At 43.5% G+C, this 71,364-nt stretch overlaps 3 protein-coding genes and 1 long non-coding RNA gene across 5 annotated transcripts; 1 reads left to right on the top strand and 3 right to left on the bottom strand.

The window, feature by feature from the left end:
• Positions 1–4,926: 4,926 nt before the first annotated feature.
• Positions 4,927–5,871, bottom strand: LOC123933465 (olfactory receptor 2AE1-like). Its single transcript, XM_045992655.1, has one exon. The coding sequence runs from the start codon at positions 5,869–5,871 to the stop codon at positions 4,927–4,929; it is 945 nt and encodes a 314-aa protein (XP_045848611.1).
• Positions 5,872–25,395: 19,524 nt separating this feature from the next.
• LOC123933459 (E3 ubiquitin-protein ligase TRIM4-like) lies at positions 25,396–41,809 on the bottom strand. Its single transcript, XM_045992646.1, has 6 exons — positions 41,169–41,809; positions 36,176–36,271; positions 35,339–35,569; positions 31,154–31,176; positions 30,820–30,917; positions 25,396–26,802 (listed from the first exon to the last, which is right to left on the bottom strand). The coding sequence occupies exons 1-6, from the start codon at positions 41,559–41,561 to the stop codon at positions 26,219–26,221; spliced, it is 1,425 nt and encodes a 474-aa protein (XP_045848602.1). The 5' UTR covers positions 41,562–41,809; the 3' UTR covers positions 25,396–26,218.
• Positions 41,810–41,862: 53 nt separating this feature from the next.
• On the top strand, positions 41,863–45,067 carry LOC123933472. Its single transcript, XR_006816606.1, has 2 exons — positions 41,863–41,970; positions 42,434–45,067. It is a non-coding gene; the product is annotated as an uncharacterized LOC123933472 (long non-coding RNA).
• Positions 45,068–45,682: 615 nt separating this feature from the next.
• Positions 45,683–52,608, bottom strand: LOC123933461 (gap junction gamma-3 protein-like). Of its 2 annotated transcripts, none has more exons than XM_045992649.1 (2): positions 52,523–52,608; positions 45,683–47,560 (listed from the first exon to the last, which is right to left on the bottom strand). In XM_045992649.1, exon 2 carries the CDS (start codon positions 47,557–47,559, stop codon positions 46,594–46,596), a length of 966 nt encoding a protein of 321 aa, XP_045848605.1. In that variant the 5' UTR covers position 47,560; positions 52,523–52,608; the 3' UTR covers positions 45,683–46,593. The 2 variants fall into 2 exon arrangements, with proteins under 2 accessions (XP_045848605.1, XP_045848606.1); XM_045992650.1 differs by lacking the exon at positions 52,523–52,608 and having other exon boundaries at positions 45,683–46,475; positions 46,782–49,927.
• Between the last annotated feature and the right edge of the window lie 18,756 nt (positions 52,609–71,364).

Below are 71,364 nucleotides of genomic sequence, written 5' to 3'. Positions count from 1 at the left end.
CGGCCAAAGAGAAATTATTGTGGAATTTTAAGCAAAAAAGTAATATGAAAGAAACATTAATGGGTGTGATTGAATGGGTGAGAGATGAGAAATATTCAAGACAGAAAACAGGGTGGCTCGTTAGGGAGTTATTTTGTTAACATAGAAGTTATTCAAATCTTAACAAGTTAGTGGGAGTGATGATCAATAGGAGGTAGGTTTGCAATTACTTAGATAACAGAAATAATGTAAATTTGAAACTTCTTAAGTGAAAGTTTTTGTCTTGTCATCTCGATCTGCAGAACTTAGGATATTATCTGTGTCACTGCAGGTTATTGATAAATGCTTGCTTTTAAGTGACTGAATCTAGGATATGTCCTCCTCTACCTGTATTTAAGAGATACGGTTGGGTATAATTTTTGTTTGTAGGAAAAAAAAACTTGTGTCCTTGCATATGGAGGATGAACAAAAGAGCTGATCCTCGCTGCTTGGCCCTTGATATGCTGAGAAAAAAAATAGACATCATTAGCCTGAAATTTTACTCTCTGTAACATTCCTTTGTTTGGTATCTATCGTGATTTGGCCAAAGATGAGTATTTGGGGAGCTCATGAGATCAACTGAATTCAAGATAATGGTCCTTTGTTTTTATTGCCAGATATGAAGCAATGTATGAAGTATCCAAAATACACAAATAGTCGTCGAGATCATTGCCTCTCAAAGGTTGTGACTTTCTTGGGCGATGAGGATCTTTGGGGACAGTGCTTGCCTGTGTAGCCCTTAATCTGTCCTTACAGCTGTGTTCTTAAGATTTTTGTGAAATATAGGGAAACTGCCATGTCAAAGCTAATAACCAGGCTCTCAGCTACATCCTGTTCATCTCCCCCACCCTGTGCTTTCTTTGTTCCTAACTCTTCGTTGGTCATCCCAACACTCCCAGCTGCATCCTCCAACAAATGACATTTGGAGTCTTATTCACTGTGGCCGTTTCCACCATTTTGGCCAGACACCATCACTGAAGCTCTGGCTTCCAAGATCACAACACCAGGGAGAAAGCTGAAACAGTGATTATCAGGGGCACCTAATTCTGTTATCCCCATCTGCTCACTGATTCAAGTGACTTTCTGTGTAGTCCGGTTGGGAACCTCTCCAGCGTTAGTGGACATAGATGCACTTTCGGAGCCTATCTTCCTTAACACGGTGCAGCGAGAGCACCTTTTCATTTACCTGTTGGCCATTTGCATGTCTTCTTTGGAAGCTGTTTGGTTCCTCTGCCGATTTTTAATTGAGTTTTTTTGGGGGTTTTTTTGTTTTTTTTGTTTGTTTTTTTTTAATTTATTTATTTTTATTTGCTTATTTACAGCATAACAGTGTTCATTGTTTTGGCATCACACCCAGTGCTCCATGCAGTACGTGCCCTCCCTATTACCCACCACCTGGTTCCTCAACCTCCCACCCCACCCCACCCCCTCCCACCGCCCCTTCATAACCCTCTGGTTGTTTTTCAGAGTCCATAGTCTCTCATGGTTCATCTCCCCTTCCAGTTTCCCTCAACTCCCTCTCCTCTCCATCTCCCCATGTCCTCCATGTTATTTGTTATGCTCCACAAATAAGTGAGACCATATGATACTTGACTCTCTCTGCTTGACTTATTTCGCTCAGCATAATTTCTTCCAGTCCTGTCCATGTTGCTACAAAAGTTGGGTATTCGTCCTTTCTGATGGAGGCATAATACTCCATTGTGTATATGGACCACATCTTCCTTGTCCATTCATCCGTTGAAGGGCATCTTGGTTCTTTCCACAGTTTGGCGACCGTAGCCATTGCTGCAATAAACATTGGGGTACAAATGGCCCTTCTTTTCACTACATCTGTATCTTTGGGGTAAATACCCAGCAGTGCAATTGCAGGGTCATAGGGAAGCTCTATTTTTAATTTCTTGAGGAATCTCCACACTGTTCTCCAAAGTGGCTGCACTAACTTGCATTCCCACCAACAGTGTAAGAGGGTTCCCCTTTCTCCACATCCTCTCCAGCACACGTTGTTTCCTGTCTTGCTAATTTTGGCCATTCTGACTGGTGTTAGGTGGTATCTCAATGTTGTTTTAATTTGAATCTCCCTGATGGCTAGTGATGATGAACATTTTTTCATGTGTCTGATAGCCATTTGTATGTCTTCGTTGGAGAAGTGTCTGTTCATATCTTCTGCCCATTTTTTGATATGATTATCTGTTTTGTGTGTGTTGAGTTTGAGAAGTTCTTTGTAGATCCTGGATATCAACCTTTTGTCTGTACTGTCATTTACAAATATCTTCTCCCATTCCGTGGGTTGCCTCTTTGTTTTGTTGACTGTTTCCTTTGCTGTGCAGAAGCTTTGGATCTTGATGAAGTCCCAAAAGTTCATTTTTGCTTTTGTTTCCTTGGCCTTTGGAGACTTATCTTGAAAGAAGTTGCTGTGGCTGATATCGAAGAGGTTACTGCCTATGTTCTCCTCTAGGATTCTGATAGATTCCTGTCTCACGTTGAGGTCTTTTATCCATTTCGAGTTTATCTTTGTGAACGGTGTAAGAGAATGGTCGAGTTTCATTCTTCTATATATCGCTGTCCAGTTTTCCCAGCACCATTTATTGAAGAGACTGTCTTTTTTCCATTGAATATTTTTTCCTGTTTTGTCGAAGATTATTTGACCATAGAGTTGAGGGTCCATATCTGGGCTCTCCACTCTGTTCCACTGGTCTATGTGTCTGTTTTTATGCCAGTACCACGCTGTCTTGGTGATCACAGCTTTGTAGTAAAGCTTGAAATCGGGTAACGTGATGCCGCCAGTTTTGTTTTTTTTTTTGGCTATTGAGTTGGAGGAGTTCCTTATACATTTTGGATACTAACCCCTTATCAGATATATGATTTCCAAATATTTTCTCCCATTCTGTAGGTTGCCTTTTCATTTTGTTAATAATTTTCTTTGTCAAAAGTTTTATGGTTTGATATAGTCTCACTTGTTGTTTGTCTTTGTTTTTATTGTCTTGGCTTTGGTATCAAATCCAAAAACTCTTTGCGAAGACTGACATCAAGGAAACCACCCACTACATTTTCTTCTAGTAACTTTATGGTTTCAGGTCTTACTTACAAGTCTTTAATCCGGTTTGAGTTGATTTTTTTCCTAATCATATCCCTAAAGATTAGTGATGGTGAGCATCTTTTCATGTGCTTGTTGGTCACTTGTATAACTTGTTTGGAGAAATTTCTATTCAAGTCCTTTGCTTATTTTTAAAATATGCTTATTTTACTGTTGTTGTGTTGTTGTCATTCTTTATATGCCCTGATATTAACCCATATCAGATGTATGGCTTATAAATAAATACCTTCTCTCATTCCATAGGTTGTCTTTTCAGCATACAAATCTTTCACTTTCTTATTTCATTCCTAGGCATTCTTAGGCACACAACTGGTGACTCATTTTATAGAATCCCCCCCCCAAAAAAGCTATTTCTCAAAAAGAAAATATTTTCTTGTGAAAAAGAGTGTAACTTTCAGACTTAAACTCTTATTCTTCTGAAGATGGTCCTAGGGATTTATGACTTTTTTTAACTAATAGGGAAGCAAGATAGAGAAATTTGTCCTCACTTTGGAATCCCTCAGAACATTAGACCCCAGAGAAGTTCACTGAGATGTCAGACCTCTCTGTATTTGTGTGGAATTAACTTCTGGCTCTCTGAGGCCAAGAATGTCAGCCAAAGCCATCTACTGTATTACTCATTTTTATAATTTCTTCCCCTTTCTGAGTTAAATATCATTAATGTCATGTGGGATAGTCTAGGTTCCTTTTGTTTATTGATCTGTGCCAGAAATCGCTGCTGAATACCTATTTCTTATCAGGCTCTTTTCTTGGGTCTGGCGAGACAAAAGTAAGCAAAGTCAAGTCCTTGACCTTGGGAGCTCACATTCTAGTAAGACCATCAATATGGGGCGCCTGGGTGGCTCAGTCATTAAGCATCTGCCTTTGGCTCAAGTCATGATGCCAGGGTCCTGGAATCAAAGGTCCTGGGATGGAGCCTCTCGTTGGGCTCCTTGCTCAGCAGGAAGCCTGCTTTTCCCTCTACCTCTGCTTTTCCCCCTGCTTCTGCTCTCTCTCTGTCTCAGATAAATAAAATCTTTAAAAAATAAATTAATATGCAACATTATGCAAAGTAGTATTATGAAATAGCAGGGGACAGAAGATGCAGAGTGCTGTTTTATTTTTTTTCCTTTTTCCCAATTTTTTATTTAAATTCTAGTTAACATATAGTGCAATATTGGTTTCAGGAGTAAAATTCAGAGGTACATCACTTATATACAGCACCCAGTGCTCATCACAAGTGCACCCCTTAATCCCCTTCACCCATCTAGCCCATCCCCCACCCACCTCCATCAACCCTGTGTTTGTTCTCTTCGTTAAGAGTGGGTTATGATTTGTTTCCTTCTCTTTATTTCCCCCCTCCCATATGTCCATCTGTTTTGTTTCTTAAATTCCACATATGAGTGAAATCATATGGTATTTGTCTTTCTCTATCTCACTTATTTCCCTTAGGAAAGCATGTTTTGGCAAGGTTACATTTTTAAAGAAATCAAAAGGAAATGAGAGAGTGTCTAGCAATTTTAAACGTTGATCCTGGATTTCTCAGCCTCCAGAACTGTGAGAAAATAAAATGTTTTGTTGTTGAAGCCACCTATCCTATGGTATTTTTGTGATAGCAGGCCAAATGGACAAAGACAATAGTCTACAGTACTTAGATGCCTGAGAGCAAGTTAGAATACTGGAATTATGTGTTCACCACTTTATTTTTGCAGTAGTCATCAGGGATCTGAACTCTTGAAGTTCAGGTCTTCTGAACTCTTGAAGAGCGTAGAGGTTTATGCAGATCAACCTAGGGAGCTTACCCCATTCCACTCTTATATTCAGGGCAATGTCAATTACTGTATCTGAGTGAGAATATCTCTCCCCAGCACTCTTCTCAGAGCCTTAGCCACATCCTTATTCCGGAGAGTATAAATCAAAGGATTCAGCGTGGGAGTAATAATGCTATAGAACACAGAACCAATTTTGTCTTGCAGTGGAGTGTGCTGGGACCTGGGCCTCATGTATGAGAAGATGCAGGCACCAAACCAGAAGGAAACCACAACGAAGTGAGAACTACAAGTGGCAAAGGCATTTCTCTTACTCCCAGCTGAACGCATCCGAATGACACTGCAAAGGATAAAGGCATAGGATGTAGAAACCAGGAAAATGGGGAAGAGGAGAAGTATGATGCTGCTGATGTACACTAACATCTCATAAACAGTGATGTCTTCACACACCAGCTTCACAACAGCTGGAAACTCACAGTAGAAGTGGTGGATTCTTCGAGACCCACAGAAAGGGAAGTGCATCAAGATCGTTGTGTGAATTAGAGAGTTTAGAGATGCTCCCGACCACGACATGACAGCCATCATCAGTCCCACCCTCCTGTTCATGAGAACAGTATAACGAAGTGGATGACAAATGGCAACATAGCGGTCATAGGACATGAGAGCCAAGAGAATACACTCAGCACCACCCAGAGACAAATAGAGGAAGTGCTGGGTAGCGCAGCCCACAAAGGAGATGGTCTTCTTGCCAGAGAGGTAGTTGGTAGCCATCTTCGGGATGGTGGTGGAGACATGCATCAGGTCCATGAGAGAGAGCTGGCTGAGCAGGAAGTACATGGGCGTATGAAGCTGGGCATCAGCACAGATGAGGAGAATAGTGAGCGTGTTGCCACTCACTGCAATAAGGAAGACCACTATGGTTAAGGAGAAAAGGAAAAGGTGGGCAAGAGAGTCATCAAAGAGGCCTTCAAGGATGAAGTCTGCCAGAGAGGTCTGATTCCTCTGCCACATCTCTCCTCTCTCAGTCTCTGGGGAAAGAGGAAGCAGAGATGAAGCGTGATAGCAGAAATACACACCTGGCAATAAGCACCTTTTGATCTACCAAAGCATTTGTGAAGAGAATTTTTTTCTATTTCTGATTCTTCAACAGCTCTAATTATTGAAATAACTTAAAAAAATAACTTCAAATAGTTATTTTAGTTCAATATAAAAACTAAATAGTTTTTTAATAAAAAAATAGTTATTTTAGTTCAAATAGTTCTACACAAACTCTGAAATTCCAGAATATCTAGATTCTATTAAGTATCAAACTTCAAAACAAGAGTCTTCTCATTAAGGAAGAAATGCGTGTGTATATATACATATACATATATACATATATATGTATATGTATATATACACAAAATTCTATAGTTATTAGATATATACTATTTTATAATATATATTTATATAGTTTTTATACGTATAAATGTATATACATATACACTTAATGGATTGTTCAGAAATTTGGCCTTACACAATTGTGAAAGCTGGTTAAGCAGTCTATATAAGGCTCTCATCTTTGCGTCTGACAGTGGAACTTTGAGTCCATAGGACAAGTGGTAAGGAAGGGAAAACGGATATAAAGTGTTTTAGATCAAGGGCAGGCTGGAACCCACAAGCATGAGCTATCATAACTCCACAAAGGCAGACTGAAACCCATGTTCTTGTTGCCTCTGGAATTGGTGGTGTGGTTATTTTGCAGAAGCTGGGGCTCTTCCTAGTGAAGCTAACCATGCACGCCTGGCCCAAAAGTCAGAGAAGCTGAAGGAGGATCCAGGGGGAGGTAGAACAACCACATGTCCAGTTACTGCTTCACACTGATGAGGTTAAGTCAGCAGATCAGCAACAACATACGTCAACTACAAAATGGCTGCTTCCGTTCCGCCCTCTAAATCTCCCTCGGAATCTCTCCTATGGCCTGCTTTCTCCAGAAATGCACAAAAATGGGAATTCTGAGGAATGTAGTTCCCCCTAACCACACTGACACATTACAAGACCACCAGAGCCCATCCCCTGTGGGTTTGACATTCATCCATATCTCCTTAAGCCGATGAACACAACAAAGTCATCCTTCTGCCTAACATAACTATCCTGCATACAACCAAAAATGTGCAAGACATTCACATACTATTCATATACAATATAATATTCATATAAGTATTTGTATAAAGTAGATATTGATATAAAACCATGCCCATTACACAAAAGTCATCCTATCTAAGTCCCAACCCGTTCTGTGGACATCAGTTAGCACTCTTTTGGTCACTCCTGTTCCTGCCAATGGACTCACAAGAACAGCAGGGATGGAGGCTACACATGGGCTCAGCAACGTGGACCTCCACTCACCAAGACCAGTCTAGCTACCGCCACCACTGGGTTCCCAGTCGGCCAACAACAGAACAACACAGAGTCCCTGATATGGCAGCATTCCCCAGGGCAATCAGCCAACTCCTTGGTGGCAGACTGATTATGTTAGACTGCTTCCATTGTGGGAGGGACAGTACTTTGTTCTGACTGGAATAGGCACTTCAGACATGGTTTTGCCTTCCTTGCCTACAGAGCTACTGTCACAGTTACCATCTGTGGACTGAGAGAACGCTTTGTTCAGCATAATGGTATTCCAAGAAGTATTGCTTCTGACTAAGGAACTCATTTCACCGCAAATGAAGTGTGGGATTGGGCCCTTGCTCACGGAATCTAATAGTCTTACCACATGCTCTATCATCCTGAAACAACTGACTTGATTAAACAGTAGAGCAATAGAACAGCCTTTTGAAGACTCAGTTACAGCAACAGCTAGTTGGCAACACTTCCCATTGCCGGTATCTTCCAGGATGTGCTATGTGCTTTAAATCTGCACCCAGCTTATGGTGCTGTTTCTCCCATCACGAGGGTTCGCAGGACCAGGAATCAAGCAGTGGGAATGGGAGTGAGTCTTCTCACTATAATGCCTATCACTGTGATCCACCAGCAAAATTTTTGCTTCCTGTCCCTGCACTTTAAGCCTTTGCTGGTTTAGAGGTCTTATTTCCAAAGGGAGAGATTCTTCCACCAGGTAACACAACAGTGATTCCCCTTCCTGAGTGTCGAGATTGGCACCCGTCACTTTGGGCTCCTCATATCACTGAACCAACAAGCAAAGGAGGTTATTCTACAGGTTGGGTGTGATTGCTCCTGACTAGTAAGGAGAAACTGAGTTGTTCCTACACCATGGGGATATGGAGGAGCATGTCAGGAATGTAGGATATTTTCTAGGGTGCCTCTCTGGGTTCAAATGTCCTGTGATAAAAGTCAGTGGAAAACTGTAACAACCCAATGCTGCTAATGGCCCAGATCCTTCAGGAAGGTAGGTTTGGGTCACTCCACATACAAGGAAGCATGACCAACAGTGGACAAAGGGAATATAGAGTGGGAAGTAAAAGATAGTTATAAACACCTACCATGACCAGGAGAGCAGCTGCAGAAACAAATCGTATCATAGTTATAGGCATTTCTTCCTTATTTTGATATGAACATTTTGCATACATATATTACCCCTATGTTTTGTTTTTCTTCCCCTTGGTCATCCCTTTCCCTAACATCAGATATATTTATAGTTAACTTCATATCTCAGTATTTTCTTATATTTAATAATTTTTTAAATTTTTATTAACATATAATGTATTATTAGCCCCAGGGGTACAGGTCTGTGAATTGTCAGGCTTACACACTTCACAGCACTCACCATAGCACATACCCTTCCCAATGTCCATAACCCCACCACCCTCTCTCTACTCCCCTACCCCACCCCAGCAACCCTCAGTTTCAGTATTTAAATTATAGGCTAGAAGAGGGAGTATAAATGAGATAGTAGAGTGAATTTCATATAAAGATGAAAAGGAGATTTTGTATCCTCTTATGGGGAAATACTTGGTGTGTTTTATATCCTCTTCTTAGGAAAATGTTAATATGTCTTGGGTTGTCCATGGGATATGTGTATCATGTTAGGTGGAAGAGGAACTAGGTATTGTCTTTATCTGGAGATCAAGTATGGTTTAAAGAGTTGCGTATACAAGTGCCAAGTAGACACATAACAAAGCCACCATATGTATGCACCTGAACACAAATAAGAGATATGTCCTAGGTAGACCCGAGACCTTCAAATCAGGCTGATAAAACTAGGATTAGAACATTAAATCCACCAGATATTCCAGTTAGCCCTTTATCGAATTCTTACATGAATTCGATAAATTCTATTCTGTTCTATTGCTCTACTGATCATAATGATAGCTTGGTCTCCATGATGAAGCCCAACTCAAATGAACAGTTGTCCAAATTGACCCCCAAAATATCCACACCATCTCTCTTTGTGTTTTTCCTCCTGAACATTTCCCTAGATTTTCAAGCATTCCAGATTATCTACTTAAATTTTAAAGCAGACTAACTCAGAACTCAATGTATTCTTCAGAGTAAAATTTGACCAGTAAGAAAGAGGTCCAATTTATTATTCTTTCTCTCCACATTAATGCAGCCTAGGATTCTCTTTTTGGCCACCACCTCATATTGTTATTTCAGATTTAGCCCCTTGGGGACTAAGAGCCCAACTTTCTCCATGCTTCCTCCAATCACTCCAACCCAGTCAAAAGATCACATATTTCACTTTTACTTCAGTATCCATACTCTCCCCTATCTCCTTCCTCCCCCATTTCCATCTTTCTCTGTAAGGCTCCAGAGTGTAAGCTTTTCCATCACCTGATTCATGCTCTCTACGACGAATTTCCTGATCATTTCCCATTCTGTTTTGTTGCCCTTGCATGACTTTTTCTTCTGCCTTCTCTGGCAACTTTCTTCATGGACTGACTGAATATCACCCAGTGACTAAAGAGATGAGGAATGACAATGCCATGGGATGCCCTAGCGTCTAATAAAAGTTTCCTGGACACCTCAAGCCCCAGCATTACCTTACCTGGAATTCCCTCTGCAGAGACTTGTAGACACAACAAGCATAGAAGTGGAATGGAGAGGGCTGAGTAGGTCCACACGGACTCACACACTCGCTACTGATCACTCAAACAGGTCTTTCCTGAGATGCTCATCAGATTTCCTTGTCTACTTCTGAAAAATCGCCATTTACTGGTGGAATGACATGGAAGACATTTTTCTACACGGTCACCATTGTTTCACTAATTACCCTCGTGACTGAGTATCACCAGGAACAAGAGTAACTGTAATTCTGTAACACTCTTGCAATCCGTGCTCAGATTTTGAACTCCAGTAGTACACATCAGGACAGACTGAGTAACTAAACTTCTTTAACCTCTACCACGTGGGGCTTTGAATCATGCATACGCTTCCTCTGCCTCTAAACATATATCTGAACCACTGGTCATCCCAAAATGACAATGCAAGCTTGGACAATAAGAATTGGCATTAATGTGACCTGATTAAGAAGCTACATAGAATACTAGTTTAATCATCAGGGAGTCCAGAGTCAAAGGAAAATCTGTTTTGGGTTTTTTCCTATTTTTAATCACTCAAGGCACTCTCTTCTTAGCTTTATACCTTGTTTCCTGATTAATAAAATAAGAATGTTTCTAGCACAGGCATTTTTAGAATAATCCCCTTCTTAACTGCATGAATGATTCCTCAGCAAGAATCATAGGGGTTAGAATAAGGATAAAGTGAACCTGACATGAACCAGTCTTGAGGACAGAGGAGCACCATCTGTGAGAAATAGAACATCCCCCTAACCCAGAGGACCTATGATGTAGGCTGAGGCAAACTGAGGACACTAAACATATGGCATCAGGGATCCCAACCCAGAGGACACATCATGAATCTCTTGTGGAAACCATTACTCAGGATGCCAATTAGACTTACCCTATGCATCGAGATAAGCATTCCCAAAGGGCTTTGCTTGAAGCTTACTTGTAGGGGCCAGGGGAATGACCTTTGCTTTGCTTGAAGTTTACTTGTAGGGGTCAGGGGAATAAGCTATTTTGAGGACTGTAAGTCTGAAGATAACATGGGAATATCTTCTCCAAGGACCAATTAACCATGGAGTCAAATAATCCTTAGAGTTCTGGCCTTGTTTTTTATCTTAGAACCCAGGTACCTCTAGCCCCTTTCCATCCAACCCTTTTGAGGGCTCAGTCAGAAAAATCTAGTCCCTATTTTCTCATAACACATCTTAGAGGGTTTTCCCCCAAGTGCCATATCCTAGAAAAGAAGTCAAGGAATGGAGGCAGGCAGTTACCATGAGTCTTTCCCACCCTGAGTGTGGGCCAAACCCCAATTTCACAGACTACATTAATATGTGAAGAGATTTCAGATACAGAAGTTAAAAGAAAATGACACATCTGTACATCTTCTTTTTATTTATTACCATCTCATTCTCACACCCGGCTCTTCTTCTTCATTAAGGGATATTCTGAACTATTCTTTGTTTCTCTATCTCAACTCAGACATTTTTTTTGTCTGAGCTTAGCTTGTTGTTTATTCTTTGAGTAGATTCGGTGTATAATTACTTTCTTCAAAACCTACCGTTGGGGGGCGCCTGGGTGGCTCAGTGGGTTGGGCCGCTGCCTTCGGCTCGGGTCATGATCTCGGGGTCCTGGGATCGAGTCCCATGTCGGGTTCTCTGCTCGGTGGGGAGCCTGCTTCCCTCTCTCTCTCTCTCTGCCTGCCTCTCTGTCTACTTGTGATCTCTGTCAAATAAATAAAATTTTTAAAAAAATCTTTAAAAAAAAAAAACAAAAAACCTACCGTTGGAGCACCCGGCTGGCTCAATCAGTAGAACATGCAACTCTTGATCTCAGGGTTCTAAGTTTGAGTCCCCCATTGAGTGGAGAGATTACTTAAAAATAAAAGTTTTTTAAAAAAAAAAACCTACTGTCTAATATTTTACCTGGTGCTCTCACTCACCAGAATGTAATCTCTCAGTAATTAAGGCAGCCATGCTATTTATCTAATTCATCAATTTATTTGAAAAACATTTGATAAGCATCTGCTGTGTCCCAAACACTGTATTGGGTAGATTAACATGCAAGCCTAGTCTGTTCCCCCATGGGACATACAGATAAAGCAAATAAATAAACAAATATTTCATGTTGACTAAGAGTTTGCGCTAATTGATAGCATTGTGACAATACTCAACTGACATAAAACAAAACTTATACTATAGTAAAGAAAGGGCACGGTATCATAGCAATGAATGAGCTAGAATTGATCTCAGAATCAGTTAGATTCAGTAACATGAATAATGTGTCTACTTTTCCCATCCTTCATCTTGGCTTGAGTCTCTGTGTTGATACTCATTCAGGCATTTTTATTTAGCGGGTATACATACAGCCAGAAGCTCTGATGCCATACTTCTGGCTTCCCGCCCAATGTTCTACCACCTCCAATTCAGAAAACTCCAGGGAAAAATCTGTTGAACGTTTCAGCTGGGTGGCCACCCCTTGGAGTAATCACTGTGTGCCAGAGCCTGAAGTAAAATAATGCACTTGCCTGGGACAGGTGCCCATCTCTTGCAGGGGCTAGAGAAGTAGGGTGGTAATGGAACCCAGAATCACATGGATCTGGAGCAAAGGGATATCACAAAGAAACTATAGTTGTGAAGGTGTGACTTCAACAGAAGTAGGGAAAGAGTCCATAAGAGATAAAACAGTGCATGCTCCCTACTAAAGTGTGATAGAGAAGAATTCACTATGCTCGAGTAAACCAGGGAGGCCATTATATTAGACTGGGTCATATGGGAAAGCCTCTTTAAAGAAGTGGCATCGGGTCACCTAGGTGGCTCAGTCGATTAAGTGTCTAACTTGTGATTTGGACTACAGGTCATGAGATCCAGCCCCATGTGGGGGCTCACACTCACTGGAAGTCCGCTTGAGATTCCTTCTCTCCCTCCACCCTTCCCTTCACACATTGGCACTCACTCTCTCTCTTTCTCAAATACATAAATCTTTTAAAGAAAGAAAGAAAGAAAGAAAGAAAGAAAGAAAGAAAGAAAGAAGTGGCCCCTAAGCTAAGATCTCTGAATCAAGGTCAGGGTTAACCAGGTAATCAAAAGCAAAAAGGGGTCCAGATACAAGCCAAGACTTGTAAAATCCATGAGCTGAGACAATTCGTGGCGTACTTGAGGAGCCGAAAGGAAGCCAAAGTGGCAGGAGCTACAGTGAGGAGACAGAGGTAGGAAATGACATCAGGGAAGTATGCATGAGTCCAAAAAGAGAAAAAGCAAGACCTTGAAGATTTTATTCAGAGTTTTTAAAAAGCTTCTAAACAAAGGAGTAGCAAGATAAAACTTACATGTTTTAAAGTTCACACTAGATGATGCGTAAGGGATAAGTACAGAAGCAGGGAAGCCATGTATGAGGCTGTTGTTCTATTTCAAGGAGAAACAATAGTGCCTTGGACTAAGATTGTAGCAGGGAATAATTTCATGGTATTTTAGGAGGGTGCATTAACATAACCTGATGATTTATTTAATGTGGGAGATGAGCATAAGGGACTCTCACAATAGAAGATTTTAAAAACTGCCTTTTAAAACAGAGTTTTAGGGGTGCCTGGGTGGCTCAGTGTGTTAAGCCTCTGCCTTCGGCTCAGGTCATGATCTCAGGGTCCTGGGGTCGAGTCCCACATCGGGCTCTCTGTTCAGCGGGGAGCCTGCTTCCCCCTCTCTCTCTGCCTACTTGTGATCTCTCTCTCTCTGTCAAATAAATAACAAAAAAAAATCTTAAAGTTTTAAGGGTATCATGTAAAATTATTAATGAGAGAAACTACTAGGACAAAAATATACAACTTCCTTAAATTTCAGAACTAAAACAAAAAAATGTAGATATATATGTAAAGATTTTAAAAAAACTAAGAGCAGAAAACATATGAATACAATGTTACAGAATTCAGGACAAAGATAGCTGGGCTATTAATAAATGTAAACCAACTTCCCCAGTTATTCACACAAAAGGATTTTCAAATTAGGTCATAAAGCAAAATTGAACTCTATGCAACTTTTTTTAACATAACTCTAAAACAAGTAGTTCACAAAGCTAAAAATAAAAGGAGGGGCTGAGCTAAATGAAAAGTTTAAAAACTAAGGATTCTGATCTTACCATCTGAAAAATTAGAATTCAACTCCAAAGCTATGAAAGACAAAGAAACACTGTAATATTAGAGTATTCTCTGAAGTGTATATAACATCAAAATTTTAATCTGTAAGAGGCTGTAAAAATGGGTGCAATTTGTAATTAAAATACAGTAGTTAGGGGCGCCTGGGTGGCTCAGTGGGTTTAAGTCTCTGCCTTCAGTTCAGGTCATGATCCCGGGGTCCTGGGATCAAGCCCTGTGTCGGGCTCTCTGCTCCGCGGGGAGACTGCTTCCCTTCCTCTCTCTCTCTCTGCCTGCCTGTCTGTCCACTTGTGATCTCTCTCTGTCAAATAAATAAATAAAATCTTTTAAAAAAAATAAAAAAAGAAGGCAGCGCTCATCAGTCTCCTGAGAGAAGCTGTGTGGTGCGGTGATTAAGCTGAGGATTATAGGGCCAGAGACCCTAAGTTCAAATCCCAGTTCTATTACTTACTGGCTATTTCTCAGGCAAGTTTCTTGAGCAGCTGTCCTTATTTCCTCTTGAAAAATGATGGTGAAAATAATCTATACTTCACAGAGCTTTATGAGAATTCAGTAAGTTAAACATCTAAAACGCATCGAATAGTGTCACGGTGCCCGTTGCATGATGAGTGCTCTGTAACTGTAAAAGCTCTTATTATCCATGAGAATATTGAGTGTAAGCTCTATGAGGACAGCGATTTGTCTGTTTCCTTCACTGATGTATTCTCAGCACCTAAAACGGGGTTTGAGTTTTATGACCACAAATAATTTCATAGAACCACATTACCAAGAGTGGTTAGGAAAAAAGCCAGAAATTTAACATATCTGTTTGAATTTCTCTGCTCCTACAGCTGCATTACTTTGTGATCATGTATATTACACATTCAAGTTACACACTTTAATTAGAATATGACAGGTATTAAGGGCCTCAAGAAATCCAATTATGTAAAACCTGTTGTCTAGTGAAAACAGAACAAGAGGAAAAGAGATGGTTCAAGCATAAGAAAAATCCTTTTCTAACTGACTAAAATATACTTGTAGGGACTTCTGCTTCTGAAGATGAATTGACATGCGTGAGATTTTCCCTTCTGCCTGAAATAACTAAAAAAAAAACTGCACAAAATGTATGAAACCACGATTTAAAACAATGGACATCAGATTTTTTAAAAAGGACTATGAGGGCGCCTGGGTGGCTCAGGGTGGCTCAGCAGTTCAGCGTCTGCCTTTGGCTTAAGTCATGATCCCAGTATCCTGGGATCAAGTCCCACATCAGGTTCGTTGCTCAATGGAGAGTCTGCTTCTCCCTCTGTCCTTCCTTCCCCTGCTCGTGTTCACTCTCTCAAAAATAAATAAAATCTTTTTTTAAAAATGAAAAAGGACAGTGATCCCTGCCTTGAGAGTTTCAGGCTTCAGTGCTGGAAGAAACCAGGTGGAACCAAGTCAACCCCCTGAGTTGAGAAGATAAGAGTCGATGATCTGAAAATTCCAAGCTTATTGGAATTTTAGAGCAGAGTATGCTAAAGGGAGAATAACTGCACAGAGAGCGAAAACCAGGGATATGCAAGAGCTTTCCCTTAAATATTTAACAGAATATTGATCAGCATTTGTGTTTGATGCAACTTCCTAAAGTTTGGAACAGTACTTGGACCTGGGCCAGGCCAGGAGTAGTACCTGTTTCCACCACCAAACCAGAAAACCAGTTTCAAAGTATTGGTGTAATATGCTGAAGTCTCTTGAGGAATAATTAGGCATAGACTACACCCTGCTATGGTTCTGCCAAGCAAATCCTAAAAAGCAGGACCCAAAAGGATTCAATTCCCAATACCCTAACTGCATTCCAGAATAAAGCTCAAGAGTATTTGTAGGAATACAAAAATATCCAGGACACAACAAGGTAAATTTCACAATGTCTAGCACCCAATGAAAAATTAGCAAGCGTGCCAAGAAACAGGAAAATATTACCCATAATAAATGGAAAAATCTGTGACTTGAAACCAACCCAGAACTGATATTCAATATACCAATCTGAAGTATCTTATTGACTGTGTTGTTTAGATCGGACAGAACTTGCACTTACTACAACTGTATTCTGTTCAAAATGCTAAAGGAAAGATTAGGCATGTTAGAAGAGACAAGAAAGATAAAACACACACACACACACACACACACACACACGTTTCTAGTAATGAAAGCTACAATGTCTATAATGAAAAATAATTCAGAGTAATTAGCAACAAATTGGACATTGCAAAAAGAAAATACTGGTGTATGAAGACATAGCAATAAAAACTATTCAAAATGAAATGAGACAGAGAAAAGTCTAAACTAAAAAAATCAATGAGCAGCGCATCTGTGAGCTTAACAACCTTAAACAGCCTAGTATACATATAACTGGAGTCCTGAAAGAGCAGAGAGAGAGAAGGGATTTAAAAAAAGTATTTGAAGAAATAATAAAAACACTATGAGCTAAATAGACCCGACTGACCCTTGTAGAACACCCCACTCAACAAATAATAATACACCTCTTCCAAGTGCACACAGAGCATTCATCAAGACAGATGATATTCTGGGCCATAATAAAAGCATCAGTAAATTTTTAAAGAATTTAAGTCACACAAAGTATTTTTTCAGATCACAATTAGAAATCAAACATTTCCAGAAAAACCTCAAATATTAACTATATAGCACAACTCTCATGCATATCAAAGGAGAAATCAGAAGAGAAATAAGTAGATATTTTGTTGTGTTCAAACCACTTTATTGAGGTATGACTGACATACAAAGAGGTGTGTGTATTTAATGAATAAAGCTTGATGAGTTTGGAAATAAATGCACATACATGAAACCATCACTATATTTGATGCCATAAACATACCCATCACCTCCAAAATTTCCTCCTGCCTTCCTTATTATTTTTTGTGATAAGAACACAGCATAAGATCTCACTCTTAGCAAATTATTAAGTATACGATACAGTATTTTTAACTATAGGACATATGCTATACAGCATAACTCTAGGACTTCTTCTTCTTTTTTTTTCTTTTTGAAGATTTTATTTATTTATTTGACAGACAGAGATCACAAGTAGGCAGAGAGGCAGACAGAGACAGAGAGGGAAGCAGGCTCCCTGCTGAACAGAGAGCCCGATGCGGGGCTCGATCCCAGGACCCTGGGATCATGACCTGAGCAGAGGCTTTAACCCACTGAGCCACCCAGGCGCCCCTTATTCTTCTTTTATAACTGAAACTTTATGCCCTTTAGCTAAAACTTCCCCATTTCTCCCCCTACCCTGTTCATTGCAACCACCACTCTAATCTGTGCTTCTATGAGTTTGACTAGCTTAGATTCTTTAAATGTGTGTGATATCACGTGGCATTTGTCCTTTTGTGTCTGACTTCTTTTACCTAGCTAAGTCCTCCAGATTCATCCATGTTGTCAAAAATGGCAGGACCGTGGGGCGCCTGAGTGGCTCAGTCAGTTAGGTGTCCAGCTCTTGATTTTGACTGAGGTCATGACCTCAGGGTCATGGGATCAAGTCCCATGTCAGGTTCTGCACTGGGCATGGAGCCTGCTTAGGATTCTCTCTCTCCCTCTCTTAAAAAAACTTTTTTTAAAGGCGAATAATATTCCGTTGTATATACATATCACAGGTTCTTTATCCTCATCATGCTATCCATGATCTGATGGACATTAGCTTTGCTTCCATGATTTGGCTGTTGTGATTAATGCTGCAATGGGAATGCAGATAGCTAAGATACCGATTTCAAGTCTTTGGGGTATATAGTTAGAAGTGGGGTGTCTAGCTCATATGGTAGTTCTATTTTTAATTTTTTTAGGAACCTCCATACTGTTTTCTATAATCTTTTGCTTTCTTGATAATAACCATCCAAGTAAATGTGAGGTAATATCTCATTGCAGTTTCGATTTGCATTTTCCTGATGATTAGTCATTGGAGCACTTTTCCCATGTACCATGTTGGCCATTTGTATGTCTTCTTTAGGAAAATGTCTAGACCCAGACCCTTTGCCCTTTTTTAATAGGGTTATTTGATTTTTGGTATTGAGTGGTAGAAATTCCTTATGTATTTTTGTTACTAACCATTTATCAGATCATGGTTTGCAAGTATTTTTTCCCATTCCATAGGTTGCCTTTTCATTTTTTGATTATTTGCTTTGCTGTGCAACATTTTAGTTCTACGTAATCCCATTTGTTGTTTTGGGGGGGGTTGTTTTGTTTTTGTTTTTGTTGCCTGTGCTTTTGGTGTCATAATTAAGAAATCATTGCCAAGGCCAATATCAAGATTTTTCCTCTATGTTTTCTTCTAGGTGTTTTACAGCTTCAGATCTTACATTTAATTCTTTAAACCATTTTAAGTTTTTTTTGTGTAAGAGTCTAATTTCCCAAAAACCACTTGTTGAAGAGCCTATAATTTCCTTATTCTGTATTCTTACCACCCTTGTTGAAGAACAATTGACCAAAACATCAAATTTAAAGACTCTTATTTTTTTAATGGACGTATAGCTGTAAGGAGACCCAAAAGATAAAATAAAACAAAAATTTTAAATATTTTATCAGCTCAAAGGAAAGCACAAGAAGAGTAATAGAGAAAAACCAAAAAGGGAAAATTTAAAACAAGAAAGTTGATAGATTTAAACTCAACTATATTAATAACTTCATCCAGTGGGTATTAAGGAGGGCATGTATTGCATGGAGCGCTGGGTGTGGTGCATAAACAATGAATCTTGGAACACTGAAAAAAATACAATTACAAAAAAAAATAAAAATAAAAACAGAAAAAGAAAAAAAAGGATAAATGGACTAAACAGTTCAACTTAAAGCCAGAGATTTTGAAGAAGCAAGATCTGGAAGTTTATATCATGCTAAATGAAAAACTGAAAATGGGATGATCTGTCAACAGGCATTCGTATGTCTACACTATAGCACTGATACTGGTAAAACTGAGGAAAGGCAGATAAACTGTACCTTTAAGTTTTTCAAAGAACCCTGATCCCTTTGACTCTGGAAATCTTTTCTATTTCAGAATTATCTATCTTTTGCATTTTCTTTCAGTCCTTTAAAGAGGCCAAGTCATGAAGAACTGAAGGGTAAACTGTTAACATCCAGACTCCAGAAGACTAGTGATTTTCTCTGTCTTTCCTGAGAGTATCTCTTGGCCCCAGGAATGTAGTCTGTAGCTAATAAGTCATTTTTCCAAAATCCCTTATGAGTCTTCAGTTACCTGGTTTTCTTCATTGTGTCTGCTTTCCTTTTTTTTTTTTTTTAAGATTTTATTTATTTATTTGACAGAGATAGAGAAATCACAAGCAGGCAGAGAGGCAGGCAGAGAGATAGGGGGAAGCATGGCCCCTGCTGAGCAGAGACCCTGATGCGGGGCTTGGTCCCAGAACCCTGAGATCATGACCTGAGCCAAAGCCAGAGGTTTAACCCACTGAGCCACCCAGACGCCACTCCATTTTTTTTTTTTTTTTTTTTTTGGTGAGTTCATACCCCCTTACACTTTCAACATACCAGAAGATGTTTAAAGCAAGTAAGTGTTTAAAGCATTAAAAGTAACAATGTAGCAGGTATGTATTGCCTATGTAAAAGTGAAATGTATGATAAGAATGGCACAAGAACTGGAAAACAAGGTCTACTATTTTTTTTTATTTGTTTATTTACAGCATAACAGTGTTCATTGTTTTGGCACCACACCCAGTGCTCCATGCAGTACGTGCCCTCCCTATTACCCACCACCTGGTTCCTCAACCTCCCACCCCACCCCCCCCCACCCCTTCAAAACCCTCTGGTTGTTTTTCAGAGTCCATAGTCTCTCATGGTTCACCTCCCCTTCCAGTTTCCCTCAACTCCCTCTCCTCTCCATCTCCCCATGTCCTCCATGTTATTTGTTATGCTCCACAAATAAGTGAGACCATATGATACTTGACTCTCTCTGCTTGACTTATTTCGCTCAGCATAATCTCTTCCAGTCCCGTCCATGTTGCTACAAAAGTTGGGTATTCATCCTTTCTGATGGAGGCATAATACTCCACCGTGTATATGGACCACATCTTCCTTATCCATTCATCCATTGAAGGACATCTTGGTTCTTTCCACAGTTTGGTGACCGTAGCCATTGCTGCTATAAACATTGGGGTACAGATGGCCCTTCTTTTCACTACATCTGTATCTTTGGGGTAAATACCCAGCAATGCAATTGCAGGGTCATAGGGAAACTCTAGTCTTAATTTCTTCAGGAATCTCCACACCGTTCTCCAAAGTGGCTGCACTAACTTGCATTCCCACCAACAGTGTAAGAAGGTTCCCGACAAGGTCTACTATTATAAAGTCTTTCACCACACATTAAGTGACCTGTGCCTTGAGGGTAGACTCAGATTTTTCAAAAATGTACACTGTAAACCCTATGACAATGACCAAAAACCTTTTTAAAAAAAGTATAAATAATAATTAGAGGAAATAAAATGAATTTTCTTTTTTTCTTTTTTATTAACATATAATGTATTATTAGCCCCAGGGGTACAGGTCTGTGAACCATCAGGCTTACACACTTCACAGCACTCACCATAGCACATACCCTCCCCAATGTCCATAAACCCACCACCCTCTCCCTACACCCCTACCCCTGGCAACCCTCACTTTGTTTCCTGAGATTAAGAGTCTCTTATGGTTTGTCCCCCTCCTGATCCCATCTGGTTTCATTTTTTCCTTCTCAACCCCCCAAACCCACCATGTTGCCCCTCATATTCCTCATATCAGGGAGATCATATGATAATTGTCTTTCTCTGGTTGACTTATTTCTCTAAGCATAATACCCTCTAGTTCCATCCACATTGTTGCAAATGGCAAGATTTCATTTCTTTTTTTAAAAATATATTTTATTTATTTGACAGAGAGAAATCAAAACTAGGCAGAGAGGCAGGCAGAGAGAGAGGAGGAAGCAGGCTCCCTTATTCCTTCGGCCCAGACACCTTTGTTAAGCCTGGTGTCAATGGGCACATCTTGAATTCCCATCTCCTTCATGGCAAATTCCCAGATTTCTTTGAGTGTCCAAGGGGCACGCTTCTTGATGCTTGTGAGTGTTGATGGTGTATTCTCTGCCTCAGTGATGACAGAACAGACCTTCTTCTCACCACCCTTCTTTGAGGAAGCCATTCTGCCAGGCCCAGGTTGGAAAGAAACAATAACTTCTTTTTCTTTTTTCTGATCATAGCAAGTGCCCTCTTTAATACCCATCACCCATCTGGTCCATCCCCCACCCACCTTCTCCATCAACCCTGAGATTTTTATTTATCATTAAGAGTCACTTACAGTTTGTTTCCCTCTCTCCTTTTTTTCTCTTCCTTTCCCTTCCCATAGGTTCATCTATTTTCTTTCTTAAATTCCGCATATGAGTGAGATCATATGGTATTTGTCTTTCTCTGACTTATTTCACTTAGTATAATACTCTCTAGGGCCATCCACGTTGTTGAAAATAGCAAGATTTCATTCTTTTTGGTGACTGAATAATATTCATAATACACACACATCTTCTTAATGCATTCGTCAGTTGATAAACATTTGGGCTCTCTCCATAGTTTGCCTATTGTTGATAAGGCTGCTATAAACATCAGGGTGCACATACCCCAGAAACGATAACTACAGTTTAACAGTTAAGAACAGAAAGACTGAATGATTTAAAGGGGGGACAAAGCAAGTGGTTCTGCAGAAAAACAGAACCAATAGGATGGACGGATCAGTGGCCATTGGCTTATGTGATCATGGAGGCCAAGAAGTTCCAGTTTGCTGTCTGAAAGCTGGAGAAACAGGGAAGGTGGTGGTGTAATTCAGTCTGAGTCCAAAGACCTGAAACTAGGAAGAATTTACAGTGTTAAGTTCCAGCTGGAGTCCAAAGGCTCAAAAATGTCCCAGTCCAAGTCTGAAGGCCCAAGAACCAGGATTACCAATGCCCCTGGGCAAAAGATGGATGTCCCAGCTCAAGCAGAGGACAGACTTGCCCTTCTGCTGCCTTTTTGTTCTGTTCAGGTTCTCAATTGATTGGATGATATCTACCCACTTCCGTGAAAACAATCTTTTTTACTCAGTCTATCGGTTCAAATGTTAATCTCTCCTGGAAACATCTTCACAGACGTACCCAGAAATGTTTCACCAGTTGTCTAGGCACCCCTTAGTGAAGTGGACATAACCATTCCAGAGGTCTACAAGAAGCCTATTCTGATAGACTTGCAGCTTCAGCTTCTACATGTAAAGAATTTGGAGGTCATTCACTCACATCCTTACAAGAAAAAGATGAGAAAAGTGAAAATCAATGGCTTTTCTTGGACCCACCGGAGAACTGAGGTTGCATGGCAAACTGGATAGACAGGCAAATCCAGAGAGTCAAAGCTGAGATCTCCTTACCTGAAGCCAGATCCTCCAGAGCCATAAACTTGAAGGCATATTTAAATAGTAATTTTGATGAGTTGCTGGAGGTTGTGTGGGCTAGTTTAAGGGTGAGAAATTTCTGGCAGCTACAGCATTGGAGGGATGGAGAGCATATATTCGTGGGTTTACCTCCAGGAACCCCACCAAATTCTCAGAATGAAAAGTTGAGAAAAGTCCCCTCTTGGCTCCGGCAGGAGGAGGAATAGAAATCATTGAAAACGTGCCCAGGAGGGTCTACATCACAAGAGGCTAGTCTCCAGAGGAAAAGATTTTAGCAGAACCTACCCATGGCCACACAGTGTATCCACCAATTTTAGACAGTGCAAGTGTAGTTTGAAATCTGAGATGGCCAAGATCATCTGGAGGAAGTGTAGGACAGTCATTGCCAAGTTGTCTTCTGGGAAGTCTCAGTTGCTGCTCCCTGAGCTAGTTTCCATGGTGAATAAGCTTGAGAAATCCTGTGTAAGTCATAACGTATTAACATGGTAAAGACTCAGAGAAATCCCTAGGTAACGTTGAAAACTACTACGAGTTCATTCTCAATCCTGTTTGTACATCAGAAGCATCATAAGAGTTTATTCCACTTTTAGTAAATATGATACCTGTCTCCCATCCCATCCCTGAGAGGGGCCAATGTCAAGACACCTAAGAGGAGAAAAAAAAAATTGATTAAATCGGTAGAGAAAGAGAGTATTTTTCTCAGTAAAAGATGCAAGTTCTTTAATAATAATAATTTATTATAAATTATTTATTATAAATTATTTATTAAATAATAATTTAAAAATAATGAAGGAAGCCAGAATGTGTCAGCCCAAAATAGGTCTCTCTGGTATAAAAATCATTTTGAGCCGAAGGCAATTAAGAGCAACAAACCCAGGAAAAGCTCCTCCTTTCCTGCCAAACGGCAGGATATCAGTTCCTTTACTGGAGACCACGCCAACCAGGAATCTGCAGACATTTAGTCCATTCGTTTTCTCACCTGCATTTACCTTGCCACACTCTGCCACCCTTTGCAGGCTAAGACTGTTTTTCCGTTGTCCTGTCGTTTCTCCGCAAGTGTACTGTTCTTTGTTAAAAAAATATTACGTAAGCCAGAATTCTAAGCCTCCACTTTGAGCAACTCTTCATTTTGGGTTTTTCTCCTGCCTGGTGTGTGCGGTATGTGTTACTAAGCTGTTTTTCCCTTATTAATCTGACTTTTTGTTAGAGCCCCAGCTGAAAACCTAAGACAGGTAGAAGTAAAGTTTACCTCCCCACCGTAATATGAAGGTGGGCTCATGAAGCCTTGAAAGAGGAGGAAATGGTTTGGAATCACTGCCGCCAAAGATGTAAAAGGAAGTCGAGGGATGAAAAGATTAGGAAGTTGCTTCACCAAGCAGCTGAAAAGCCCGCCTGAAGTCAGAGGGCAAGACTTTGTAATAGAACCAGTCAACCTGGCTCAACACCCGCACAGGAGAAAGGTAGTGATGGGTTTCCCAAGGACTGGAAATGATACTGTAAGAAGTCCTGGAGGGTGAGGGTACTGGTTTCCTAAGGCTCTGTAACCAACCAGGTGGCTTGACATGACACAAGTTTATTGTCTCACGGTTCTAGAGGCTAGAAGTCTAAAAATCAAGGTCTTGGCGGGGCGGTGCTCCTTTGGAAGCTTCTAGGGAAGGGTTCTTCCTTGCTTTCTCCAACTTCTAGCAGCCTCAGCCCCATCTCTCCCACAGCCATCCTCCCTCTGCGTCTCCACACGGCATCTCTGCGCACACCCGCAGATCGCCCTCTGTAATGATCAGGGTGCCAGTCATATTGGATGTGGGCCCACCCTAATGACCTTATCTTGATTTCCAAGTAAGATCGTAACCACAGGTAGGACTCCAACGTATCTTTTGGGAGGACACCATTCAACTCCTAACAGCAAGTACCTTGGAAAGTGAAGGAGGATTCAGCAGAGATCACTGAATGAGGGGGTTGCTGAGGCTGAAGAGGAAGACAAGTCAGGATGGGCAAGGACATAAGAGAGGAGGAAGCATCAGAGAAGGTGCTGAAGTTTTGTGAGAAGCCCAGTTCAATCACTACAAGAAAATTTACTGAAAATCTGGGAGGAAACCCATTACAGTGTTAGAAGTGGTGAGATTATCAATAATTTTCAGCTTCTTCACACTTTTGTATGTTCCAAATTTTCTGTTATAAGTACCTCTTACAACCAGAGAGAAACAATCTTTATTTTTATTTTTTAAAAGACTTTATTTAGAGAGAGACACACACACACCCAGAGGGAATACAAGCAGGGGGAGTGGGAGAAGGAGAAGCAGGCTTCCCGCCAAGCAAGGAGCCCGATGCAGGACTCAATCCCAGGATCCTGAGATCATGACCTGAGCCAAAGGCAGATGCTTAACAACCGAGCCACCCAGGCACCCGTCATTATTTTTTAAACTAACTGCTCGGCACCTGTTACAATCTGCTGAGGGCTTATAATCTAAAGAAGGTAAAATGGGGGGAAGTGTGTATACAGATAAAGATGTGTAACAAAGGCGAAGCTGACCTATAATCAGCATTTAATAAATGCCTACAAATAAACATGGACAAGAGCACAGGGTTTTAGCTCAGATCTGGATTTAATCCCGACACTCCCATCCGCCAGCTAAACATTACTGAGTTACTCCAAAGTTCTGTTTTCCTACTTGTGGAAAGAGGATTTTAATTTCCTTGTCCCACCAAGCTTCTGCAGAAGTCGCAGGAAAGCGTTACCGAAGAGGCCAGCGGCACAGTCTGAGTCCTTAGCAAGTGTCTCCCACTATTTTAGGTGTGACATTAATTCCTTACATAAACAATGTAAGAATGTGACAGACGGGTGACAAAATGAACACGCGAGGGCACAGACACGGTCAGAGTAAGGGAAGATTTCCTCAACTTTCTGATCCAGAAAAGTAAGCAGTATCCGTACTTCAGGGACAGAAGAATTATATGATTAAACAGAAACAGAGTCTACAAAGTTGTCCAGTTTCAGGGAAAGTGAGACAATCCTATACCAAAAGACAACCTCAGTTCCCTTATATGATAAGGGAGCAATCATCTCCCATAATAAGACGTTTCAGATTAAGGAAATTCCAACAGCCCAATGATGCCAACAAAGACCATGTTTCTTCCTGTCACTGTGCTCTCCTCAGTTCCTAGACGGCTGCTAACATCAGAAGATGGGCTGTGTCTCCTCAAACCCCCCCCCTTTTTTTTAATATTTTTTATTTATTTATTTGACAGAGATCACAAGTAGACAGAGAGGCAGGCAGAGAGAGAGAGGAGGAAGCAGGCTCCCCGCTGAGCAGACAGCCGGATGCCAGGCTCGATCCCAGGACCCTGGGATCATGACCTGAGCCGAAGGCAGAGGCTTTAACCCACTGAGCCACCCAGGCGCCCCCTCAAACACCTTTTTTAAAGCTACAGAATCTTTCCCCAGAATCACCTGGAATGTCTCGTTCCAGCTCACTGGCCAGCACTGCCTCACAGGGGGCTGCCTCTCTTGAAGCCCAGGGAGGGTGCTCAGCCAACAGTTCCGTCAGGAAGAACCAGAAGAGAAGGTGGGAAATGGAGCAAGTGGCTGTTGGAAAGGCAGCCAACGGCGTCTGCCATCCCGGGGTGTGCAGAGCTCACGCAAGGAGTGGAACGGAACATGAAACTGAAATCCCAGCGGACAGGACGGATGTGCCCCTGGGCCGGTATACAGGAAACGAGAGAAGGGGGCCAAGGGACGCCTGTCCCCGGGCTGGGGTAGAGGGAGAGACTCCTGGGCAGGGGAAGAACAGGCTCATTTCCCACCCGTCACTGCCGGGATGACTAAAGACGCTAATGGACTCAACCAAAAAAATGGCCGGAGGCGGGAGACTGGACAGGAGAAGGTGTGCAGATGTGCGCCGTCTACGGCACTGTAGAAAGAGATGTCCCCGGCCCCGGAGTCTAGGAAAACGCCCACCCGGTGAAGAGCGGGCTCCAGCTTGGTAGGGCTTTCAGGAGAGCCTGTCAGGGGCCGATAGCCAGAGGAACCCCAGAAGACAGCCCAGATGCCCCTATGGGGGCACATTTCTGAAGCATCAGCGAGCCCCATGACGTCCTCCCGGCACACCCCCACAGCAATCTCCAGGTTATCTCGGCTCTCAACTTCCCAGTAATGTTTCCCTCTAGTGAAAACGTTTTTTCCCAAAACACAGGGTAAGTGCTGAAATCTGCCCACGAATGGTGCGTTCCTCTGAGAATTCCTCCATCCGCTAACGTAGCTCCAGGCTGAGGAAAACAAGGGCCAAGAACTGGCTGATGCTCCATTTTTCACGAATCGCCCGTCCTGGGAGAAGACGAGCTTGGGATGAGCCGTGTCTTCAGCGACACTTACAGACACTGCAGAGAAAATGAGAGTTGGCCATTTAGAACGTGACAACTTCCCACCAGCCCTCCTCCAGAAGCACCCCTCTTTCCCAGCTTCATTTGTGTGCATCTCCAGACAAGAACTGTTAGCGATGAGACCCCCAGCGCCTCTCAACTCATCCTTGGCCGGGCCTGGCAGGCCCCAGTGCGGCCTTAGCACGGTGAAATCTTCATTTCCCTTCTGTTCCAAATGACTAAGACCTAAAAACAGGGAGCTCGTGAGCTCGTGGTCCCGAGTCTTCACAATCAACATCAGACTGGGAGAAACATGATCAGATTCCGACTTGCTGAATCAGGACCAGACCAAGATGGCGGACTGGCTGGTGCTTTGCACTGGGCCACAGAGGTGACACTGTTAACAAGTTTTCTCTTCACTCATTTCAGTTGTTCACTGGGCATCTCCACGGGCCCCTGACAGTTCAAAGTCCCCTTCCATCCTCTTGGGACTCCTATCCCTTCCCATGCAGACATCTTCTTGCCCTCTCTGTTCTCTGAGCGGCAAGGGCGCTACCTCTACCCGAACACTCACACCCTTGAAATCTTGAGGTTATCTGACTCCTCCTTCTCTCTGACCCTGGATAGGTTATTCGTCACAAGTCCTATCAATTCCACCTCTGAAACAGCACTCAAGTTCTCTGCCCTTCTCCATCTCACTGCCACCGTCTTCACTCAGACACCACCACCACCTCCCCCCGGCTTTAACGGTCTCTCTGACTTCCTTCCCAGCCTCCTGCCTCCCAATCCTCTTCCTCCCAGACTCTCCATGTCTCTCTAGTTTACCAAGCCATATTTTTTTTTATTATGTTCAGTTAGCCAACATAGAGTACATCATTAGTTTCTGATGGAGTGTCCAACAATTCACTATTTGCGTATAACACCCAGAATTTTTAAAAAAATTTTTAACAAACATATAATGTATTATTAGTCCCAGGGATACAGATCTGTGAATCACCAGGTTTACACATTTCACAGCACTCACCATAGCACACACCCTCCCCAATGTCCATAACCCCACCACCCTCTCCCGACCCCCCTTCCCTCAGCAACCTTGTTTGTTTGTGAGATTAAGAGTCTCTTATGGTTTGTCTCCCTCCCAGTCCCATCTTGTTTCATTTATTCTTTTCCTACCCCCCAAACCCCCCATGTTGCATCTCCACTTCCTCATATCAGGGAGATCATATTATAGTTGTCTTTCTCCGACTGACTTATTTCGCTAAGCATGATACCCTCTAGTTCCATCCACGGCGTTGCCGATGGCAAGATTTCATTTCTTTTGATGGCTGCATAGTATTCCATTGTATATATATAGACCACCTTCTTGATCCATTCATCTGTTGATGGACATCTAGGTTCTTTCCATAGTTTGGCTATTGTGGACATTGCTGCTATAAACATTCGGGTGCATGTGCCCCTTCGGATCACTACGTTTGTATCTTTAGGGTAAATACCCAGTAGTAACACCCAGAATTTTTAAAATCAGGAATGGATATTAGGTTTTAACAAATGCTTTTTCTGCATCTACTGAAGTGATCATATAGGTTTCCATTTTTAGTTTGCTAATATAAATTACACTGGTTTCTCAAATGTTAAACCAACCTGCTTTTCTAGAGTAAAACCCATTCAGGTATGATGCTTTATTTATAAATATGTTGTTAGGTTCAATTTGCTAAAATTACCTTCAGAATTCTTCTGTGTCCACAAAGGACACTGATCTATAGCCCTTTTCTCTTGTAATGTCTGTCTGATTTGGGTATCATGATAATGCTGACCGTGTAGACTGAACTGGGCATTGTTCCCTCTTTAGTGTTTTGTTAAGAGTTCATGTAGAATGGATATTTCTTTCTTATACATTTGGTAAATTCAGAAAAATGGGACATCATCTTTTTTTTTTTTTCCATTTAACATGTCCTTTTCCTCTTCTTGCATCAAAAATGTTCTCTTTACCCTGGTTTTGGTGTAGTTCCCCTCATACTTCTTGTGCTTAGGGCTTATCAACCTTATTTAATCTGTGGACTTATGGTCTTCACCAAATTTGGAAAATTTGGGGACTTTTTTTAAGATTTTATTTATTTGAGAGAGAGAGAAAAAAAAAGGAGTGGGACCAGGAGGAGCAGAGAGATAAGCAGACTCCCCGCTGAGGGGGGAGCCTGACATGGGGCTTGATTCCAGGACCCTGAGATCATGACCTGAGCTGAAGGCAACCATATAACTGAATGAGCCGCCCTGGGGCCCTGGGGCCATTATTCCTTCAGATATTTCCCTGTCTCATCCCCATCCTACTCATCTCAAGGATCCCACTTAGCACCCATAAGACTGCATGAGATTGTCCCCCAGCTCACCAAGGCTCTTTTCGCGTTTTAAGGTGTTCGTTTTGTAGCTTCCACCGCTGCACCTTCAAATTCAATCATCTTTTTTTCTATTAACCCCAACCAGGGGGTTCCTCTCCATCACTGTAGTTTTACCTCCAGAGGTTTGATCTGGGACTTTTTTTAGATCTTCCACATCTCCAAATACCTCTTATAGGATAGCTGATTAAAGTCCTCCTGTGCTTACTCTAACAGCTGGGTCAATCCTCGGTCAGTTTCAATCGATTATTCTCATCATGTGTCATACTTTCCGACCTTTTTGCATGCCTGGTAATCTTTGACTGGATGTCAGACATTGTGGCTGGATGTCAGACATCAAGTACTCATTTTTTAAAATCTTCTTGAGCTTTGTCCTGGGATGCAGTTACCTGGAAATAATTTGATCCTTTCGGGACTGGTGTTCATGATTTATAAGGTGGGTCCACTAATGAGGCAATTATTTTCCCAGGAATTAGGAGTTTTCTAGTCAGGCTGCTAGGAACAGGCACTGTTTGGGCCCTGTGGGAGCACCAGGAACTGTTCCTTCTAATCATTTTGGAAACGTCCTTCCTCAGCCTAAGGTGGCTTTTCACAAGCATCTGCTGGTTAGTATTTTGCTAAATACTCAGGGGCCACCTCTGTAGATCACTGCCCCGTGGATAGCTCTCTCCTCGCCAGTACTCTGGCCAGTGCTCTCCAAGCTCTCCCTGCTTTGTCCTCCCTGGACTCAAGCCACGCCTCCACCTGGCTCCACCTCCATGACCCTCCCCACCCCCTGCGATGGCCCAGAAGCTCATCAGGGAGGAGGCTGGAACCATCCTAGAGCTCACCTCATCTGTTTCGCCTTTCCTTGTCCTGTACTGCCTGCCTGACATCCAGAGTTGGGAAAACAGTTACTTCAGGTGCTGTGTCTGTCTTGTTTTCAGGCCGAAGCGGAAATACAGTCCCCATTACTTTATCTTAGTAGACAGCTACCACCACAGGGTTCCTCATCAGTGAGTGCAAAAGAGAACTGCCCATGTCGTGTTTACAACACCGACAAGCCTCGGCATGTCCCCGGAGATCCAGTCACCTTATCTTCAGACTTTCCTACACTCACCATCACCACCTCAGGTCCTGCCTTTCCCCACAATGTACCTTACAGTTTAGTCACTTTGGATACCCTTCCTCTGTTCTCTCCACAGCTTAGCTCTTGCTGCTCCCCTGCTTACATAAGTATACCTCCATTTTCCACTTGGCAAACTCCTATTCATCCCTCAAATCCCAGAACAATGTCACATTTGTGTGAAAACTTCCCTACTTCATCCCCAACAGAGCTCTTTCTCTGACCTCCCATGGTATCTTGCTCGTACCATGAAAAAGAGCAGATCCCACTACATTACAGCAAATGATAGGAGTCTCTCTCCAGTTTACTTACATTCTTAGAAATACATCTTTTTCTTTCTGTGTCACTAGCAGCTAATAACGCATGGTTTACATTAAGTGAATGTTTCCTGAATGAAGCATATACCCAGGTATTCTAGTTATCATCATTTTTCCTGACCCTCCTGCTGGCTGCATGTTCTATTTCTTCTTTCTTTTCTAGACTCTTCTCAGTGCTTATTCTCTTATATTAAAGATTTCTGGGAGATGCAAACTTGCTTACCTTGGAATCGCTTCAGCATTTCCTTCATCATTGGAATCTGGCACACATTCTTCACCGTGAAAACTTCAGGGGAATAGTCCACATCCTGGTTCTCACTCCTAAGGAAAGCAGAGAAGGCTGCTCTTCTTAGGGGACAACTCAGGCAGCCAAGGCCCCCAACTCCCACTGAGGGTTCCAAGCCCAAAGCTTAGACCACCATGTGCCCATTCCCCTTTGCGAAAGCGAGCGGTGGAATTCCTCCTCCACCGACTCTCAGCTGTGCCCGGACTGCTCTCTGGAGCCCAGCTCTGTTTCCCCTCCACTCAGGGCCCCGTGAAAAAGCAGCAGCTCATACCTGGTCAACACATCTTTTGGATTCTGTGAAGAGAAGAAAAACATAAGCAAGTTACGTCCCCTCCTCCCAAGATCTGGTACTCAACTTTGTGAGCAGGTGTTTTACATCGGTCATGCTTGCTAATGTCACGGGTGATCTCATGCTGCCAAACCCAATGGACTGAACACATAGTGTCTTTTTCTCGCAGGACCCCTCTGCGCTGTTTGACAATGGTAACCAATCCCTTTCTTAAAACCTGACTCTTCCTCCTTTGGGACCTCTACACGAACTCTCTCCTGGCTTTCTGCCTACTTCTCCACCCATTCTCTTTCACCCACAGACAGTAACAAGTGTTGGTGAGACTGTGGTGATGATACAAAATGGTCAGCCTCTTTGGAAAATAGTTTGGCAGTTTCTAACAAATTAAATATATGATACAGGGGCACCTGTGTGGCTCACTGGGTTAAGCCTCTGCCTTCGGCTTGGGTCATGATCCCAGGGTCCTGGGATGGAGCCCCACATCGGGCTCTCTGCTCAGCAGGGAGCCTGCTTCCTTCCTCTCTCTCTCTCTCTCTCTGCCTGCCTCTCTGCCTACTTGTGATCTCTGTCTGTCAAATTAAAAAAAATATACACACACACACACACACACACACACACACACACACACGATACAGCCTGGCAATTCCGCTCCTACTGTCCACCCAAGAGAAACAAAAGTGTATGTCCAGACGAAGAGGGGCAGGCGACTGTTCACATCAGCATCATTCATTATAGCCAAAGCTGGAAAAACCCAAATGTGCATCAGTTCATGAGCCAATCAACAAAACGTGACATATTTTATAGTGAAATACTATTCGGGAATAAAAAGGGGAATATAAATACAATTCGAACGAATGCTATAACATGAATGAGCCTCAGAAACAGTATAAATGAAAGATTCCATACACAAAAGATCACAGACTGTATGACTCTGTCTATAGAAATACTTAGAAAAGGAAACTGGAGTCAGAAAGCAGACTGTCTAAAGCTGGAAGCAGCAACAGAGATCAGCTATAAACAAGCACCACATGGTCTTACTGGGGAGATGGAAATGCTCTAGAACTGGACTTTGGTAAGGTTTCCACAACTTCAAAATCACTTACTTAGCTACAAAAAAGTACACCTCAAATGGGTGAATTATAAGATATGTACATTATACCTTAAGGAAGCCTTAGAAAAAAGAAGTATCAAAATGGTTAATCGCCACATGAAAAAGTACTCAACCTCATTGGTCAGTAGGGGAACGCAGCTACCGCTGGAGCGGAGGGCGGGGTGCTGACTGAGGGCCTGGGCTAACACGCTGTTGCATCTGGGACGGCTGACATGGAAGACCCGACAATCCACAGTAGGGCCGAGCAGACAGGGCCGCGGGCTCTCTCTCTCTCACTGCTGGGAACCATGGCAACTGGTGCAAGCACTTTGGGAAATGGTTTGGAAGCACCTACTAAAGCTGAACCAACAACCGCCCTGTGACCAGGAACTGCTTTCCCAGACACACAATGGACAGAAAGGTGGACCACGCTCCTAATTGCTTTTCTGTGACAGTAAAAGCCACCCCCGAGCTGCGACAACCAAAAATGTCTCCAACACTGCCCCTGGTGGGGCAAGGTCACTCCAGGCTGGGAAGTGCTCCGCAGTGATGGACAAACAGCCGTCTACAAGGACATGGGTTAGTCACACAACATGATGTCGGGAAAAAGCAGCACGCACTGAAGACTCTTATTCAAAAACAGGCAAGACAAGACTGCGGGAAGAGTCTGGAGGAAGAACAGCCTCGCAGGAAAGGGAAGGGGCGCTGACATGGCCACAAGGGGGGTGTCTGGCACCCCGGCCCGAGGCTACTCGTGTCCTATCACTTCACTTGGCTGGCGTTTTCACGGATGGGTCCCTTGGTGATAATCTGTCAAGTTTATGATTTATTGTATTGCACTGTATTAAAAATGATGCCGTCTGAATCCGTAGACACAGTAATACTTACAGGGGAAAGTAGAGCTTAAAAACATTTACCAGCAAAAGAAAGGGTCAGCGTAGATGAGCTAAGCATGCCAGCTCCGGAGGCTGAGAAAGAACCAGAGCTACAGAGCAAACCCAAGAACTAATTAAGAAAACAACAATTATAGGGGCGCCTGGGTGGCTCAGTGTGTTAAGCCTCTGTGTTCAGCTCAGGTCATGATCCCAGGGTCCTGGGATCGAGCCCTGCATCAGGCTCTCTGCTCAGCAGGGAGCCTGCATCCTCCTCTCTCTCTGCCTGCCTCTCTGCCTGCTTGTGATCTCTGTCTGTCAAATAAATAAATAAAATTTAAAAAAACAAAAACAAAAACAAAACCTCCCAAAAATCAAGTGCCCAGCACCTGACGGATTCCCTGGGGAATTCTACCAAACTTTCTAAAGAAATAACACCTATTCTCCTGACGCTGTTTCTTTTTTTTTTTTTTTTTTTTTTTTTTTTTTATTTATTTGACAGAGAGAAATCACAACTAGGCAGAGAGGCAGGCAGAGAGAGAGGAGGAAGCAGGCTCCCTGTGGAGCAGAGCCCGATGCGGGGCTCGATCCCAGGACCCTGGGATCATGACCTGAACCGAAGGCAGAGGCTTTAACCCACTGAGCCACCCAGGCACCCCCTGACGCTGTTTCAAAAAATTGAAGCAGAAGGAAAACTTCCAGACTCTTTTTATGAAGCCAGCATTACCCTGATCTCCAAACCAGGCAAAGACCCCAACCAAAAAGGAGAATTTCAGACCAATATCCCTGATGAATATGGATGCAAAGATTCTCAACAAGATCCTAGCAAATAGATCCAACAGCACATTAAAAAGATTATCCACCATGACCAGGTGGGATTCATCCCTGGGTTGCAAGGATGGTTCAACATTCGCAAAGCAATCAGTGTCATAGAACAAATCAATAAGGGAAGAGAGAAGAACCATATGGTCCTCTCAATTGATGCAGAAAAAGCCTTTGCCTTCAGCTCAGGTCATGATACCAGAGTCCTGGGATCGAGCCCCTTGGGCGCGCACGCGCACTCTCTCTCTGGCAAATAAATAAATAAAATCTTTTTTTTTTTTTTAAATGTAATCACAGATTAAAGGACCTCTTCAATAGTTCTTTCTTCTTTGGTCACATATGGAAGAAAGAGAGGTTCTGAGGGCTCTAAGACCAAAGGCGAATCATCCCAGCAGAAAAAAAAGAGACCGTCAGGAATGTTAGATCCTACCTGAAAACTGAAAGAGCTAGAAGGACACTTACCTGATGAGACTACAAAGGTAAAGGACTACTGCTAATAAAGGCTTAGAAGTCCCAAATCTAAGGACTAATGAATTACTTTTTTTTTTTAACTTTTTTTTCTTTAGTAGGCTCCATGCCTAATGTGGGGCTTGAACTCTCAACCCTAGGATCAAGAGTCACACGCTCTGCTCTGCTGACTGACCCAGCCAGACACTCCTAAGTGCTAAGGAATTAGAATTGTGACCTTTTAAAAGTTGCTGCGTATTAGAAAGTATTTAAATGAATGTTATCAATCAAAATCTGGGGCTAAGAGCAAAGTTCTTATCAAGTTCTGATAGTAATGATTAAAAATTAGTAAGAGGGCGCCTGGGTGGCTCAGTCAGTTAAATGTCTGCCTTCAGCTCAGGTCATGATCCGGGGATCCTGAGATCAGCCCCTTGCCCGGCTCCCTGCTCAGCGGGGAGCCAGCTTCTTCTCTCTCTCTGCCTGCCTCTCTGCCTACTTGTGCTCTCTTATAAATAAATAAAATCTTCAAAAAATAATAATAAATTAGTAAAAAAAAATAAATTTATCTTAAAAACTGCCCAGACAGTTACCTACTTTGTGATTTTTAGGTGTGCTTTGTTTTACTGCTTCAACAAAGAATCACAAATGGACAAATACGATGAATGGAAAAGTCTTAGATGCGCTTCAGATCCCCGGCAAACCGTGGGACCCAGTGAACCCGGGTGTCTCATAATACCTGAGTTCAGCACACCTGACTTCCACAGTCATAACCAATGAAAGGTGGATCTTTGGTTCTTTGATGATAGTAGTAACATAATCCCCAACGGAGAGAAAACCTTTCTTCTCCGACACCCACTCCCGAGGAAAGGCCCGTAGCTCTGAAGACCAGCGGAGCCCCGGGAGCGCTGCTCGGAACCCCCCCCCCCCCCACCTCACCTGGAGCAGCTCGAGGCTCGAGCTCTCGCTCTTCTCCCTGACCTCCACGATGAGCTGCTTCAGGGCCGTGATTTTCTGATGGAGCTTTAACGTGTTCTCATTCTGCTTCTTCTTCGTCTCTTTTTCTTCTTCACTCAGTCTCTGAAGAAACAGCTGCTCTTCTTCCGCCAGAAAGAGATGCAGCTTCGCGAACTCGGCGCTCAGTCTCACCCGCTGATTCTTCATCTTCTCCTAGAGCCACAGGAGATGCGCTCAGCCCTGGCCCGGGGGTGCTCCCATCCTGATCTCCACCCCCAGAGAGCTCCTGGCCGGCCCCCAGCCCCCAGATTTCGGCTCATCTAGTTCTGTGACGTGGAGCTCTGCACTAGCCTGTAGGGTGTGAGTTCGTGTTTGCCGACACGGGAGTCTCTGCCACCGACGGCAACGCCTTGTTCGTATGCCTTTTGAACTAGAATACACTTTCTCTTTTCGTATTTAGTTCGGCCTCCAGGACACCGACCGTTCAGTGTTGTGAAACCTTTGGATGTGCGGCAGAGCGCATCGTGCCTCCCAACTAAATGAGTCTCTCTCAAAGCAAAGCCCGTTGGCTTTCCATGATGCCGTGGGCCCAAACCAGCAGCGACCTAGGGATATAGTTAGGAAAAAGTGGGAAGAAGAGGGGCACTACCTTAGAGACATGGGGATAAAGCATGTGAAAGTCCCACCCCCCGAAACCACAGGTCAGTAGAGAGCCTGTCACCTGTTCTATCACCTCATCGGCAAGGAGCCTGACAACTCCTCCCAACACCACCAAGGGGCCTCCGGGCCGAGAAGTGCCCCCATGGCTTCTGCTGTTACCTTCCACTCGGTAGCACTCTTCACTTCGATGTCCTGAAAATACGTGGCTTTCTTCATCTTGTCCTTCAGACTGCACTGGGCGTTAAGCAGCTTTTCCTGCCGGCAGAAACACGTATCAGAAAAATCCTCTCCCCCAGCATCCTGCCTGTTCAAAAGCGAAAAGCCACCTAATCCGAACAGGGAACAAGACTGAGAAAATGTTCGGGACAGCTACAGACCTAGGCATAAAAGGTATTCCGGGCTGAAATCTTCACAACACTGTAAGAGTCACTAGACAGAGCCTGCCTATTAGGTTGGCAAAAAATGAAAACTATTAAATAAAGGATTAATAAATACCTAATATTGGCAAGGGAAGCCTCTGATACCGAGTGGTGACAGATGTTTATAAAAAGGTGCCATTGTCACTTCAGTTGGCCAACATCTAGTACACCGTTAGTAATTTAAAAAATCAATTAATCAATTCTCATGCAAGAAAAAGACCAAAAAACAAAAGAAAGGTGCCATCTTTGTGAAGGGCAGCTGAAAGGACTGAGAATCATTTAAAATGCATAAGCCCACCCCCAATAATCTGTGCGATGAAGCACTGGCAAAAATACTATGTATTAATATGTATAGTACTGTTCTCTGCAGCATGATTCATTATCCAACAACGGGGAATTATTAAATAAATTACGGTGTTTTGCTACTCTAATGCCAATCTCAGGTAGCTCTTGATATACTGACATAGTTAAGTTAAAAAAACTACGCTGTTAGACAATAGTATTGTATAATTTTGTTTTGAAAAGAAAAAATACTATTTTTTTATTTAATATTTATATTAAATTAAAATTAAATTAAATATTAAATTAATATAAATTAAATATAAATTAAAATTAAATATTAATATTCTTTATTTAATATTATTAAATATAAATAAATATTTATTATTTATGTGTGTTTTATTTACTTTAGAGAGAGAGAGTGGTAACGCCTGACCAGGGAGAGGAGCAAAGGGAGAGAACAGCAGGCAGACGCCCCACTAAGCGCGGAGCCCTCCACCAGGCCCAATCCCATCATCCCCAAGACCAGGACTTGAAATGAAATCAAGAGCTGGATGTTCAACCAACTGAGCCACCCGGGTACCCCTAGGTGTATGTCTCTATTTAAATAGCAGGAAATTCTGGAAGCATATATAACTCAGTATTATTAACACTGGTTATTTCTGTGGAATAGAAATGTCTTGGAAATTGGGGCGAGGGGACTAAAAATTTCATAAATTTCTGTTTTGCTTGATTTTCTACATGAGGCATGTACCACTTTGTAATTTAAAAACCTGAATTAAGGGGGACCTGGGGCTCAGTGGGTTAAGCCGCTACCTTTGGCTCAAGGCATGATCCCGGGTTTCAGGGATCAAGTCCCATATCAGGCTCCTTGCTCACTGGGGAGCCTGCTTCTCCCTCTGCCTGCTGCTCCCCCTGCTTGTGCTGTCTCTGTCAAATAAATAAATAAAATCTTTATAAATACATACATATATACCTGAAGGACCTGTTAAAAAAAGTAAAAGGAGTCAATCAGCATTAACAATGTGGTCTGTGGAGGGGTCAGCACCTGGTAGCAGACCTGAGGTCAAACATGACCTCAGACAGCAGCAGGCAGGTTAGAGGTACACACACAATAGGAAAACCGGTAGGTGGGGGGCCCGGGTGGCTCAGTGGGTTTGGCATCTGCCTTCAGTGCAGGTCATGATCCCGGAATCCTGAAATAGGGATCAAGCCCTGCACTGGGCTCCCTGCTCAGCAGGGAGTCTGCTTCTCCCTCTGCTGCCCATCCACCTCCATCAGGCTCTCACTCTCTCAAATAAATAAATAAAATCTTTTAAAAATGGGGGGGGGGGCATCTGGGTGGCTCAGTGGGTTAAGACTTTGCCTTCAGCTCCGGTCATGGTCTCAGGGTCCTGGGATCGAGCCCCATATCGGGCTCTCTGCTCAGCAGGGAGCCTGCTTCCCCCTCTCCCTCTGCCTACTTGTGATCTCTCTCTCTCTCTCTCTCTCTGCGCCAAATAAATAAATAAAATCTTAAAAAAAAAAAGAAGGAAAACCAACGAGAACTGGTAACCAAATGTCTATAGGAGGAAGGAGTCCAGATTTAGCCTGTGGTTTCTGGCTTGACAACTAGAAGGACTGTAAGCTATTAACCAAATTAGGAAATACAGGGAAATGAGCAGTATGTAAACAGAAGGTGGGAAATCATATTTGACTTGAAAATTTGAGTTTGAGCTGTGTGGGGGGATATCCCAATGGCTATAGTTAGTTAGCAGCTAAGGGTCAAGAAAGAGATCTACAGGGCACCGGGGTGGCTTAGCCGGTTAAGCATCTGCCTGGGGCTCAGGTCATGATCCCAAGGTCCTGGGATTAAGCCCACGTCAGGCTCCCTGCTCAGAGGAGGAGTCTGCTTCTCCCTCTCCCTCCGCCTCTCCCCCCACCCTCATATGCTCTCTCTCTCAAATAAATAAAATATTTCTTAAAAAGTGGGGGTGCCTGGGTGGCTCAGTGGGTTAAGCCTCTGCCTTCAGCTCAGGTCATGATCTCAGGGTCATGGAATAGAACCCCGCATGGGGCTCTCTGCTCAGCAGGGAGCCTGCTTCCTCCTGTCTCTCTGCCTACTTGTGATCTCTCTCTCTTTGTCAAATAAATAAAATCTTAAAAAAAAAAAAAGGGGGGGGGTGTCTGGGTGACTCAGTGGGTTAAAGCCGCTGCCTTCGGCTCAGGTCATGATCCCAGCGTCCTGGGATTGAGCCGCACATCGGGCTCTCTGCTCAGCGGGGAGCCTGCTTCCTCCTCTCCCTCTCTCTGCCTGCCTCTCCACCTCCTTGTGATCTGTCTGTCAAAAAATTAAATCTTAAAAAAAAAAACATTAAATTCCTCAAAAGGAAGTAAGAATTGATGGACACAGAGAAAAGATGGATAGGTAGGCAATACACAGAGTAAAATGCTAACGGCAGAATCTAGATGAGGGCTGACTGGTGTTATAAAATTCTTCCAGTTTTCATGTTTGCTTGGAAACTGTGTATTAATATGTTGGGGGGGGATGAAATTAGGTTGCACATCACAAAATCACCTGTGCGGATTTCTTTCTAATACAGTGTCGTCTAACATGTAATCTATTTATTACCCTTAATTGTTAAATAGGTATATAATCCTGCTACTTCGGAAGCTATTTCCAATAATTTTATTCCTTTATCAATGATATAACTGTTACTTTGTGACCACTGTCAAATCTGATGTATATCAGATTTGTAATCAGAGAGCTGTTTTGAATGGGACCAAGATCTCTTTTAAAGTTTTCGCTTTTACTTAATAATGAAAAAACAATCATCTTTTAAGTAGAATTTTTCAATTTTTTAAAAGCCCTTAACAATTCCAGTATGCATGAAATATCCCATATCGTTGGTTCTAGTCCAAGACTCTACCTAAGTCTTTTGGAATCTTGCCACAGTTGGAATCTGACTAGGGCTCCTGAATAGGGCCCCTGAATAAAAACGGGAATTCTGGGGACATTAGAAAACTCGTTCCCTGCAATAACAGAAACTGCCACAAGGTGGCAGGAGGGCAACACCAAGCAGTTCTTGAACACGAATTCCCAGCGCCCTTCCTCCCTCTACATTCCAGAAGTACTGAGCAACTTCCAGTCCTCGGACAATTATCACATGCCATTTCAAGCCACCACACCGCAGAAAATGCTGTTCCCTTGGCCTGAATATCCCCTCCCTATCTATTGTACTCACCCTTCAAGAGTGAGTTCACATTCAGCTCCGTGAAACCATTTCTGACTCCCCACTGACTCCTCACTGACGAAGCTATGTACGTCATACAAACTTGGATAATTCACTCACACACTGAAACTTTTGGTCTGCATGCTTGTGTCCCCTACAAGACAAGGGCTCTGTCTTTCTTATCCGTTTATGTCCAGATCCTAGAACAACGCCCGGCAGACAGGACTAAGGTACTGAGTGCACGCATACTTAGTACTGCCGCTTTGCATATCTCCTGTTTGTAATAAATTGATAAAACTGTGCATCATTTTATAGTTTATAAAACACTTTAACTTGTGTCATTAAACCCGTGTATTCAACCAGTACTTACTAGAAACCAATTCTGTTGGAGACCACTGGAGTTACACCATAGAAGGGGGTGGGACTACTCTGGAAAGGATGATCAAGGAAGATCTTCAAGCTAAAAGCTAAAAAGATGTAAAGGATGGAAGGTGGGGGTAGAGAAAGAACAGGCTTGAAACAAAAGCAAGAAGACAGTGTGGCTGGAGCAGAGTACGATAAACTGATTTATGCAACAGAAACTCCTTAACCCATAAAATGGTCAGGACAGATAATCTCCAAATTCAAACATTAAGTGATTTTCCCCAACTGATGGAGGAAGCTGGGAACAAATCCCAGTTTCATCACTCCATGCCTGGCGTTTCCCAAATCATCAGCTGTCTGTTACACCTGTAGGTATACACCTGCACGGTGCAATACAGCCCCCCCCCCCCCAAGCCAGGTGAGCACCCAAAATGTGGATGGTCCCAAGTGACACGTGCCGGGCATGTAAACACAGATTTCAAAGGCCTATTAAGAGAAACGAAAGTAACATATCTCACTGATAACTTTTCATAGCCGTGAGCATCACCTGTTTCTTTGTACCACTAGGAAAGTTTTATTACATACGTGGCTCGCATCCTGTTTCTAACGGACAGCAGGGCACACACCCTGTAGGTGTGACGGTCTTAAACTAGGAGCTGCCAAGAGCCCACACCTTGAAAATTCTATGCAGACCCTCCCCATCCCAGTTTTAAGCCCAGCTCTGAGATCTAGGCGACGCTTAGCTTCTTTGCACCTGGAGGCGGGGTGGGGGCTGTACTTTCAAGGGGAACAGCAGCCACCTCGTGGGTACTTGGATGAGAATGAGGTCAACAGTAAGCCTTCCCGGGAAGAGCTGCAGCCCCGCTACGGCCCGCTCACCCGGTAGCTGTAGAAGGCCTCGTCGATGGGCGCCATGATGTGCCCCTGGTGCTCCTGGGCCTCCCTGCACACCAAACACACGGGCCGCTGGTCGTCCTCGCAGAAGAGCCGCAGCGCTTCCCGGTGGCGGCCGCACTGCCCGGGGGGCACGGGGTCCTGGCGCCGGCGCCGCGTCCTCTCGGTCAGCCGGGCCAGAGCCCAGTTGGGCCGCAGCGAGGAGAACGGCGACGGCTGGCGGCACTCGGGGCAGGGGAACGAGCCGCCGCCCGGCCCCCAGCTGCGGTGCAGGCAGCCGCGACAGAAGTTGTGGCCGCACTCGATGGACACCGGGTCCTCGAAATAGTCCAGGCAGATAGAGCAGGTCAGGTCCTCCTGCAGGTCCTCGGCTTCCATGCCGCTTCTCTGAGTCGGGGTCGTGGTCGGGATCGGGGTCGCGACGAGAAGCGGGCGCGGCCGGCTGTCCGCGGGCGGCTGGGAGGGGAAAGCGCGGCCGCTCCGCTGGGGGCTCGGGACCCAGGCCGGGCGCGCGCCGATCGGGCGGCGGCTCTCCCTCCTGCGCGCGCTGCAGGTTTGAGCGCGAGCACGGCCGCCGCAGGATTTCCGCGACGCGAGGGCGCGCCGAGGCGGTCCGGGCTTGGCCGCGGGGCACGACGGGACGCGCGCCGCGCCTCGGGCCAACGATAGAGCTGCGGAGCTCGCTCCCGAACGCCTAGAGAGGACGCGAGGAGCCCTCGCGAGCCGCAGCTGGAGGAGCCAAGCCGGGAGGCGCACGTGAGGCTGCGCTGTCCTTCACGCCGGACAGGTGAGGTCCGCGTTCGCTTGCGGCACGGGGAGACTTGAGTTCTGACTTCCTCGGCGAGCTGCAGCCCGGGCGGGCGTTCTGGGCGCGCTGCAGCCCCAGGGCCTGGAGGGCCGGGAGGACCAGAGGGAGTTGTGCCGCTGCGCCTGGAGTGGGGGACAAGGAAGGCGCTGGGCCTGTTAAGCTTGCTCTCCCACAGGTCCGTTCTTTTCATTCGTTCTTCGGTCTGCAAGACCTCCAGCCTTCGTTCTCGGTCTCCAGCCGCAAGGGCTAGTTGAGTTCTTGGAAAGGCAGGATTCTCGACTGCCCCCCGTGAAGCCCACATATTCTGGTGTTGGAGGAGCTGGATGCATTGAAGAGCCAGTGTTCGGAGAGGCGCGAAGGAGAGGGCGTGCTTAGCCCCCACGAGCTAGCGGGAAGGGTGACTGTTCACCCTGTCACCTTGATTTCTCTCTTTCTTTCCAAGCCCAGGAGACAAACACCACGGAAAAGAAGCTCATTCCTAGAGCGTGGGACACACCCAGTGCAGATAAGGCTTCTGACAGTTAAGTCGGGGTAAAGAATCTCGGGTTAGATGATCTTACCTGGGCAGGAGACTTCCCACCAGTGTCTTAGGTGGGTGGTTCAGCTCTCCGCAGGTCTGTGGGTATGGGATGCTTTAAGCCACCTCGGGGTGATCTGCTGAGTGACTCTTATGGAAGATGCTAGAAAGGAGCAGATCCTGTAACTGCAGCCCTAACTGCTGGAGCAATTCCCGACCCTCCTACCTGAGGAGGTCGAGACCAGAACGAAGCCTGGGGAATGGAGCTGTAAGTGTCCTAAGGAGGACATTAAGAATAATCTGATGGAACCAGAGCGTGGGTGGAAAGGCAATCAGTTTTTTCTTTAAGTGGGAGTGGTTAAGATTGGGAAGCATGGAAAGATCCGTTTTGGTACCCAACTTGAACAACCACCGCTTTGCTATCTCAAGAAACATCCATTGAGACTTTCAGCAAACAATATGCTTGCCTATTTCAGGGAATTATCCGTTTCCCACCCTTGGATTTTTTATTTTATTCTTGTCACTTTATTCCTTTTCTTATGAATGAAATTTTTAAATTCCTCTTGTGTCCCAATATCAGATACTGCCCTTCCCATAATATGCTCAGTAAGTAGTTCCCAAATATCCAGTTAAGTGACTTGAAAAGGGGTTCTGTGATCTTTTGTCTTTTTGACAAAAGACAGAATGTCTACTTTTTTAGATGTTCATACAACGAATAAATGCATTTTCTTTGAAAATTGAAATGCTATATTGAGAAGGAATCTGAGTCTTATTCTGGACCAAGCAGGAAGAAGTGCTCTCTTCAGTTGCTGATTTTTGCCGTGAATGTGGTATCAGCATGTATGTCTGTATGTCTGCCTGTTACTGAGTGGCAAACATAAGGTCCTATGACACCTTAAGGTCCTTATGGCTTCCATCCCGCTATACTCCAGAGATGAACTTCTGTCTTTATTGAAAATATTGAGGACTGCTAAGTGACAATTTTATTCATATGGGGTCAAGAGACCCCAAATAGCTGAACATTGAGAAAGAAGGACAAAGTAAGAGGATTCACCCTTCCCAATTTCAGACCTTATTCCAAAGCTACAACAATCACAACATGTGGTGCTGGGATAGGGATAAACATACAGATCAATGGAAGAGAATTGATAGTCCAGAAATAACTGCTAAACATTGACAAGCAATGGATTTGCAAGAAGGATGCTGAAAATCATGGAAGAAAAAATGGGCTTTTCAGCAAATGCTGTTGGGACAACTGGATATCCACGTGCAAAAGAATGAAGTTGAACCCTTATACCGTATGTAAGAATTAACTGAAAATCAATCAGATCTAAATGTAAAGCTGAAACTGTAAAACTCTTAGAAGGAAACATAGGTGTCAATCCACACTGCCAAGGATTAAGCATCAGTTTCTTTAAGACAACACCAAAATCACAAGCAGCAAAAGAAAAATTGATAAGTTGAATTTCCTCAAAATTAAAAACTTGTGCCTCGAAGGACACAATCAGTAAAGTGAAAGACAGCCCACTGAATGCGTAAAAGGAAATCCTATATCCTATATAATCGTAAATAGTCAGAATATATATCTAGAGCTAGTTACCCAGAATATGTAAAGAACTCAGCAACAGAGGTACAAACAACCCAATTAAAAAATGGCCAAAGGATCTGAGTAGACCTTTCTCCATAGAAAAATATACCAGTAGTCAACAAGCACATGAAAAGATCCTCAATATCATTAGGGAAATGCAATCATAGCACAATGAGAAACCTCTTCACCCCCCTAGGATGGCTATAATTTAAAAAGAGAAAGGAAGAATGAGAGAGAAAAAGAAAGAAAGAAAGAAAGACAAGATAAGAAAAGAGAAAAGGAAAGTAGGAAGGACATAACCAAGCATTGGCGAGGATGTGGATAAATTGGAACCGATTTATACATTGCTCCTGGGAATGAAAATAGTACAGCTGCTGTGGAAAATAGCTAAAAAGAGTCACTGTATTCACCAGCAATTCCGCTCCTAGGTATTTACTCAAGAGAATGGAAAAACATACATCCACACAAAAACTAGTATATGAATGTTAGTAGCACCATTATTCCTAATATCCAACAAGTAGAAACAATTCAAATGTCCATGAACTAAAAAGTGGACCAAAATGTATAGTAAGCCATACAATGAAATCATTAAACCATAAAAAGGAGTGAAGTAGTGATACGTACTACAACACAAACTTCCAAAATATTATGCTAAATGAAAGAAACCAGTCACAAAGACCAAGTATTGAATGACTGATTCCATTTATATGAAAAGTCCAGAACAGGAAAATTTATATAGAGAGAAATATAGGGAGAGAAAGTATATCGGTGGTTGCTTAAGTTTGGGGGAGCATGGAGGTTTGGGGGTAAAAAGGGTTGTAGCGTTTCTTTTTGAGTTGATGAAAATGTCCTAAAGTTGTACTCATAAAGCACAACTCTGTGATTATACTAAAAGCCATTGAATTGTATGCTTTAAGTGGATGAATTATGTGTTATGTGAACTATATTCCAATAAAGCTGTTTAAAAAGGATTATCAAGAGTGAATTCCGAATGATGACATCCCCCCCCCCCCCCAGTCCTTGGTCACTTGGCTGGACTCTGGTTATAGTAGATGAGGGATTCTTTATAAAAACACTTGCGTAGCGGAAAGAAAAATTACTAATTTCCTAGGTGTCGGTCCCTTGAGGGATCAAATGTCTTTCTTTAGGAATGAGCCTTCCTGATTTACCCTGGGATAATTTGGTACTCAGAAGGAGAAAACAAAACAGGTAGCTGCTCTTTGTTGAGAATTTGAGGGCAGGAAGAACTGAGGGGAAAGCTGTTTCTGCAGAAAGGTGGGGGGCTACAATCCCCTCAAGCAGATGGGACAGAAAGACTTAAGAAAAGAGAAGCTTGGGATGCCTGGGTGGCTCAATGGGTTAAGCTTCTGCCTTCAGCTCAGGTCGTGATCTCAGGGTCCTGGGATCGAGTCCCGCATCAAGGCTCTCTGCTCAGTAGGGAGCCTGCTTCCCCCCATCTCTCTCTGCCTGCCTTTCTGCCTGCTTGTGATTTCTCTCTCTCTCTCTCTCTCTCTCTGTGTGTGTGTCAAATAAATAAATAAAATCTTTTTTAAAAGAGAAAGAGAAAAAAAAGAGAAGCTTCATACTTAACTTTAAATTGTCTGTCGATTCATACTGTGATGCAGTCATACTCCCTTCCTGTTACCCCTGAACCAACAGCAAAACTCTCCCGTCTTTTCTGGGTGGAAATGAGAGGTCTGCGTTTAAAAAAAGTAGGCATTTGGCCCTTCGTGTGAGTTGCCGCTGGGCTGGAGACAAGGCAACAGCTGCTGTGCGCCAAGTGGAAGACAAGAATTGAGCAGAGCTCAAGCTGGCAGTGGCCCCAAGTCCTTTTAAGCCTCCGAGTTCTCAGTGATCCTGCCTACAGGATGTGGCCAGGTGTTCGAATAAGTCAGATCTGAATGTTAAAGGATGCTAGATTAGAGATGCAAAGAAGGCTAGAATTAATATGACAGACACCGTGGGCCTGGGGACATCCAGAGGTGACAGGACTTCGAGGCTGAGGGGAGCCGAGAGCATGGAACCAAGGGGAGAGGTAAATAGAGTCACCTCAACAGGAAGGTGGTGTTGAGCAACGGGGATGCCAACAACAACAGGTGTTTATTACAGGGGAGAAGCACAGTTTTATGGAGGCCTCTGCCAGCTGACTCTGGAACCAAGCCCGTGATAACTGCCTCTGACACCAGAAGATTCTGCAGGGAAGGCAGGAGCGACAGTTCTCCCAGGAAGCGCTACAGGCGGCGTGGCCCGCGGTGGCCCTTGGAGATGCTTCAACAGCCTCTGCTTTGTCAATGGAAGTAAATCCCCACTCACTGGATGTGCAGAAGAAGATCCAGTCGTGGGGTTCCCTTCCGAGGTGAGGCAGGTGGCTTCATAACTCTGCAAAGTAGAGAAGCAAGCGGGAGCTGAGACTTTTTCTAAGTAGCAAGAGGCCTAAGTGGAAAGGCGGGAGGTAGACTGACTGAGAGCCCTGGTCCTGGTTCGTTGGAAGGAATGGTCATACCGATGGCGGTGGGGTTGGGCGGATGGGCTGGAAACGGGTCAGAAGACATCTGCCTAGAACCTGGTTTTCTGTTTTGAAACGCGGGAGGGTTGCCTCCCAGAGGCAGAGGGACCTGCCGTGGGAGATCATGAGGACAGAGACCTCAGAGGCAGAAAGAAGGAGGGACATCAGTGCCTTCTCACCTGCTTCTCGGAATGGCTCTTTGGCTTCCACTGGCCAGAGGCTATCAGTCGGTTCCTTGTGTTTTTTGGTGCTCTCTGAAGTTGGGGAGTAGTTAGAAGGAGGAGACTGGTGCTTCCAGCTCCTCCACCATCCCCCCAGGCCCAGGAGCACAAGTTCCAGAAGAATAAACAAGAGACAGAGCCCGCTGACCCCAAACATGGTCCTAAGGAAGATGGTCTTCTCAAAGGGGCGGGGCAGGTAGCAGGTTGTACTACCCAGGCAAGGCTCCCGACGGCAGGCAAAGGAGCTGGGCACGTTGAACCCATACAGATGGTACTGCACCCCCAAGGCTGCCCCCTCCAGGACCAGCCGCACCCCCAGCTGTGCCGCATAGGCCCAGAGCAGCCTGGGGCTTCCTGCCCTGGAGGCATCTCTGCTCTTCTCCCCTTGGTGGATCAGCGTCTCCTCCTTCGCCTTTCCTGATTCTTCCCAATGCCAGATCAGATGATACAGAGTAAAACCCATGTAGAGGGCGCTGGGCACAGCCACCAAGATGACCTGGAAGGTCCAGAAGCGCAGTGGGGAGAAGGGTTGGGAGGCATCATAGCAGGCGACCTTGCAGCCCGCCTGCTGAGTGTGGCACAGGAATTCGCTCTGCTCATTGCCGTAGATCCCGGTCCCACTGGCAGCCAGCAGCACGAGGCGGCATCCCAGGAGCACGGGAAGCAAGAGGCGCCCCACAGCGGTGGCATGCCGGCTCTCTTCAGCCAGCAGCTGCCTCAGGAACCTGCCGCACATCCTGTTAGGGAGAGAGGATGATAATGAGGGTGGGCGTGTTGCTCCCCGTCCTTCGGGAGGAGGGCAAGGCCCCCTCTTCACTGTGAACCCAAGGATAGGTAAAGCAAGCCTTCCTGCTCCTCTCCAAGGACCTGGTTGATTTATTACCAAGACTGATTGCTCCTCATTCTAGGTAACGGAGTCATTTCTGTAAATTAGTGGATGTGGGGACGGCTGTCTCTTCTGTCCCCTTCTGTACCGTGTGGGAGAAGACCAGGCTCGGTCTGCATCACCCTCTTTCCCTCCATCCCTCAGTCCCTAGACCAAAGGCTAGTCAGAGTCCAGAGAATTGCTTCCCCAGTTGACGGCCACCGGGCCTGGGCCAACTATGGTCAGTGGCACCTGGCACAGTCGGGGCTGACCCCAGGGGACCAAGCGTTCTCGTGCTCCCTGCTCCCAGCCAAGCCCCGGCTGCTCACAGGCGTGGGGGTCCGGCCTCTGCTCCCAGATGGAGATGTAGTCAGGGCAGGGGGCTCGCTGTGGATCAACTGAACATAATGTCAAGGCCCTCCTGAGTCTAGTGTTCTTTAGACCCAACCAGCTTCGGAAAAGGAGAACGTTTTAAGGAAAACCCAGCAGAATCTACCCAGTGAATGTAATGAGGTGTGAGGCCAGAGCCAGAGCTGACTGGATAAAAACTCGAAATTCCGCCCTGCTTTGTACATTGTTACTTGGGCTCATCTCTCCCACGTGGCGAGAGGCGACCCTGGTCAGGAACAGACTTCAGGAATCCCTCACTCCTCAGGACAGAAGAGCATCCCAGCTGCAAGCCCGTGCTTGTCACAACACGGAGCCCTCCTCCGTGCCCAACCGCTGTTTCCCACCGTCCCTGTTCGGCCCCAACTCTTACACACCGATCCCCTCAGTCGCAGAAGACCCTGCAAACCTTTTACTCCACACGGAAAACAGAGATTGACGGGGAACCAAGGAGCCCCCCCTTGGGCCTCTGCCTTCCATAGCATCATCGTAGAGAGAGGAGCAGCCCTGCACTTGCCCAAGACCATGCTCCCTCCCAGACCTGCGTCCTTAGGCCCTTCCGGCTGCAACAAGGACTTACCTGCCCTTGTTTCCTCTCTGCACTTGCTTTGGCATCTGTCTCCCTTTTGACTGATTTTCTAACTTTCGGACACAGGAGCAAATGAGACATGCTTATTTTTGCATCGTATCAGCTTCCCGATTTAAACACCCGGAAAGACACGCAAGGCCATTGAAACGGGCCTCATGTTATAAAAGGCAGTTGACCCTTGAACAGCATGGGGATTGGGACACTGACCCCTCTACAGTCAAAAATCTGTCTATGACCTTTGGCTCCTCCCCCAAACTTAACTTACTTAAAACTTCTGTTGAGCAAAAGCCTTACCAACAACGTAAATAGTCGATTCACGCACATTTTGTATGTTATGGGTACTATATGCTGCATTCTTACAGGAGAAGTTGGCTACAGAGAAGAAAATGTCACGAGAAAATCTTAAGGGAGAGAAAATACATTCACAGTAGTGTATGTATATTGGAAAAAAAAAACCCATGGGGAGGCGTGAGGTAGGGACAGGGGCAGCTGCAGCGACCGGCCTCGCCCCAGGACAGTGATGTGCCACAGCCTGGGGGCCTCCGCCCAACAGAGGCAGCTGCCAGGTGGCAGAGTAAAACCTCAGGGAGGGACGGCCACCCCATCTGCCTCGAGGTGTACCACCAGCCTGTGGCCGTCAACAGCGACAGCCACCCATGAATGTGCTCACCTCCAGGAGCTGCCTTGGGGAGGGGTCCATGCCCGGCGGGTAGGAACCCAGGGCCCATGTCTGCCCTGGCGAGTCTGAGCCCCGCATTGGGCTAGAGATTACTTTTTTAAAAATCCACATATAAGTGGCCCAGCAGGGTTCAAATCCGTGTGGTTCAAGGGTCACCTATATAGATAAGGACAAGCTGTCATGCTGAAGCTTAGGCAGGATGGTCACTTCTGTGCAGTAGAAAGGGTTGGATTGAGATGCTTCCAAGGGGACCATTAAAAAAGGGCTTAATTGACCAGAGAACCATGCCACCGTCCACTAACCATGAGAAACCATATTTGGAGCCACTACCAGTCGGAGTTCGAGCCTCTCCTACATGCTTCTCAGTCCTAGGTTTCTACTTCCATCATAGACTATGAAAAATCAGAAGCATATCAAACCCCGGAAGATTCTTCTCCATAGAATTGGGTTAAAATTTTTTAGAAGAAATCTATTTTCAGTCCTTAGAAAGAGGCAAAATTGGCCTTATGATTAAAGATGGCAGATTGAAGATAAAAATTTATCCCCTCTCATTCCTGAGACTCCTTGAAAACAAGAATGAATGGATCTTTATGTGTTTAAACTCACTACAAACAAGAGAGATACCACCAGTAGTACAACGACAATCCACTGTGAAAGCAAACCAGACTGTGGTTTTGGCCCGCACACCAGGTCGTTCTTCTGGAATTCAGAGAAAGAGAAGGAATTGTTGAAAATAAGAAAAGGCAAATAGATACGGGAAATCTGTGTCCTAATTTGAAAATCAGGACCACAATAAAGCAAAGTCACTAGCTTATTTATTGGATGAGAAAACACTTGGTGACGTGCCTGGGAAAGAGAGCAGTTGCTCCATAAATGTTTAGGTTGTGTTTGGAGAGATCCGGAGTTCCACAGAGGACCAGAAGGAAGGCGGCTTCCAGTGCTGGCCCTGGGTCTCAGCCTCGGCACCAGTGATATCTTGGGCCTAAGAATTTTGTTCGGATGCATAGTGAGACATTTGGCAGCATTCCTGGCCTCGGTCCACTAGATGCCAGCCACACACTTCTCCCCTCCAACCCCCAGATGTCTCTGGACACTGCGGAATGTCCCCTGGGGGCCGATTCACCCCAGGCTGAGAACCACAGCCTTAGGAGGACACTGGCCCATCACTGCTCCAGTTCTTAAAGGCAAGACCTCCATACTGGCACATCTCAGAGGGCTTGCATTTGGTGGGACGTGATGATCAGCCCGTTTCCGGGCTGCTTGCACATCCTCCCTCCATAAGCTCTGTCTATGAGGAAGCCTGCAGCCCCTCCCTGCCTCATGCTTCCGCAGGGTCCTTGCACTTAGGGGAAGCAGCCCCGGCTGCTGGGGGCTCCTGCCCTGGTTCTCCTGGAGCATTGCCAGACTAAAGACTAATATGGTAAATTCTCAAGTCTGGCTCTCAGCTTCACCTCATCTCAAAGGGCAGGCCCAGCACACTCTAAACGCATTTCCAGTATTCGCAGGAAACCTGGGATCTAACACAGAGTAGGCTTGGCATAGTCCGATGCTGGGAGATTGAGTAATTCCTTTTTTTTTTTTTTTTTTTTTAAGATTCTATTTATTTGAGAGAGAGAGAGAGAGCACAGGCAGGGGGAGCCAGAAGGACAGAGGGAGAGGGAGAAGCAGATGAGCAGGGAGCCCCATGTGGAGCTTGATCCCAGGACCCCAGGATCATGACCTGAGCCAAACGCAGACACTCAACTGACTGAGCCACCCAGGTGACCCGGATTTTGAGTCATTCTTGGAGGGCCTGTCTCTGGCTCTTCTCTCCTTCCTGTGCCCACCCCAGATCCATAGCCAGACATCTAACATCTTCTGAGAGGCTCTGGGACCTGAACTGGGGTCTCCGGAGCTCACCAGAGAGCTTGGAGATTTGGGAGGGAGGGAGGAAAAAGCAGGACTAAAGGACTTGGTTCGAAGCTGCCATATCTAATTCTGAGCCCCTTCTGATCCTCTTCCCTGTGACTGTCACCGCCAAAACACCACAAATTCTGGGACCTCTTGGAAGGGTCACACAAAATCACGCTCCATCTCCCAAAGTCTTCAGACCAAAGGTTTTTTTCTTAAAAATCTAGGACCTAAACACAGGCCTGCCTCCTCCCTCATCTCTGCTTTCTTGGGAGCCCATGGTCCCCCCTGTCTGTTCCAGCCATCCCAGCCCTCTGGCTTCATTCTCTGAGACCCACACTGGCCTCCCACAAACACATCTGCAGCTTTGCCCACGGGGCCAGAGCCCCCGCGCTAGAGCCGGACCAGGCAAGCTGAGGGCTCAGCCTTCTTTTCAAGGCTCCGCTCAAGGGACACCACTCTGTTTCTAGGAGTGGAGAAATAGTTTGAAAACAAATCTTTAGGGAAGGAGTTGGAAGGATGTGAACCCTGTCGAGATTTTAGTTGATGAAGCAATACCCATGAGCTCAAGATTTGGGGGAGGGTGGAAAGCCCAGAGTATGAGGGGATTTTCAAATATGTAAATAGATTTTTTTTTTTTAATTCCGTCATGATTGGGGCGCCTGGGTGGCTCAGTGGGTTAAAGCCTCTGCCTTCGGCTCAGGTCATGATCTCAGGGTCCTGGGATCGAGCCCCGCATCAGGCCTGCTTCCCTTCCTCTCTCTCTGCCTGTCTCTCTGCCTACTTGTGATCTCTCTCTGTCAAATAAATAAGTAAAATCTTTTTTTAAAAAAATAAATAAATTCTGTCATGATTTTGCTAAGAATTTTTCTAAGCATCTCTCTTCTTTGGGAGAAGAATTTCAGGATTCTAGTGGTGTCAGAAGCCCTCGCAGCCAAATAAGGCCTGAGGAAGGGATGTGCCGCTGCCCCCCCACCCCCAGGACAGCGCTGGACCCGGCTCACTGCTCCCATGGTACCCCATCTGGCCTGGAAAACATTCCAGATTTTTTACCCAAAATGTGATCCCCAGATGCACTGGCATTACCAGGAATGCAGGTTCTCAGGCTGCATTCCAGGCTTAGCAAATCAAATCTGAATTGTAGTAATACCCCACCCCACCCCCACTCCCCGCCAGTCCCTGGCAGTTGCATTTGAGTTGGAGAAACCCAGTGTAACACCCAGGCAACCCCCACCCCTCCTACGCCCAGAGCCCTGCGCCAGCCCAGCAGCTCTCTGCCCAGCACTCACCTGGCAACACCAGCAAGAGCACCAACAGCAGGGGAACAAGGCAGGCAGAGTCCTCAGGCTGGAGCCAGCAGGGTCCCAGCTCTCCCCCAGGCCCTGCCTCCCGCCACCACCCACATCTTCCCCCTCCCCTCTTCATTCCTGGCAGCCTTAGCGGAGGGTATGAGAATGGCAGCTGGAGAAGCAGGCAGCCCTGCTGTTGAAAAAGGGGCTCTGGAAAATAACCCTCTTGTTGGGGGTGAGGCTGCCTCTTCCAGGTGCACTGAAATAGGGGTTTTGGAAATCATCTGGAAGGACAGCAATGGCCTCAGCATGGGGGGAGGGGCGGGAAAGAGCAGTGTTCACAGGCAACAACAGATAGAATTTCTAGAAGTTTAAAATCTCTACGAAGCCCCCCCCCCTCCTGGGCAAAGTACCCAAAGCATAGGTTTACCCACAAAAGAAAGAATGTGCGTGTGTGTATGTGTGTGTGTGTGTGTGCGCGCGCGCGCGCGCGTGCACGCACGCACCCTTGCACTTGGCTGGGAGAAATAACCCAGGCTTCCCCTCAGCGTGGTGGGCATCTACTCCATGTCCCTCAGCAGTTCAGGAAGCCCAGCCCTCTCCTCCAGTCCCAGAGAGAACTGTGACACCTGCCTGCACCCATTCCTGTCCCCATTGCTAGAGCCAGGAGTCCCTCCCGAGGAAGGAAGGGGCAAGACTGGGTAAGCAGGCAGTGGATGAGCAACCCTTGACCAGAGCCAGCCCTGCCTGCTCTCTTCAAGGAGAGCTGGAGGCCCCCTCGGTTCCAGATGCTGCCCCTGTGGGCCCTTGGAGCATCGTCCCATATCTTCTAGCATTTAACACTGTTACAGAGAAGTTTAAGTCCAACTTGATAGTCTTCGCATTTTAAGTGATTCGATCTCCTTGACAGTTTGCCAAATGGATTTTTTTTTTTTTAACCCTTGGAGCCTTTTCACTCCTCCAAGGGATTCCATTAAGCAAGACATAAGATAAGCTGGCATCTTTATGTTCACATCTGGTCCACAGGAAATTTGCACGCATCCTTAGGGCCAAAAAACTCTGAGCATACAGTTCCAATGCAGCCACGTCTCCTTCCCTTCATCTGCCCGAGAGCCTGTCTCTTGCCTTTTCAGGCAGGAGTCGATGAACATGTCCAAGTCCCCCTCTCCAGGCTTAAGACACCCTCGCCCCTTGCCCTCGAGGAGAACTAATGGCATATCTCTTTCCAAAGATAATCCTCTCTCTAACTTCCAATAGCTCTGCCATGTTATACAACTCAGATGTGGGCACAGAGCTTGAGAATGACATCATCATTATGTACTCATTTATTTGGGGCTTTTTTTTCCCCTTGAAATATTTCATCTCAGATTAGCAAATCACTTCAGAATATCATCCATGTTGTATTTTCTAAAACATTATATCTCGAAGCCCCCGGGTTTCCAATTTAAGCCCTGTTACACTAACATTTATTCAGTACTTAGTAAGTAAATGACGAGTTTTCTAAGTGCTAGATGGCTACTAATTCACTTATCCCCCATGACAACCTCATGTAAGTCTGTTATCCTCTTTTACAGAGGAGAGAGGTGATGTAACTTATTCAAGGTTGACCAGCTAGTGAGTTGGAGAAGTTGGGATTTGAATAGGCAGTGTGGCTACAGATGGCAAACCCTTAAACACTACAGAATGGCTAGCTTCCCCATTATTCAAATCAGCACTTTTGAAAGGGCTTCTGACTGTAAACCCATTGTAATTTCGTACCCTCAAGAAAATTAAAATCTTCTTACATGTTCTACACCTCACTGACTAACTTGACCATCCTTCCTGGATCCGATCCAAAAACTTGGGCATCATCACCAACAAACTCTCCTTCATGGACCAACATCTTCTCAACTAATATTCATTGGGTGTATGTGTGTATATATCAAATTCTGTTCATTCATTCATCCACTGATAGAATCTGGATTGCTTTCAAACCTTCTTGGTGATTATGAATAGGGCTGCTGTGAATAGGTGTGCCAAATTTCCTTCTTCTAGAAACACAACCTTCTATAGTTTTTCTACTAGGGGACTGTCGGGGGTAAACTCTTTTCATTCTCTTTGGTCTTAAAGTGCTTTCATTTTATCCTCAATCTTGAATTATTATTTAGTTGGCTAGAGAATTCTTTTTTTTTTTCACTGTTCAAATTTTATTTGGTATTTTAGTTGGTTGGCTAGAGAATTCTTGATTGATGGTTATTTTCTTTTAGAACTTTAAAGGTGTTATTTAACTGCTTTCTCCTATCTGGTGGGTTTATGTCTTTTCAGTAAAATGCCTATAGTAGACCACATAATGCCCCCCAAGATACCCACATCATAATCCCCAGAACCTGTGAATGTTGCCTTATATCGGAAATGGGACTCTGCAGATGTGATTAAGTTAAGGATCCTGAGATGGGGCACTCATGGATTGCCTGAGTGGGCCTGATGACATCACAGGATTCCTTATAAAAAGGAGGCAGAAGGGGGCACCTGAGTGGCTCAGAGGGTTAAAACCTCTGCCTTCAGCTCAGGTCATGATCCAGGGTCCTGGGACAGAGCCCCACATCAGGCTCTCTGCTCAGCTAATTCTGCTTCCCCCCCTCTCTCTCTGCCTGCCTTTCTGCCTACTTGTGATCTCTGTCTGTCAAATGAGTAAATAAAATCTTTAAAAAAAAAAAAAAGGGGGCGCCTGGGTGGCTCAGTGGGTTAAAGCCTCTGCCTTCAGCTCAGGTCATGAACCCAGGGTCCTGGGATCGAGCCCCACATCAGGCTCTCTGACTGGTGGGGGGAGCCTGCTTCCTCCTCTCTCTCTGCCTGCCTCTCTGCCTACTTGTGATCGCTGTCTGTCAAATAAATAAATAATTTTAAAAAAATAAAAATAAAAAAAAAAGAAAGAAAGGGAGAAAGAAATCCGGCCCAAACCTTGATTTTAGACTTTTGCTCTCCAGAACTGGAAGAGAATATGTTTATATTGTCGTAAGCCACTAAGTCTGTGGCAATTTGTTACAGCAGCGATCAACCAGTGCGATGCCCGTTCTTGCCTTTTGCCCAAATTTTTATTGGGTTGCTTTTCTTCTTCTTAAGGATTTGTAGGAGGTTTTCTATTTTGTATGTGTTATTTTGGGGTCAGTTATATATTTTGCAAATATCTTCTCCCAGTTAGTGATTCTTGTCATGGAGGTTTTCAGTAACAAATGTTCTTCACGTAGTCAAATCTTCCAATTCTTTTCTTCAGCAGTGTGTCGTTTATCCAGATGTGATAGTTCTGATGTGTAGAATTTTTATCATTCAGCTTAAATTTTTTTTTTTATTTTCCATCATTATTTCATCTTGATTGCATGGAATGTTTACAAGTACGTGCTTAAATTTCTAAATGTGTGGGAGTTTTCTGCTTATCATCTTTATGTTAATTGCATCATGGTTAGAAAGAACATAATTTCTGTAGTTCCAGCCCTTTAATTTTGTTACTCTATGGTCTCACATGTGCTCAGTTTTCTTAAATACTCCATATTTATGCTGGAAAATAATGCTTTCCTTTCATTACTGAGTATAGTGTCCTCTATAAGATCACTAGATTAGCCTTATATTTTGCTCTATGTCAGTACTGTCCAATATGGTAACCACAAGCTACATGGGGCTATTGAGCATCTGAGAGGTGGCTGGGACAATTAAATCAATTTTTAAATTCATCTAAGTATAACTAATTTTTATTTAAATTTAAAAACAAACCCCATAAACTATTTTTCTGTTCAATACAACTTTGGGTTTTTTTTTAAAGATTTACTTATTTATTTGAGAGAGTGGGAGAGAGCAGGGTGAGGGGCAGAGGGAGAGAGACATCTTAAGCAGACTCCCCACTGAGCGGAGCCTGCTGAGGGGCTCAGTCTCACGACCCCAAAGGCATGACCCAAGCCACAGTCAAGAATCAGACATCTAACTGACTGAGCCATCCAGGCATCAGGACAACTTTGTTGTTTCAGTAGGACAACAATTACCTTCAACCATGCATTGCATAAGATATTATTGTTACATTGTAAAGCCAGTATCAAGCCCAAGCATATGCATTGTTCCTGGTAATTCACATAAACCTATTACTGATCTGGTCATTGTGACCAGAAAAGGGGAAAAAGAGACTAGAATAAGATATGTCTCAATTTCACACTGATTAGCAGCTGGAATTCCCTGAGGTGGAGCAAAATTTAAAAGCTATCTGTTCTGGGGCGCCTGGGTGGCTCAGTGGGTCAAGCCTCTGCCTTCAGCTCAGGCCATGATCTCAGGGTCCTGGGATCAAGCCCTGCGTCTGGCTCTCTGCTCAGCGGGGAGCCTGCTTCCCCCACTCTCTCTCTGCCTGCCTCTCTGCCTACTTCTGATTTCTGTCTGTCAAATAAATAAATCAAATCTTTAAAAAAAAAAAGCTGTCTGTTCTAATAAAGAAATTAAGGTAATAGAGTTGATTATATTAAGAGACACTTTCAGCAAATAGTGAATTTGGTAAGAAATTTTCTCATGGGGAGCCTGGGTAGCACAGTCAGCTAAGCATCTGACTCTTGGTTTCAGCTCAAGTCATCATCTCAGGGTTGTGAGTTCAAACCCCATGCTGAATGTGGAGCCCACCTAAAAAAAAAAAAAAAAAAAAAAAAAAAAAAAAGTACAATAGCCAGAGATGAATTTATGTTGAAATTTGGACTTTTTGGGAGTGCCTGTGTGGCTCAGTTGGTTAAACATCTGTCTTCAGCTCAAGTTGTGAGCCCAGGGTCCTGGGATTGGGATTGGGCCCCGTGTCTGGGCTCCTTGTTCAGAGGGAAGCCTGCTTCTCCCTCTCCCTCTGCCTGCTGCTCCCCCTGCTTGTGCGCTCTCGCTCTCTCTCTCTCTGTCAAATAAATAAATAAAATCATAAAGAAAAAGAAAATAGAACATTTTGAAATACAAATCAATAATAATGATTTTATTTATATATTTATTTTTATATATTTTATATTATATATTTATATTTTATTTATATATACTTGATACACAGAGAGAGAGAGAGAGAGGTAAAATTTTAATTCCAGGAGAGTTAATATACAGTGTTAATATTAGTTTCAAGTGTATGATATAGTGATTTGACAATTCTATACATTATTCACTGCTCGTTATGATAAGGATTTTACACATATTTCTAACATCGAATCAGTATGCATACTAATCAGATCAATAGCTACTTACCACATAACAAAAGCTGTGTTATTTTGCTCTGCTAAATATACTACATCTGACCCAAAGGTTAAAAATTGGGGCTCCTAGGGGGACCTGGGTGGCTCAGTGGGTTAAGGCCTCTGCCTTCAGCTCAGGGTCATGATCTCAGGGTCCTGGGATGGAGCCCCACATCGGGCTCTCTGCTCCGCGGGGAGCCTGCTTCCTCCTCTCTCTCTGCCTGCCTCTCTGCTTACTTGTGATCCCTGTCTATCAAATAAATAAAATAAAATATTTTTTAAAAATTGGGGCTCTTACTGGGTTAATTCTTCAGTGGTCTACCGCCGTCTGCTACTATCCATTCTATTATCCATTATTGAAAGCTCAGAGTAATGAATTCAGTGGGAATACGATGGAGACCACTCCCATGCATTTCGTAATTATTTGTAGATGCCACTGATTTCTTCTATTTCTCCTACGATGTAATATTGTTTTCCATGTACTATCTTGGCCGAGTGTGAGTTTGTGGGGAGGAGGGTTCATTTGGCCTTTGCGACCCACATTTGACCCTTGAACGGTGCAGGGGTTAGGGACACTGACCCCTGCGCCATTGAAAATCCATGTATAACTTTTGACTCTCCAAAAACTTAACCAGTAATAGAACTGCAAGAGATCATTTTAATTGCAATATGCAGTTTCCTGGAGAGAGGAACCACTCGCTGGGAGATGATTCGCATCTGCTGTTTTAAATGGGTGCTCACACTTGAGTTCACCACAGTAGCAACAGGAAGTGGTTATGAAATCATGATGGTAAAATATGTACTGCAGCTAATTTTATGCAGTTAGGATTTAAGATTGCATCTTTACACGTGTTTACATTTCTCTTGATTGCAAATAGCACCATGTATAGTCTGCAAGTATGTGTGTAAGTTTTGATAAATTTTAACTTTTTCAAATAAGATTTGTGGGGGCACCTAACTGGCTCACTCAGTGGAGCATATGACTCTTGATCCCAGGGTTGTGAGTTCAAGCCCCATGTTGGGTGTAAAGATTACTTTAAAAAAAAAAATCTTAAAAAATAAAATAATAGACCCATGATTTTTTATGGTAGTAAATGATAAAATAGATTGCATCCACATATATGATATACCTTTTACTTAATATTTTCAATATTTCCAGGCTATATGGTTTATCTGTGACTCAAAGTTTTCAAATTGTTTCAAATCTCCCCAAAATGTTTCCAATATATTTCTTGAAATTATCTTCAAATAAGGCTAAAGACATCCTACTAAAGAGTGAATGGGTCAATCAGGAAATTAAAGAATCATTTTAAAAATTCATGGAAACAAATGAAAATGAAAACACAACTGCTCGGCGCACTTGGGAGTCAACAAACACAGACCTAAGAGGGAAGTATGTAGCAATACAAGCCTTTCTCAAGAAATAGGTAAGGTCTCAAATATACAACCTAACCCTATACCTAAAGGAGCTGGAGAACGAAAAGCAAATAAAGCCTAAACCCAGCAGGGGAAGAGAAAAAAAAAAGATCAGAGCAGAAGTCAATGAAATAGAAACTGAAAGAACAGTAGAACGAAACAACGAAACTAGGAACTGGTTTGTTAAAAGAATTAATAAGATTGCTAAACTTACCCTGGTCAGACTTATCAAAAAGAAAAGAGAAAGGACCCAAATTAATAAAATCGTGAGTGAAAGAAGAGAGATTACAACCAACACCAAAGAAATACAATTATAAGAACATTTTACGAGCAACTATATGCCAACAAATCAGGCAATCTGGAAGAAATGGATGCATTCCTAGAAAAGTATAAACTACCAAAACTGAAACAGGAAGAAATGGAAAACCTGAACAGACCCATAACCAGTAAGGAAATTGAAGCAGTCATCAAATACTCCCAACAAACCAGAGTCCAGTACTGGATGGCTTCCCAGGGAAATTCTACCAAACATTTACAGAAGAATTAATATCTATTCTTCTGAAGCTGTTTCAGAAAGTAGAAATGGAAGGGAAAATTCTAAGCTCTTTCTATGAGGCCAGCATTACTTTGATCGCAAAACCAGACAAACATCTCACCAGAAAGGAGAACTACAGACCAATATCCCCAGTGAATACAGATGCAAAATCCTCACCAAAATGCTAACCAGTAGGATCCAACAGTACATTAACAGAATTATTCACCACAACCAAGTGAGATTTATTCCTGGGCTAGAAGGGTGGTTCAACATCTGCAAATCAATCAAGGTAATATACTACATTAATGAAAGAAAGGACAAGAACCATATGATCCTCTGGATAGTTGCAGAAAATGCATTTGACATGGGGCGCCTGGGTGGCTCAGTGGTTTAAGCCTCTGCCTTCGGCTCAGGTCATGATCTCAGGGTCCTCGGATTGAGACCCGCAGAGACCCGCATCGGGCTCTCTGCTCAGCAGGGAGCCTGCTTCCCTCTCACTCTTTCTGCCTGCCTCTCTGCCTACTTGTGATCTCTCTCTGTCAAAAAAATAAATAAAATCTTTAAAAAAAAAAGAAAAAGCATTTGACAAAGTATAGCATCCTTTTTTGATCAAAACTCTTCATAGTGTAGGGATAGAAGGCACGTACTTCAATATCATAAAAGCCATCTATGAAAAGACCATAGCAAATATCATTCTCACTGGAAGAAAACTGAGAGCTTTCCCCCTAAGGTCAGGAACACAGCAGGGATGCCCATTCTCACCACTGTTGTTCAACATAGTACTAGAAGTCCTAGCCTTAGCAATCAGACAACAAAAAGAAATAAAAGGCATCCGAATTGGCCAAAAAAGATGTCGAACTCTCACTCTTCACAGATGACGATACTCTATGTGGAAAACCCAAAAGACTCCACCCTCAAATTGGTAGAACTCATACAGGAGTTCAGCAATGTGGCAGGATATAAAAATCAATGTACAGAAATCAGTTGCATTTCTATACACTAACGACGAGACAGAAGAAAGGGAAATTAAGGACTTGATCTCATTTACAATTGCACCCAAACCCATAAGATACTTAGTAATAAACCCAACCAAAGAGGCAAAGGATCTGTACTCAGAAAACTATAGTACACTCATGAAATAAATTGAGGAAGACCCAAAGAAATGGAAAAACATTCCATGCTCATGGACTGGAAGAACAAATATTGTGAAAATGTCTATGCTACCTAGAGCAATCTACACATTTAATGCAATCCCTATCAAAATACCATCAACTTTTTTCAAAGAAATGGAACAAGTAATCCTAAAATTTGTATGGAACCAGAAAAGATGCCAAAAAGCCAAAAGAATGTTGGAAAAGAAAACCAAAGCTGGTGGCATCACAATTCCAGACTTCAAGCTCTATTCCAAAGCTGTCATCATCAAGACAGTATGGCGCTGGTACAAAAACAGACACGTAGATCCATGGAACAGAATAGACAGACCCTCAACTCTGTGGTCAACTAATTGTCGACAAAGCAGGAAAGAATATCCAATGGAAAAACGATAGTCTCTTCAACAAATGATGTTGGGAAAATTGGACAGCCACGAGCAGAAGAATGAAACTGGACCATTTTCTTACACCATGCACAAAGATAAATGGATGAAAGACCTAAATGTGAGACAAAAATCCATCAAAATTGTAGAGGAGAACACAGGGAGAAACCTCTTTGACCTCAGCCAGAGCAACTGCTTGTTAGACACATCTCCAAAGGTTAGGGATACAAAGGCCAAAATGAGCTATTGGGACTTCATCAAGAAAAAAAACTTTGGGGGCACCTGGGTGGCTCAGTGGGTTAAGCCGCTGCTTTCGGCTCAGGTCATGATCTCAGGGTCCTGGGATCGAGGCCCGCATCGGGCTCTCTGCTCAGCAGGGAGCCTGCTTCCCCCTCTCTCTCTCTGCCTGCCTCTCTGTCTACTTGTGATCTCTCTCTGTCAAATAAATAAATAAAATCTTTAAAAAAAAAAAAAAGAAAAAAAACTTTGGCACAGCAAAGGAAACAGTCGACAAGACCAAAAGACAAACATCTGAATGGGAGAAGATATTTGCAAATGTCTTAACAGATAAAGGGCTACTATCCAAAATCTATAAAGAACTTATCAAACTCAACACCCAAAGAACAAATAATCTGATCAAGAAATGGGCAGAAGACATGAGCGGACATCCAAAGAAGACATCCCAATAGCCAACAGACACATGATAAAATGCTCAACATTCCTCAGCATCAGGGAAATACAAATCAAAACCACAATGAGATGCCACCTCACACCAGCCCAATGGCTAAAATTAGTAAGTCAGGAAATAGCAGATGTTGGCAAGGATGCGGATAAAGGGGAACACTCTTACACTGTTGGTGGGAATGCAAGCTGGTGCAGCCACTCTGGAAAACAGTATGGAGGTTCCTCAAAAAGTTGAAAATAGTGCTACCTTATACCCAGCAACACACTACTGGGTATTTACCCTAAACATACAAATGTAGTGCTCCAAAGAGGTACCTGTACCCCAATGTTTATAGCAGCAGTGTCCACAATAGCCAGACTATGGAAAGAGCCCAAATGTCCATTGACAGATGAATGGATAAAGAAGATGTGGTATATATACACAATGGAATACTACTCAGCCACCAAAAAAAAAAAAAAAAATGAAATCTTGCCATTTGCAGCAACATGGATGGTACTAGAGAATATTATGCTAAGCAAAATAAGTCAATCAGAGAAAGACAATTATCATATGCTTTCACTCATGTGGAATTTAAGCAACAAAACAGAGGCTAATGAGGGGAACAGAGAAAAAAATAAAACAAGATGAAATCAGAGAGGGAGACAAAACATAAAAGACTCCTAATCATAGAGGAAAAGAAATGGAAAAATGTTCCAGTTCTGTAGGAGGATAGGGTAACTGGGTGATGACATTAAGGAGGGCATGGGCATGTGATGTAATGAGCCCTGGGTATTATATAAGACTGATGAATCACTGACTTCTACCTCTGAAACTAATAATACATTTTTTGTTAATTAATTGAATTTAAATTTAAAAAAATAGAAAATATTGCAATTTTTTAAAAAAAGAAAAGAACAAAATCTTAATGTAAGTGGACCCACACAGTTCAAACACAAACAATGTAGTTTTGAAGCATCAACCGTAATAGTATTAACTCCATTGGTCAACAAACCTATGTTGGATTTAGCCACACACTAAGCTTATCCATCCTAATTATACATTCTGGAACATGGAAAATGACCACCATATGGGTCTGTAGAGCCAGTGACTATAAGATGTACTGGGAGAGAGAACTGGACCAGGTCTCCATTTATTGCCAGACCTCCATATGCATTATGGTGGAGTGTCCTTAGGCTTGTCAGTGTCAAGGTGAATCATGTAGCCAACTGTCCTCAGAAGATTTCAGGATACCCCTTCCCTGTTGCATGGCTTCTTTGAGTAAATGGCTATAGGTTACCATGAGGAAGCACTCAGGGAATCACTACTGCATACACCTGACATGGTGTTGCAGACTCTGTCCACATGGAGATCCAACTGCATCTTCAATCAATAGGTTCTCCGTCTAACTTACTTAAAATGAACAGTGCTCAGAACTAACTTGGCTCAGAAACCTGTCAAGAGCTTAGGATTTGCATGAAGGTGGCTTTTCTTGATCTCTTTTGATTGTATTTATTATGCCATACCCAAAAGTTGGCTGTCTGTCTACCTTTTTAATAAGAGCTTTATTAAGATGGATTCATATGCCATAAAATTCACCCTTTAACTCTACAATTTAGTGGGATGTGTTCAAAATGTTGTGCATCACCACCATGTAGTCTTAGAAAATTTCATCACACTAAAATGAAACCCTGTAGTCACTGATAGTAACTCCCCATCTCCACTCCCTTATCCCCATCCCAAGGCAACCATTAACATACTTACCATCTCTATAGATTTTTCCTATTCCAGGCTTCACAGCATAAATGGAATTCTATCTGGCCTTTTGTGACTAGCCCTTTTCACTCAGCGTAATGTCTTCAAGGTTCAACCAGGGTATAGTATGTATCAGGACTTCCCTCCTTTTTATTGCTAAATAATACTCTATTGCATGGATATACCATTTTCATTTATTCATTCATCAGTTAATGAGCATTTTGGTTGTGCCCTTTTTGGATAATGCTACTGTGAATATTTGTGTACAAGCTTTTGTGTGGACATAGGTCTTCGTTTATAGAAAATCAATATTTAACTTTTTGAAGAACTGACAGATTGTTTTCCAAACATTTTACATTCCCAGTGGCAATGTAGATTTTTCATTTTCTCCATATACTTGCCAACACTTTTTTCCCAACTATTAGGGTATAATTGACATATAATAGCGTGTGACTTAAGGTATACTACGCAGTGATCTTATATATATATATATATATATATATATATATATATAAAAAACAGAATGTTTTTTATATATAATATATATTATATATTATATATATATATTATATATATATAATATATATTATATATTATATATAATATAATATAGAATGTTTTTTATATATAAAAAACAGAATGTTTACCCCAATAAGGTTAGTTAACTCATCCTTTACCTCACAATTGATAATTATCATTTTTTTGTTGTTGAAGTTATGGCAGGAACGTTACAGTTCTCCTCACAGCAACTTCCAAGTAGACAATATAGTATTTAACTATAGTCACTTACTCATGTTATAACTGATAGTACCCTTTGACCAACATCTCCCCATGTCCCTCACCCCTCAGCCCCTGGCAGGCACCATTCTACTCTCTGTTTCTATGAGTTCAGTGTTTTTAAATTCTGCATATATGTGAGAGCATTCAGTATTTCTCTTTTCCTGTCTGGTTCATTTCACTTCGCATAATACCCTCCAAGTCCATCCATGTCATCACAAACAGCAGGCTGTCCTTCATTTTCATGGCTGAATAATATTTCAATGTGTCCACATGCGAGCACACACACACACGTGTGTGTGTGTGTATGTGTGTGTGCCATTTCCTTTATTCGTTCATCCATAGATGGACATTTAAGTTGTTTACACACTGTGGCTATTGTAAATAATGCTGCAGTGAACATGGGAGTTCAGATATCTCTTTGAGATCCTGATTTCATTTTCTTTGGATATATTCCCAGATGTGGAATTGCTAAATAACAATGCACTTTGTTTTTCTTTGTCTTGTTTTGTTTTGAGAAACCACCATACTCTTTCCCATAGTGTTTAAATTCCCACCAATGGTGCCCCAGGGTTCTCTTTGTCCACATCCAAACCAAGATTTATTGCCTCTTGTCTTTTTCATAACAGCCATTCTAACAGGTGTGAGGTGATACCCCACTGTGGTTTTTACAAGCATTTCCCTGGTGATTAGTAACATTGAGCACTTTTTGATATATATGTTGGCTATTTGTATATCTTCTCTGGGGTTAAAAAAGGCTATTCAAGTCCTCTGCACATTGTAGTTAATTTTTTTTTTTTTTTTTTTTTTTTTTTTAGTAATCTCTACACCCAGCATGGGACTTGAACTCATAACTCTGAGATCAAGAGTCACATGCTCTTTTGATTAAGCCAGCCGGGCGCCTCCCTCTGCACATTTTTTTTTAAGATTTTATTTATTTATTTGACAGAGAGAGAGATCACAAGTAGGCAGAGAGGCAGGCAGAGAGACAGGAGGAAGTAGGCTCCCCACCGAGCAGAGAGCCCCATGTGGGGCTCGATTCCAGGACCCTGAGATCATGACCTGAGCTGAAGGCAGAGGCTTAACCCACTGAGCCACCCAGGCGCCCCCCCTCTGCACATTTTTAATTTGGATTGTTTGGGAGGTGTTTTTGCTAGCAAGTTATACAAGTTGCTTATTTATTTTGGATATTAACCCATTATTAGAGTTTGCAAGTATTTTCTCCCATTCCATAGGTTATGTTTCCATTTTGCTAATTGTTTCTTTTGCTCTACAGAGACATTTTACTTTGATGTTCCCACTTATTTTGCTTTTGTTGCTTGTCCTTTTAGTGTCATATCCAAAAAATCATTGCCAAGATAAATGTCAAGGAGATTTTCCCCTATGTTTTCTCCTGGGAGTTCTACAGTTTCAGGTCTTATGTTTAGATCCTCAATTCATTTTCAGCTAATTTTTCTGAACAGTGTAGTAAGACAGAGGTCCAGGTTCATTCTTTTACAAGTGACTATTCAATTTTTGCAACACCATTTATTAAAGAGACTATCCTTTCCTCATTGAGTATGCTTGGTTTTCTTGTCAAAATTAGTTGGCTATATATGCATGGGTTTATTTCTGGGCTCTTGATTCTGTTCCATTGGTCACTGTGTCTGTTTTTAATGCCAGTTCTATACTCTTATGATTACTATAAGCTTTATAATGTGGCTTGAAATCAGGAAGTGTGAGGCCTCAAGCTTTGTTCTTCTCAAGATTGCTTTGGCTGTTTGCGGTCTTTTGTGGTTCCATACAAATCAAAGCATTGCTTTTTCTATTTCTATGAAAAATGCTGTTAGAATTTTGATAGAGATTGCATTGAATCTATAGACTTATTTGGGTAGTATGGGCATTTTAACAATATTAACTTTCCCAATCCATGAACATGGAGTATATTTCCAATTATTCATGTCTCCAGTTTCATTTATCAAAGTCTTATTATAGTATTTTGTATAAAGATCCTTCAGGGGCACCTGGGTGGCTCAGTCATTAAGCATCTGCCTTCAGCTCAGGTCATGATCCCAGGGTCCTGAGATCGAGCCCCACATCAGGCTCCCTGCTTGGAGGGAAGCCTGCTTCTCCCTCTCCCACTCCCCCTGCTTGTGTTCCCTCTCTCGCTGCATCTCCCTGTCAAATAAATAAAATCTTTAAAAAATAATATTAAGTTAAAAATAAAGAAACTTCAGTCCCTTGGTTAAATTTATTTACAAGTATCTTGTTGTTTCTTATGCTATTATAAGTGGAATTTTTATTTCTTTTTCATCTGGTTCATTGTTAGTATATAGAAACACAGCTCATTTTTGTATGTTGATTTTGTGTTCTGCAACCTTAGTGAACTTGTTGATCAGTTCTAACAGGTTTTTGGTAGGGTCTCTAGGCTTTTCCATACACAAGATCATGTCATCAGCAAATAGAAACAGTTTGACTTCTACCTTTCCACGTGGATACCTTTTATTTCTTTTTCTTGCCTAATTGCTCTAGCTGGGATTTCCTCTACTGTGCTGAATAGGAGTGATGATAAGGGAATGTTTTTCTTGTTTCCAGTCTTAGAGGAAAAACATTCAACCCTATCACTGTTGCGTATGATCTTAGCCAAGGGTTTATCATATATGGCCTTTATTACATTGAGATGTGTTCCTTCTGTACCCAATTTTTTTAGAGTTTTTGTCATGAAAGGACACTGGATTTTGTCAAATGCTTTTTCTGTATCTATTAAGATGATCATATGATGTTTGTCTTTCATTCTATTAATATAATTTTATCACATTTGTTGCTTTGTATATATTGCACCAACCTCACATCCCAGGGATAAATCCCACTTGGTCATGGTGTCTGATGCTTTTAATTTGCTGTTGAATTTGGTTTGCTAGTATTTTGTTGAGAATTTTTGCATTTACATGCATTAGGGATATTGGTCTATAGTTTCTTTTCTTGTAATATCCTTATCTGGTTTTGCTATCGAGGTAATGCTAACCTTGTAAAATGAGTTTGGAAGTATTTCCTCCTTTTCTATTTTTTGGAAGAGTTTGAGAAGGACGGCATTAATTTTTTTCATTTTTGGTAAAATTCACCTGTGAGGCCATCTGGTCTTAGACTTTAATATTGGGGGGGAGGGGTTGGTCACTAATTTAATTTCCTTACTTACCATTGATCTGCTGTTCAGATTTTTTATTCATGATTCAGATTTGGTAGCTCGCATGTTTCTAGGAATTTATCCATTTCTCCTAGGTTGTCAATTTGTTGTTATATAATTGTTCATAATAGTGTCCTATGCTCCTTTGTATTTTTGTGGTATCCATTGTAATATGTCCTTTCTCATTTGTAATTTTATGGAGTCCTCTCTTTTTTTTCTTGGTAAGCCTAGCTAAAGTTTTGTTCATTTGATTTAACTTTTCAAAAAAACAGCTCTTAGTTTCACTGCCCTTTTCTCTTGTGTTTCTGATCTCTGTTTCATTTCCTTCTGCTCTGGAAGAGGCCGGATGGGAGTTAAAGGTGACTCTAGGGTCAGACTCTTCCCTCTCTGCCAAATAACTTCTCAAAGAGGAGCACTGAGTTAGGTGGCTTTAGCACATCTTTGCTCACAGCATGTGATCATCTCCTTGGAAACCCAGAGCTATGACCCTGCATTCAGGGCTATGCAGATGGTCCAGCCAGAGTGACCAAAGTCCTTGTCTAAATGTCTGAAGTGGGGGTGGAAAGTGGGGAGGTGCACAGAGCCCAAGGAATAGGGGCACTTTTCAAAGTTGGATGAATTTCTCCAGATTCCTCAATGGCTCCATTTATAAATGTCCTCAGTGCCCGGGTCAGTGTGGGTATCAGGGGAGGAGGCTAAGTTTGGTGCCGGGGGTTGGGGAGAGGGGGTTTTTGCCTAGTTTTTTCTAAGCTTCTGATAAGACGCTAAAGCCCCCAGACAAAATTCTCTTTCACAATAAGTTTCTGAGGATTGGTGCCAGGAAAGAAGCCCCTGAGGGTAAAGAGAGCTCGCATCCCACTCCTTTATTCCACCAAACAGTATGCTCTTTGTCCCTCCTCTTCCCACCCAATGAGACCAGCCTCCTCCCCCAGCCATATGTTGACGGCCTGTGTCCCGACCTGGAGCAGCAGCATGCAGGGATTGCCCAAGGGTAGAGAGTAGAAAGAAGTGTGGAGGCCTGGCCTCTTGGACCAGAGAAACCTTTCCTCTCTCCCTCCCTCCTTTTCCACAGCTGGATGTCTCTATCTGGTTTTGAGTGAGAAACAAGGAGGGACAAGGGCTGAGGAGGGGTCGGCAGATGGAAAGCCGCGGAACAAGAAGGAAAACACCAGCTCGGAGAAATGAATACGGCAGAACTGCCCCTGGGATCCTGCCCGACCCGGAGAGAAGAGGGCGCAGCCAGTCCTACACCCATCATCCCATGAGACTCTGGGAGGAAACAAAAATATAAACTAATAATTTCTTAAGATTAAAAATCTGTAATATTCACAAATAGTCAACAGATGCATTTCTCACCAGTATGGCAAGAATTCAACTTAGCAGCAAGTTTACTCAAAGAACTGGGGATACCGAGGCAGCACCCTGGTCTTTTTTTTCCATGCTGAATCCCATCTGGCTCATTACCAGCTTTTCTAGAAGATTCTCCTTCCTGAACTTTGTACCATATAAAGCTTTGTAAGCTCTTGCGCCATTCAAACATGCAATGCTGGGAGGCTGGCAGGAAGAAAAAGCCTGGAGACCAGAGGCCAGGAACAGCTGTTGATCCCAAAGATCAAGATTTTCCTCTTTGACCTTCTGCTGCCCCACAGTGGGACTCACACTTGACCCATACCTCAAAGTGTTCTCCACTTCGGCAGGTCCTTAACCTGTGACTTCCTTTATACAAGATTTTCCAGATCTAGTGAAGTCTTCCCCAGATCTTAGGCCCTGCCCCACCCCCAACAATCAGACCTTCTTTCTCCATGATTATAAAGGCAGGAAGCCCCTGGGGCCCTGGCGCCAAGTGGTGGGGATGAAGGACAGGAAGAAAGCCAAGTTCATAAGGCCAGGTTCATAAGGCCATGAAGTCTTTTAAAAAAGATATCAGGGACTATTCCGAGGAGAGACGATAACAGCAGACTGAGTGCTATGCTGTTTCCACAAGCTCAAGGAGCAATCCCTAGTAGGCGTGAAAACAGGAGTTAGCAGGAAGGAAATACCAGAACCCCAAGGATCAACAAAAAACACAGGTAGAAATATGCAGACACAGACACTCTGCACCCCCCACCCCACAATGCATCTCCTTTCTGCCTTCCCTGGCCTTCCCTGTCATATTCCCTTCCTCACTTCCGGGCTCAGTTCTCACATGGGAAGTGGTGTCAGCTCAGCATTGGTCCAGGTAGATCTGACCCCACCCCTACCCATCTGAGGCTGATCCCACTTTAGAAAGCATCAGACTCACCCCTGCACGGGGTTGGTGGGTAGAAAATGAAGGACTTTGGGGTCATCCTGACCAGGGTTCATGTGGTGGCTCTGCTCGTCCCTAGATACTTCACAGTGACTTAATCAAGTGACTTAATCATCTGGGCTACTTTGCATCAACAACTCCTCTTACAGTTATTGTGAGAATTCCAGTTTTTTAAAACTAGCCTGTGTAACATGCATGTGGACAAGGGACGGCATTTCTCTTGACCCACCCTGCTCCCGCATTGCCAAGGACATTGCTCAGCATTTACAGTCTTCTCATTAAACACGGTCCAGAGTTCACAGTCCATTCAGAGTTTTCCCTGAATGGATTCCTTTCCATCGACTGTTACAGCCACATGGAACCCGAAGGATCCTCCAGGATATTTTACATAAGAGGAAGCAGACTCAGAATGCATCATGTCTGTGGGTCATACAGACTGTAAGATGCCAAGCAAGACAAGAGGCCAGTTCCTCAGACCCCATAAGTTGTTGATACCAAGGCACAAGATTAGGGGCAACGAGTGGGATTCAAGAACAAAATGTCCCCATAGCTGCAGAGAATCTCCAGGTGCATGAATCAGGAAAAGAGCCTGGACTACGTCTCCTACGTAGGCGTGATTAAGGCACAGAGGACTGGAAAGGACTTTGCCTGGGACAGAAAAGTTGAGTTCAGAAGTCATTAGTGACAGAGGTGACCGATAAAGAGAGGAAGAGGAAAATACTAGGTGATTATAATAGATGACATTTATCAAGCAAGGTCTATGTCCCAGGTACCTGTGATCTTATTTAATTCTCACCCCAAAACACCTCTGTGACAAAGCTATACTATAATTAGCAATGAGGAAATTGAAGCACAGAGGAATTAAGTAATTTGCTGAAGGTCGCAAATTTAGTAGCTGGTGGTGGAGCTGGGATCAAACGCAGACAGGCCGTCCATGAAACCGGGATCACTAAGCAAAACTTGCACCATGTTAAGAGTTACTGTTTTGAATAATCAGGAGTGAAGAGGCAGCCCTAGGTAGGGATTATATTGATCCCAGAGAGTGGCTGTTCAGAGAGGATAAAATAATGGAGTGTTATTGAAAATGGGTGAGGTTGATGAGGACGTCTGGAAATTGGTTGGGGGGAGAATAGTAAAAGGATAAAGGAGCTCACATAATCACTCTACAACCCCACAACTGGACAGTTGAACTCTTCAGTTGAATGCAAAGAAAAATTGCAAATACTATAAAGATTAAAAATAGTTTTTATTTGGTTTTGGAATACCTACGGACCTTGTTGTGTCTGGTTCCCTCAATATTCACAAGATACCCAAGGAAATAAATTCTGTTCAACTGACGGAGGAGCGTCTGCAGGCCTGATTTCTCTCCCAGCCACGGATAAGCTCCCTCTTGTGGCAAGTGGGATATCACCTCTAAGACTCAAGAAACACCCATCTGAGTGGCAATGTCTGGCTTGGACCTTACTGAAGTGAGGACACTAGGTGTACAGGTCTGCCGCAGCTC

The sequence above is a fragment of the Meles meles genome, chromosome 21 (genome assembly GCF_922984935.1).
Source record: "Meles meles chromosome 21, mMelMel3.1 paternal haplotype, whole genome shotgun sequence".
Lineage (NCBI taxonomy): Eukaryota > Metazoa > Chordata > Mammalia > Carnivora > Mustelidae > Meles > Meles meles.
The sequence above is the reverse complement of the archived record's forward strand: the minus strand, read 5'-3'. Positions and strand labels throughout refer to the sequence as shown.

Bases quoted from the DNA above. Each gene is read 5' to 3' on its own strand.
- LOC123933465 (XM_045992655.1), bottom strand. From the start codon at position 5,871: ATGTGGCAGAGGAATCAGACCTCTCTGGCAGACTTCATCCTTGAAGGC.
- LOC123933459 (XM_045992646.1), bottom strand. From the start codon at position 41,561: ATGGAAGCCGAGGACCTGCAGGAGGACCTGACCTGCTCTATCTGCCTG. The intron at 36,272-41,168 runs GTGAGCGGGCCG...TTCTGCCGGCAG, and splicing joins AGGCCTTCTACAGCTACCGG to GAAAAGCTGCTTAACGCCCA. The intron at 31,177-35,338 runs GTGAGGTGGGGG...TTCTCTTCACAG, and splicing joins CGAGCCTCGAGCTGCTCCAG to AATCCAAAAGATGTGTTGAC.
- LOC123933461 (XM_045992649.1), bottom strand. From the start codon at position 47,559: ATGTGCGGCAGGTTCCTGAGGCAGCTGCTGGCTGAAGAGAGCCGGCAT.